This window comes from Drosophila novamexicana, unplaced genomic scaffold (assembly GCF_003285875.2).
Source record: "Drosophila novamexicana strain 15010-1031.04,08,12 unplaced genomic scaffold, DnovRS2.1 tig00000068-arrow-arrow-pilon, whole genome shotgun sequence".
NCBI lineage: Eukaryota > Metazoa > Arthropoda > Insecta > Diptera > Drosophilidae > Drosophila > Drosophila novamexicana.
In genome coordinates this window covers 697,741-769,829 of record NW_020824770.1, presented here as the reverse complement: position 1 = coordinate 769,829, position 72,089 = coordinate 697,741, and the positions used below count along the sequence as shown (strand labels likewise).

The following is a 72,089-nucleotide window of genomic DNA, read 5'->3' as shown; positions in this document are numbered from 1 at the left end:
TTTTTTTGTTTTTTGTTATTGCTGCTACTGGAGGATCCTTTTGCAATCGTGCTTTAAGTTTGATTTCCCAAGAATGTGTCTGCCTGCGGCAGTGCCCGCTCTAGACGCCAGACTAGTCAACTCCTTAGCTCACAGCTTAATTAATTGGCGTTTCGTGTTTGGTCATTTGCTGGTTTCGGCTGCCAATTGCTTCATTTAAATTTGCTTGCCACACTATGTGAGTTATCAGTTTGACAAGCAGCTAAATTGCACTTCTACATGCAGTTAGATGCGCCGACAAGCGCTTACGACAAGTTGCATAGTTGCTGGTAGACACTGGATGCCAAGCAGACAGTCGAATCGCCTGCTCAAAGTCAACAATTGTGAGCCTCTTGCTTATTAAACAGAATCAATTAGAATGTATGCACAAGTTGAGCTATGCAAATAGGTAAATCTTAAAAAAAATAATTATCTTGATGATTGCTACTAAATAATGTAAATTTTGGAATTCTTATTATAAAAGATTAACGTATTTAGTTAAAAAAATGTTTAATTCGTATTTGTTTGTTTTGTATGACTGGAAAGCCGACGTCGGCAAGGAAGAATTTTGCATTGCTTTGTATAAACCATGCAAATAAAGAAAAAATTGATCGGACAGCTAGACAGTTGTGTACTCGACGAATATACTCCGTTTTATTCTGTGTTTACTTTGCGAATATCATAAATATTTAATTTAACAACATAAACAATTTTTAAAATAAAATATTATTTTACGTAAATGTCAAATTTGGTGAGATTTACCCAAAAACTAGATTCCGATATCGATACTTATCGGTTGCTTGGTAACGGGGCAAGTTTCCGGTTATCGGAAACAAAAGCGTACTGCGCGGGCACTAGGGTGGGCCTACGTTCAACATATTAATTCTCTAGCTCTTCGAGCTTTTGGCATCGACGCGTTTATACTCATGGACAGACAGATAGACGGACGAACAGACAGCCGGACATGGCTGGATCGACTCAACTTTTGCTGATCAAGAATTTATATACATTATAGGGCAAAACAACTATTATACCCTCTTATACATTTTTAATGGGTGAAAATAAACGCTCTTAATGAACATGGGGAAGGGGCTCAATTGGCCAAATAGCCTTTTCAAAAATATTACATTTGGGAAGAACACATTTAAATATAATAAAAGTTATTATACATTTTCGTTGTAATCGTAAATTCCAAATATTTAAGTGGCCAACAAAATTTTGATTGTTGTACATTTCGATGGATCAAAGTAGCCGGGCAGATAGCTGTAATTATTGGGGATAGTCTTCTTAATGGCATTCCTCATAATTTCAGAATCAGAACTGGTTGTACATGTGTACAAACAAAAACAAAAATCTCGGAAAAATTTTGGAAAAAAAATTTTCACGGAAAAAAATTTACAACGAAAAAAAAATTTGGTCTGGCTTCCAGTTTAATATAACACAAAAATAAAATATTGGAATAGTGCGTTGCATTTGCGGGAAGTTCAACCAGTTTCAGGTGAGTTTAACAATATCAGCATAACCACGATTCCTAATTGCGAATGCACAATGGGTGCTAAGCTCCCAATAGAAGACTGTTGCCGGACAATATGAGAAGGAGGATATCGTTGCAGGCTACGTTCTAGATAGAGATTGTTTGCTAACCGTGCAGGATGGGTAAGGGAAAGGGTAAGGGAAAAGGTAAAAAGGGAAAGAAGGGAAAGAAGGGAAAGAAGAAGGCGACTATTGTTGCGCCAGCTGCCGCTATTGTTCAAGAATGTCCACCATGTCCCGAGCCACCAAAACAGATACAGCCATTGGATCCATGTCCCGAGTCCACCGGCCCGCATGATGTGCTCCGTGCACAGCCCAATCATTACCCGGCTTTGCTGCGCATTCCGGAAACAATGGCCGTTGTTGGCTCCGAGAATGGATGTTACGATAGCATCTGTAAGCTACTGCGCGCCGGATTTCGCTGTGCGGAACGTGTCTTTGTGATGGCGCCATGGGGCAATTATGTGGTATTCCGGTTCCACAATAACAATGACTTCATCTACTTCCTTTATGATGGATGCACCTGCGATGTGAACCGATTCCGTTATCTGGACCTTAGCTGCGGCACCGCCGGCTTCCTATTCTTCAGCAACATGCATGACGTTATCAGCTATATCATACAATCGCGCAAAACGCGTCTGTACTTGGAGAATCTCAACAAAATAGCCATAGATCAAATAGTCGAAGAGTACGGCGCCGTTACATACACTCAGAAGGCTAAATGCATGCGCTTCTCGTAGAATACACGGCAGAAGAAGACATACGTAACGACTACTAACTATACCCATGTATTCGCCAACGGTCTTGATATTGTGGCACCTCCCGGAATCCAGCACAATCTCAGCTAATCAGATCAACGCTCTATTCTAAATCAAAAAAATTAAAGATTTATTTTGAACCAACTCAAAATTTGGATACGTTTTCTTTTATCCATGTTGAGGGTATCTTAAGGAGGAGGTCAGGTTAGTTGTCCGTCTGTCTCCAGTCTATTGTATATTCTCTAACGAAACTTTTTTGAAATGGGTCGGAGAGAACTAATCATCGGAATGATTCGATTCCAAGTTAATATTTTCATCATGCTCCTTAGCTGTTTATTAGCTCTATATATAATAGTTTATAGAACAAATGGGTACAAAATTAGTTCATAGTTTTGTACATGTTTGTATAAAATCATCGGGAAGTCAAGACGGGATGGCATGGAACGAACAGCTTAGCCAATCGGTAATTCTGGTTTTTTTTATAATATTGTCATTGAATTTTTTTCGAGCCGACTGCATTAAAAGAGTTCTTCGAGTATTTGAGCTTTGGGAATTACATATTCATATGGTTATGCAGGAGAGCCACATACATTGATTGAGGGTTCTTCTTCGACATTTGAATTTGTATTCATCCCAAGCTCAAGTACGCATATATCTTTTGATATGTGTTTACATTCAATCAAATAAGTATGTACACAGTCGCCTAACCTTGCTACCAGCTCATTTGTGGGCCCGGGGCGTTGGCAGAGGCGGAGGCGAAGGCAATGGCAACGGCAACTGCCTCGCTTGCTTGGCATGTTTATGAGAATGTTTGGCTTTATGAAGTAACTACACGAATAGCAAATGCGAGCTCATTTGTGCTAATAAAGAAGCCAAAACAAACGGCAGTCATAAAGCAAATACACTTATTGCAAGTGTATTAAGCATTTGGAGCAGCAGCAATTCAATGCCTCAATGTCTTCCAATATACACATGCTATAGAGATGAAATCCAATGCTCAAGTGGGCCAACGGCGGCGGCGCATTGAAGCAACATGGCTCAAGAAAGATCTTGAATGCGAATACGTACTGAGCGAACCAATTGATTTTTCTACCGAGCTCGTTAATTAAAACAACAATCACTGCAATGTGGACGGGGGCTCTCTTGACTGCCAGGAGGGCAGATTGCCGCAGTGGCTGCCACAGTCGCAGCCGCAGTCAAAGCCACATTCAACACTCGAGCGAGTTAATCGCGTTGTCAAGTGCTGCACATGAGCGCCGTATACCCAAAAGCCGAAAGACATTGCATGTAATTGAGAAGAACTTGATTCGTTTTTGGATCAGCTGTCCGAGCAGGCGCATCACTGTGTAAATTGATACCCTGCCAATTGCCGTGGGCAAGACACATTTCCAAATGCAGCTCTACGTTTTTTCGCCAACTGCGTAGGCGTTTGATCTCAGTTGCCGAGTTCTTGTTGGCCGTAAACTGTATAATTAAGTTGCCAACGTTAGCAGCTCTCTTGTTTATGTCCATCATTCGCTCGTTAAATGTATGCAAATGCTGCATTTAATTCAAATTCAAATACGAATTTCGTACTTGAAGAATTATTCATGGTTTTTCAGTAGTCGGCACTTGATTTAAATGTGATATGCACACAAATGAATTGATTATAAAGTATCTTGTTCGTTTTTTTGGGTCTTTTGGTAAGTCAAGCAACTTGATTATTGATTATGCGAGTTGTCAGTTGTTAATTGTCTGCCATTTAACAAAAAAATCTTAGCAGTTCTTACATGTTCACCAATCAATTTCCATTCGTACCACACAAAACCTTAAATTGTTTTTTGTTTGCCAATCTTTCTAAAGTGCTGAAATTGAAAAAAAAAAAAAAACAACATATTTCAATAATGGACACTTATGCATTTATGCAAATAATTAAAACTGAAAGAAGATTCAGAAAGGAGACATAGATCAGTAAAATTTTTGACTTGCTAACATTTCAAAAAAAAAATAAAAAAAAGAAAAGCTAGCAGATAGCTTGTGCCATGCTCCAAGAACTACCCTAAGGTATTTTATTATTCTATGAAAATCTTAACAATTAAACATTTCTTTAAATATAAACTAGAATGGTCACCAACTTTTATGTATACTTATACATTATTTAGAGAGGCCTGAATAAAATGGGCAAAAGATGGCAGCAAACAAATGAATTAGGGAGAGCATAAGTGTTAATAAGTGCGAGAGTATAAGAGAAACGATAAAAGTTTATTTGATGCTCAACAGAACTTACCAATAGGACATTCTTGAATTTATAAGAATCGCATAGTAGAGCAGCTATAATTTGTAAGCCCCTAATTTCGGGTCACCAATGTATAGAACTGCATACTTTGGTTTAATTTCGCATAACCCAATTATGCTATAATAAAAGTTTCTGTCTGCCTTTCAAGTTATTTTCTTCTATCTCTGCATTATTTTTGATTCAATTTGAGTCAATTAGTGTGAGAGTATGAACAAAGCTTAAAGATGATTTGATTGCCAACAAAACTGATTAAATGGACTTATTTGAATTCATGAGAACCTCATAAAATGGGGCCGTTTGAATTTCTTAGACCCTGAATTCGTGTCTCTACTATATACAATTTATTATATCGTGTGCGTGAATTTCGCCTAACCTAATTAATCTGTAATAAAAGCTTGTATCTTCTCCAATCATTGTCTTTTATCCAACTCACGTAACTTTTAATTGCTGCGTGGCCTGTCTTTGCATTGTTTTTGACTTCAGATTTTTGTCGCTGTCGCTGTCGTTGTTGTGTCTTTGTGTATTTTGCGCACTTCTCAGTTGCCAGCATTAATTGGCAATTGACACAGAAAATCATTGACAAAACGGAAGTTCATTAGGCTTTGTTTTCGCTCACGACGCGAGTCTGTGAATCTGTGATGTAACTGGCTAAACATTTATTTAATGGCAGGCCGTGCCACTGTGCCCTCAACTCATTCCGTTTGATTCTTTTCAGCATAACAATGGCGCATCGATAAAAATGGCAAATATTTACGAAAAACTTGATGTAGTTTCAAAATGCAAACAAAGTCGGTCAGAAACGGTCAGTAAATCGCGATAAGCGATCCACAACAACAACAATAATAGTTAATACATAAATATGAAGAGCAGCGCTGAGGCATGCAACATGCAGCTGCTATTGTTGCTACTGACTGACTAACTGACTGACTGACTGACTGACTGACTGGCTGGGCCAGCTAGCCGCACCTCTTGGTCTGCCCTGCTGCCGCTCGACAATGCTCAACTCGCTCAAAGCTCGAAGCTCAGTGATTTGCAATTGTTTGCTTAGGCATTTTGACCGTTAACCGTGTCGCTTGTTATGCAAATGAATGCAGCAACTTGGCTCTTGCCTCACCTTTGCCCACGCCGGCCCATCAGCGTTCACGTCAATGTCCTTGACATGCGCCGCTTCAGTTCAGTTTCAGTTTCATTTTGAAGTTGAGGCTGAAGTTGCCGCAACTTTTGTGTCAACCTGCGTTGGTGTTTGAATACAGTTAATCGGTTCGTTTGTCGAGAGTCTGTTATGAGGGTTGTCTTTTGGTATGTGTGGCAGGCGGGTTAAATAATAAATGAATGCGCCGAAAAAGAATTCTTAGCAGCCAGCTTGTTGCCTAAGTCTTTCGTTTATTATTGCGTTCACGTTTGCCGTTCGGCGTTGGCGTCGCGCATAATTTGTCCGCAGCTTTGGCTTAGATTTCGTTTCCTACTCGCGCCAGCCCAGAGCCATGGCAAATTGCTTCCTTATTTGAATGTACATTGTACCTAACCCCAGCTTTTTTTTTGTTTTTCGTTTTTTTTTTTTTTGTGCGCCCAGCCGAGCAAACAACCAACTAAGTACACACATACATCGAGAGATATGCGGGTTTCTTATGGCATAAAGAAGTACTAATGCTAAACTGATCTCAAAGCCGCATAGTGGTGCGAAAGTGTAGAAGCCGAAATGAAATACTTAATGTTTATTTCTCATAGCAATGTATATCAAATAAAATGATCAGGTAAAACATAAGCTATTGAAATTGCGAGATTTATAGATACCCACTGGTCAGTTCTAAGGCATCTTGCTGCATGTGAATATCTCTGGGATTTTCTTTCAGGCAAGGTTTATGAATCGTCGACAATTAGAATCATTCAGATGGCTTAAATACGCTTTGATTGCCGAGTGTGAACAAATGGGCCATTTAAGTCGAGAAATAATTGGCGGACTCCATGCCTGATCGACTGAACAGGGTTTTCACAGTAGGGGGAAAACATATAAGCTACTCAAAAAATAAATGACAGAGAAGAATTCCATCTAATTATATAATAAAATATAGCCATAGTATACTTATTCCCAAGAATTGATGGTCTTGAATGTAGCTTATAATAAATAAATTTGTATTTTTGATTGTATTTTATATTTTTATATTATATTGTTTTTTATTATATTGTTTTTTATTATATTGTTTTTTTTTTTTTTGTTATTTTTTATATTTTTATATCGCTATTGTTATCATATATTTATTGCACAATAATTAAGAATACAGATGGCAGTTTATAATATTACAAAATATTATTAAATGATTATTTTTATTACATTTTGTATTCATATAAGTATTATTACATTTGTATATTATTTAAATTATTTACCAAGAACTCCGAATACTGAATGTAGTAAATATTATATTAAACTAGTATGCTATTTGGTATTTATTTAATACTGGTTTCTGCGACGTTACGATTCGCAAATCTGTAATTGAGGTCAAGTCTTTAATTTATTAAAATCAAAAATAAAAAACAGTTATGCTTTAATTTTTTTTTTGTCTATATATTTCGATTACGCTTTGGCGGTTATTATATTATTACATTATCATTTTATTATATTGCTTTATAATTTGTAATTATTTGTTTGGCTGGCTCGAGATCCGTTTGTATTATCTGTTCAAACATATCGAAATGATTTTGTATCGTTTATTGTTTAATTATTTTGTACTATGATCTTATTATTTATTACGTTCAATCATTTTTGTTTTTAATTCTAGGTGCATATAATTATAGTCTTTCTCTGCGGTATATAATTTGATATACTCCAAAAACCTTTTAAATTGTTAGATAGTAAATAAACATCAGGATTATTTATATACAAAAAAATGATCCTAATTTTCTAAACTTGTGTATTATTTTAACAAGATTAAAAGAAAATTATCTGAGCATGATATAAAACTTGCAGAATTGTCGTTTTTATGTAGAGATCTTCAGTTTAATATAAAACAGATTTACACAATCGATATGTTCTCCTTTTATTCGCACCACGGTGCGTAGCGATATTGAGAAATGCCCGATGCTTCTATGTAGCGAGTTTTGGGGATTGCTGTGGCGACGCTGTGGGCGTTCAATTGGCTCCATACACAATTCGCTTGGCCGCCCTCTAATCTTATCGCCTCAAATTGATCTTAGCGGCGGGCGCTTAAGTGGCCGCCGTTGTCTTAACTGTTGTTGTTGTTGTTGTTGTTGTTGTTGTTACTATTGTTGCTCTTAGAATCACCAAATTTGGGTGCGCCAGCGTACAATAGGGTAGGCAGCTACTCTACTTATGTGACTTTGTGTTGTGTGTTTGTCCATGTGTGTATGCGTGTGTGTGTGTGTGCTTGTGACTTATGTGGGGGGCTTACACTCCAATGAACCGAGCCCCGCAATCTCGGCTGTCGGTGGCTGCCCTGCCGCTTATCGTACATCAATCAATCACACTCGTCGACGCTGACAATCATTGGCCATTGGCTTATGGCATGAGCAAAAATCTTATGGGCTCCCCCCGCTCCGCTAACTGACGCTTACTGGCATTCGGCCTCTCGACTCAATTAAACGGTAATGAAAACATATTTTAATGGCAATTGTTGGTAATTTGTTTGTTATTCGCTTGTCGTGTTTGATAAGTATTAATTTTTCGTATCGATATCGCCGTCGTACATACATGAACATATAATATATTATAAACATATGTGGATATACATTTTTTGGTTCTTTGATTGTTAGAATCGCTTTTGCGGGGGCCACAGCCTTGAGATCATCGATTGTTGCTGCTGCGTGCTTTTAATTGAGCCCACTTGGCATATGGCCAGTGTCTGCCTCTGTGTCCATGTCCCTGTCTAACCGGATAAATCCGTTTAAAATACACAATTTGTACGGTATGTCCAAGTGATTGACTCTACTCAACATTGATTGTATCTCACACTGTTCGCTTCTCTGTTTTGCCTATTCATTAAATTGACGTTTGTTTTTTTTTACCAAATCTCGGGCTTTATGTACTTGACTATGTTTCTATGTCGTTCCAATATCTCTTTCTAACTGCCCCAGACCCAACTGAACTCTCTCTCTCTCTCTCTCTCTCTCTCTCTCTCTCTCTCTGTCTGCTTGGCCTGACATTTCACTGGATTGTCGCTCGAAAGTCAAGGTCGCCATAAGATCAATCGTTTATGCCTAGCCGAGTGTCTATTTGGCTTTTAGCATTCATCGATCAGTGATCAATGATCGCTGAGCTGATCATTGATCAGCTAGAAGCGCTATCGATGCCATGCGGCCATGTAACTGACATTTCGCTGACATTTGACAGCTCTGTGACAATCATAGGACATTTATTATAATGCATTTGCCAGTTGGCCACATTCCCCGATGGCGTCCAGTGCGACAACTGAATTGTTGTTGTCCATGTCCAACAGCAAAGGCGCTGTTAATATGTTTCGAATGTCAAAATGGATAGCTTAAAGCCAATCGATATTTGTTTTGACAATGATTACTGAAAAATTGAGAAAATGTGTCTTAACAGATTATCCTATGATGAGTTGTACCGCGCGACACCATAGAAAAAACTGTTGAAAATAGATAGTTTGTATGTTAATAAATATGAGTTTAACACAAATACTAAATATTAATATATTTGCAGTTGAAAATATAATAAATGTACAATGTTCTTTGGCTACATGGTATAAGATCCAAAATGTACTGACAAAGAGATGGGAAGTATTCTATTTACTTATTTTTCTTATTTACGCCCAGCTAACGTTCTATGTTTTTGCAACATTTGTGATTATCTTGTTCAGTATTCTAGTCCTTATAGTAAATTATTATATTTATAACTAAATTATTATGTATGCCTGTGACATTTTAGCATTACACACTCAAACGTATTTCTATAATTATTTAAATAATCTTCCCTTTCACATGAAAAAGTTAGTGACCAGTCTGTTAGGTTTATATTAAAATGGTTTGCAGCTAAAGTGCGACCTCTACAGGCTTTTTTTATTATCTCATTCGGGTCTTGTTTTATTTGAAACGAGTTCAGTTTACATGAAAATTCTGCAAGGATTCAAAATCATTTATATTTTAAACATAGGAAGGAAGCAACATACGTTACCAGTCTTTCAGCTTCACATTTAACTTTTTAGTCGACTCTTTCAGGTTTTGTTTTACTTCGAGCAACTGATTCAGCTTAACGGGAACTCTTAGCAAGGATATAGGAGCTTTTACGAAGCAAGTGACCAGTCTTTCAACTTCACACTGAAATCTGACACATTTTTAGACGACTCTTTCAGTTTAGTTTTATTTCGAGCGACTTCTTTAGTTTAAGTGACAATTCTCAAGGGATTGAGGATTTACAAGGCAAGTGGTCAGTCTTTCAGCTTCACCCTGAACATTCCGGACGAATCTTTCAGCTTCTGATTTATTTCTTCAGCTTAAGTGTAAATCTCTGCAAGATTAAATAATTAACACGCAAGTGTGAGTTAAGTCTATGTTGAAGATTATTGCCATTGATTGACATTCGCTTTCCTTGCGAATAAATTAAATTGAACTTAATCAAATGAAGTTCCATGTGGCAAAATACCAATTGATTAGAATTATGCTACGTAGTCGAATTTATGTAGATAGTAAGCACTGATATTTAAAGGTATTACTTACCTAAGCTATTAAGCTATTACCTAAGCTTTGTGGTGGAAATATTCTTGAAATTACTAAAAAAAAAAAACAAAAATAATTTGCGGCGCTAACAAATTTCCCATGGTTGAAGTTCCAACAAAGCTGATCAATTTGAGGCGTGGAGTACGCTGTTGTTGTCGTGCTGGCATTGAGCGCAGCAAATGAAATTTTCTTTAGGTTTTTGTATAGCTATTGCGGATTCCCATTCATTGCTCAAACCTTGAACAAAAAATAATGAGGGAGGGCACAAAAAAAAAAGAAGAAATATACAAAAAAGTCACAAGAAAAAAGGTCAATTTCTGCGCAATAAACATTGCACAAAACATTTGCAACCGCTGTGAACCGAGTGTGAAGAAACCTGCAACTTCTTCATTGGCGAGGTTTGTTGCCACATTGGAGAGTTGGTTGGTGTGGGTAGGCGGCGGGACTTTTGCCTAATAACCCATTTTGCCTATTAAATGTTGCCGCTGAGGAATGCAGCTGCCGGCGCGATCTTCGTTGCACAGATTTTCAGAAAAATATTTTTTCCTGACATTTACGAAAAAGAAACAAAGTCTAAGACATGCCCGGACTCGGGCAGCGGTCGAATATAAATACATATATATATATACATATAATATATATATATATATATTTGTTGCATTTGTTGTTGCCTGTTGCAGCTGGTGTGGCAAGTGGTCGGCACCGACTCCAACTCCATCTCCGTGGCAAAGCCGTGCCCCGACCCGTCGTTGTTGTCGTCTTGTCCCATTTAACATTTTGGCACGGCGCAGCGCATCGAAGCCGCCTACCATGTTGCCACATTGGCTGCGTTGAATTGATCAGCAACGGTGATTGGGGGCCCCCTTACAAAGGTGGTTGCTGGGGGTGCTGGATGAGAGGCTGTGGGGCGGAGGTGTCTTGCGACAAATGTTTCTATTGTAAAAATTGCGCCCTTTCACGTTTGCCGCAAATGTCAGTCCGTGGCAGCTGCTCAAATTAATTGCCACATGCCTCAAGCAGCCAGCAAGTAACCCTCCTCTCCCGCCCACCCAGCACCTATCCCCCACACCCGCTTTTCTCTAAAGCTGATGAGTTAAAGCTGACCCAGCCAACCTATTCACATTTCGGCTACGAGCGGCAAAGATGACTTTGTATGGGTGCATGCCACACAAAGCCGCATTAAATTATAGGCATGCCATCAAAATTGCCATTCAGTGGCTCAGTGTGACTCAGTGGCTGGGTCGTCTTTTTATTTTTTTGGGAGCTGCAACTGCAACTGCAATAGCAACGGCAACAGCGACTGGGGCTGGGCCTGGGCCGCATCAGAAACCGCAGAAACGGTTGCGGCAACTTTGAGCGGCAACTGGAAGCTGTTCTATTGTTTTGTTTGCCTTTAGATTGGTTTTAAGTTTTGGTTATTGTGGTTTGCTTGCTTTATGCGCTTCATGCAACATTAGTCAATGACACTTGCTGTTGTTGTGAGTGCTGCTTGCAACATCAGATTATGTTTACCGAATTTGTGCAATGCCTTGTCAAATGATTCGGCAAACCCATTTCAGTTCATCAATACTGTAAAAAAACACAACTCAAACACAAAACAAGCTTTGGTAGCATGCAAGTATGTTATATGACATATACTAGATACACGCAATACTTAACTGACAAAAAATCGGGAAGATTTTTAATAAAAATAATAGTTATGTAAAAAAAAAAAAATATATACTTGAATTCGACTAGGCCCTCAGCAGCATTGGAAAAGAAGATAAAGAAGTTAACATAACCCCACAAAATACTTGCTAAGCCTTAAAACAAATCTCGGTTGTACAACAATATTTCAATAGGAATTTAAATATATGTTAGAATTAATCAACTTATACCTAAGCAAATGTTTACAATGTTTAGTTGTAAAACTTCTTACACTCTCGATTCTATTTCAAGGGCTCAAAACAGCCCGAACCAAACCATATTTATTTTTATAAATGGTTTGATTCGAAATAAAATCCAAAACGTTTGAGGGAGACCCAGCCCATAGGCATAAATTGCTTGGGCTCCAATAGTAGCATTTATCTAACCATATTTGGTAGATGCCAAATTGAGGTAGAGATTAAATCTATCCCGCATTTTGTATGCGAAAATATGCACAGCTTGCAATATTTTCAGTTCAAAAGACCATTGTACAGATAAAATTAAATTGTCAGCGAAGAATTTTAAAAATATATGACAAGTTAAGGCTTAAACAAAAATCTGGGCTTAAGGTTGTGAAAAGTTGTGAAAAGCCAAAAAACTGAACCTCAAACCAGGCAGCTGGAGCAAACCGTATTTATATATATTTTCCTGTATTTTGAATACAGTGAGCTTCCTCGAAAGAAACTAATCCTTTATGATGAGCATAGATATGCATAAATCGAAAACCCTTTAGATTGCTTTTAAAAACTTCAGCAACATAATTTTAAAACTTTCCAAATTATGACTCTGAACAAATTGTTAGCCAGTTCGCCGACATCTTCTACTCAACACGCACTAAACCCCAAATCGAAAGTTGTGTAAATCAAGCGTCGTTTATTCCCACTGGTTTGCACATCAACAGCAACAACTGAAACATTATCGTGTTGTAACTGCAGCAACATCAGCAATAACTAATTAGTAGCAGCAACTGTTGCTTCGACATATTGCAAATGCAAATTAATAGCGCATTAGCGAAACAAAATCAAATGACAGGAAGTCTCGCTGATGTCATCGAAGAAATTCAATAATTGCAAATTGTGAAAAATTGCTAACCGGCAGCAGCAGCAACCGCAGCAACAACAACTGCGTCGGCAGCAACATGAGGGGCAGCTTACGCGTTTTTGGCCAACAGGAAATTTGTTTGGGGCATTGCAATGCAGTTAAGTGCAATACAGTCGCTTTCCTTCTCGTCTTTTTTTGTTGTTTTTGTTGCTGTTGTTGTTATTTGGGTTGACACATTTTGTCAATTGGCATGATTATGTTGTCGCTGCTTAGTTGTCTCTGGCGTGTTGTTGCTGTGGCTGCGGCTGCTGCTGCTGCTTGTTGCACTCATAACTAACGCAATTGAGTGGCCGGCAAGTGAAATTGTTTTCGCTTTCCAGTAAAAGCGTGCGACTTTTCTTTTTTTGGCTGTCGTGCGGCTTTTCTCAGCAACATTGATTTCCTCTTTCATGGCCGGTTAACGTTGCAATCGGCTCAGCTTCGTACAGTGCCGCGCCGCGTTGCGGCGCTTCAGTTCCAGCTTGCATTTGCAGTCGCATAAAATGTTTCCTGCTCCACAGCAAATCGTGAAGTTGTTGTTATTGCTTGTGTTGTTGTTGTTATTGTTGTTGCCAGTTGTTGTTATTTTGGGTACTATGCAAAATTGTCAACATTTACGAGTATTTTCTTTTCTGTAGTCAATTCAATTTGCATGCCTCATGCGGCACATACAACGCCGCCAACAACATCATCCAGACAATTTCACTTTCGCTCTAGCTGAAAACTCTCACCAGGCCTGAAAGTTTCTATTTTAAATTGACAGTTGACAGCTGTTTCTTGTCCTTTTATTTACATATTATAAGAAAGAAAGTGCAAGTATAATGATTTGTGTAAAGTTATTACCATAAAAGAAATATTTCAATTTAATAATAAGAAAAATGTTATGCAATTTTGAGTTAAGAAAAGGCGAAAAGAAATTAAGTGCAGTGCAATTTCAAGAAGACGCACCTAGAACAAGAAATGGGAAGTGCCTGTAAAGCTGACCATGAGTGAACTGTTACCCGAACCCCGAAGAGCGGCTGCTGTTTGTCGGGCAGAGTATGCTGGTCATGAAGTGACAACTGATTAAAGCAATTCATTGCCACAGCTGACAGACAAGCAGACATATTTATTGTTTGCTTTATTCACGGCAAGTCCTTTGCCAGCCAACAATAAATAACAAGCGCAAAATCCCAACAATGTGCAAATATATGCAATATAGTATATATGCAAGTGCCAACCCGTAAGTGTATGCATGAAGAAAGAGAAAAACTGCAAGCTCACATTGTAATTTAGATCATGGTTGATAAATTTTATGACACGAGCGCGCCCTATAAATTTATTTTTGCCGCCACGGTTTGTTAAAAAAAAATAACAAAAAAAGTTCGTGTCTTAAGTCTTTCGTTTGCGAAACCCCTGAGAAGCTGATGTGTCAAAGTGTGTGTTAGTGTTTGTTTGTGTATGTGTGTGTCTCGCTGTTTTTAGCTCGTTAAACAACTCGAATCTTGACTCTCCATACTTGACTCTCGGCACTCACAGCTTTGGGTCTGGACTCTGCACTTTTGCAACTGGCAGCAATAAAGCACAGCGCATCTTCAATAAATTGAATGCAGCTGCCGACAGATAAAGCTGTAGAAATTATACAACAAAATCAATTGCATTTTGCTGCCGTCGTTTACATTTTGCTGCTGCTCCTGCTGTTGTTGTTGTTGAATCTCTTTGAAGCTTTCGTTGTGTGCCGATGCCGACAGCGGCTACGGCAGCAACGGCAACAGCGATGGACCGTGCAATAGTCTTATATAATAATTGACATGAGTAATCATCATAATCAACAGCATCATCGCCATCGTCGTCATAATCAGCTGCGGCCATTGCAAACAATGAGCGCCGCCTGAATTTCCTATGCAGAGCCAAGCAAAATGTTGTTTGCATTATATCGCAAGTAGACAATTCCATGAAGATACGTGTGTGCTTATATATGTATATATATACTATACATATATATGAATATGTGCTTGGCATCTATTACTTAGAACTAAACACTTAAACTGGGGGTTTTAATATAAAACAATATACACAGAGCAAATTTTATGATGTTGCTTATGATTTTTACTGTGTGAAGCTTGACTTGAATATAAAACGAGAAAGTAAGGATATCTTCGGTACGAGGAAGATTCAGTACCCTTGTAGACATTTGCCTTATGGTTTTGCAGAAGTAGTGAAGCTCGTAAATTCTAAGTTAAAAAAAAATATTTTGAAAAACATAATATTTTGCCATACAATAACTAATTTTTCGTTCGATTCTGCCCATGGAGCTATATTAAAGAGATTTGGCTCATATGTAAGCAACATAGAGGAAGTAATATTTGCCGAGCTTGTTGAAGATATTTTGATAATCAAAATTTGTTCATAGAAGAACCTACTTTTCGAGCGATCGTTCCTATATGATATAGTGGTCTGATCCCGCCGTTTCCGACATATGTACTGTTCGCGACAAAAAGAAGGATGTAAAGTTTCAAGGCAATAACATACAGCTACAATGACTAGTTCGCATAGAAAGAGCTAGAGAGACATATTCTTATCTAGAATATATGAATATATTTTATGAGCTCAGAGATGTCTTCTTCTATGCGGTACACATTTCATAACAAAATTATCATACCCTCTACAAGGTTAAAAAATGCGCAGCATACACTTCTCTGGCTTTGTTTAAACAGACTGACAGGGCTTAAAGCGCAAACAATTATAGAGCATATGCAGAATTCGACTTGACAAACACAAACACACACGCACACACGAACACGAGCTGGTCTGCTGTCACTTGCAGCACGCTCTCAATCAATGCAAGAGCAGACTGCCTGTCAGCATTGTTGTTGCTGTTGCTGCTGCTGCTGCTGTTGCTGTTGCAGCAGGGGTATTCTTTGTACTTGCTGGTCCGGTCGCTGCAATGCGGGCGATTGCCTTTGTGACGTCCGTTACGAGTATTATACATATTCATATTAATATTCGTATTCATGCGCATATTCATAGCTTTGCTCAAGTTCCTGCAGTTGTTAGGGAGCTGCATGACCTGTCATAAAAAAGCATTTTCTGCATGCGTGTGGCATGCGGCACTCTGAGCACTGACACAGCCGCATTTTGTGTTTGGCACAGCGGTTGCATAATTAACACACACGGCAGAGACTGCCAGTACAAACAGTTAAGCAGAAAAAAATAATAGTCAGCTAGCTAAGCACTTTCAATCAAAAACAAAAGACTTGGGCCACGAACTTTGGCATGCCACGCGCTCTGTCTGTACATCTAGCTCAAACTGAGTGATTGAGTGACTGACAGTTTATCAATACTAGGCCTGAATCCGAGTAGTTGCCATTGCTGCAGCTCTGCGCTAATTGTGTGCAACGGCCGAGCTGGCAGCTTGTGAACGCGAGTTTATCTACTGAACATCTGTTGCATCTGCGGCATCTGCAATCGATGGCAGAAAACGTTCAAAAACAAATACGGATAAAGTGTACAATTCCAATTGCAACTAAAGCAAACAGCAACTACAACAACAAATGGCGGCCATTGCCTTTGTAAAAATAACAATAAGAATGTGTTGCAATTGAAAATAATTGTTTATGCTTGGCATTAAAATCATTTACAAAGCGACAAACGCAAACAACGCTAACAACAACAACGGCAACAACATTTAAATTTGCTAGTTTTTTATTGTTGTTGTTGCTGAAATTTTCAAGTTTCCAACATAACATTGACAGTTGCCAAAGAGGAAACATGCAAAAGTTAAACGAGAACAGCATCAGCAACAGAAACAACAACAGCCGCAAACAGCGAACGGTAGCCCAGCAGCAGTAAATCGACAATAACAATTTAAACAACTTCACATACCCTTTAAATAAGCTACATGCACTTGCCTACGTTTCTTCATCTTTCCGCTATCAAATGACAGTTTCCAATGTGTGCAATGCACATTTGCTAAATGTGGTTTTTTCTATAATTTTGGTTAACACGAATTAAAAATATCGTTGGAACTGCCGATTTCAGATAATTTTCTTAATTTTTAATAACCAAATACTTATGTTTATCAAGAATGAACCGAACCGATAAAGTTATACTTATTTTTCCACAAAACGAACCCTAAGTCTAACCCAACAGTTTTGAGAAAATCTTTGCTGTTGATTATAAATAAACAAATAATAAATTATAAATACTGAATATTGGACAATGAATAACGAATAATGAACAATAAATAATGCATTATCAAAAATAAATAGTAAATAATAACAACTAAATATTCGGTAAATAATAAATAAATATTAAATAATACTAAAAAAGTTGATAATAAATACCTATAAATAAACATAGTAAATAAACAATAAGTTATAAGTAAAGAATAAGTTATAATTTTAAAAAAATTTAAAGAATAATAAATGCATAAGTAATTTGGGGTCCAACAATTTGATTTAAATTATTTAGTTGCTGATAATTTTATGTAGGGAATAAATTGAGGCCACATCTTAGATACGAGATGCATACGGCCTGTACTATTTTAGTACAACGTATAATTGTATATTAAAATATAATTCTTTTTTTTATATAAATTTAAAAAAATATATAACACACCATGTTTATAGTTGAAAGTTGGGTAAAAGGATATGAAAACCCAGCTTGAGGATTTGGGTCGAAAATCCTGAATGGAACCAACGACTTCTTTTTTACTTGACTTGTGCGTGTGCTTGCAAAAGGGTGTCTTCAGTTCGTTAATATTTAGTTAGTTACTTTGTTTTTGTTGGGTAATAATGTCACAGCAATCATTTGTTAAGCGTTGTTCAAATGCACAGCACAAATCTTGCTTCGCTGAGCCCATGATGCCAACGATGGAGATGACGATTGTGGATTGACTATGACGATGACGACCGAGACGAAGACGTCGCCAACTTAAACTGTGACTACGTCAACGATTCGGGATGATGAGCACGCTGACAATCCGGCGTGTTTTTGTCTTCCCAGCGAGTGACTGTTCACAATTTATTTGCATTAGTTGGCAACAAACTGTGGGCTATGTTAAATATGGCTGCTGCCAGGGTAGCCCATCACAATGTCTACTGCGACTGTGAAAGGCTTAAATACGTAGATAAATACAAAAAAAAAATCAAAAACAAAAACAAACTAAGACAAAATAAAAGCAGCTTGGAGGCGCCTAAACAAACAGAAGCCGCTGCCAACAAAGTCGCCTTGAGCCTCGCTCGTTGAGACATTTCAATATTTACCTGAGAGCAGCACTCTCGCATTTACATTTTTAAGCTGTTGATATCAGTGCGCCAAATGCCTCTAAGAAGCTTTATTTACTGCCAGTTAAAACAGAAGCGATCAGCTGCTCACTGCACAGCCAACTGGGAGGTCTTGCAGCTGCAACTAAATACCTTGAAGGGTGAATATTTATGTACCTTTGCTAGCGTTCATACGAGATAATTGACATGATGTTAAATATTTGATGAAATATAAAATTGCGAACTTCGCCTTAACAGAACTGAGAACAAAAAAAAAATCAATTAAAAATGTGAAGAGTTATTGTTAACTTTGACCGGGCTATACCTTAAGTGGCAGATATAAAAAACTCTTTCGGTTTATTTCTTATACAATAATAATTAAAAGCTAGTTAAAGGAATTTGTGTGTCATTATCAAATTGACCTTCGAAACTAAATTAAAACACAAGAACTTGGTGAATTTTGGGTAATGAATTCTGTTCGGGCAACAGCTTAGATTGTGAATTCCTGTCAAAGACTTGAAATGCGTGCACATGGTATCGATATATTCTGCAGTGCGAACCAGCTTATGATGCATGACATACTTAGGAGACCAGCAGATACAAAGTAAATGCTGCAGTTAATGGCGGTAATCACAAAAATAATTAGCCAAATTTTCAGCGTGTCTCAATAGCTATTAACAGCAGAACATTCAAATGGAGTTGACTGTCAGCACGTTTTTTTCTTAGTATAGTATACTGCGAGTACAACAAAGATATACGAGCAGCAGTATGGAGTCCAGTTAGATATCCACCCACAGATTCTGTCACTCATGATGTCGGGCCTGTCGCCTTAATGAGCGTTTAAATGCCAAATTAATGCCAACAGAGCCAGCCAACGGAGGCCCTTGGCCGGGGACCGTGACTCAAATGCTGTTTATACTTTGGGGTCGACTGTATCTGTTGTAAGTTTCTGATTCGGGTTTTGGTTTCGCTCTGGTTCCATGTGGGCGACAAAATCTGCTCTTTTTGGCGGGCTGCTTTTTACCTTGTTGACTTTTTGGCTGCTGAACTGGCAAAGAGTTTCGTTTTCTTTGGCCGATCTTGGTTCTTTCGTGTCAAGTGGCCATAGTTTCTTGCCATAATTTTGTTTTCATTAACAATAAATTTCAATTAAGCGCACGATTTGGATATTAATAAAGTTTTCAGCGGCACGAAAGGCAAATAACCAAAAGCAATAGCACACCAAGGGGTGTGCATATATATATATGTATATATATATGTGTGTGTGTGTGAAGTATGTAAACCTTTTTTTGGAGCTTATCCAAAGTGCTTGCCAGTTGTTGCTGTAACTGCGCGTTATTATATAGCCTCTGTCTCTGTATGCGCTTGTGTCTCTGCCTGTGTGTGATTGAATTTCAGTTGCGCTTGGCCCAAAGCTGCGCTTTTGCTGTTGAAGTTTATTAGCCAACAGCGCGAATTTTCATGCAGCTGACTGCCGAGTGGGTGTTCGAGTTGCGCGTTCTGTTGAGTTGTTACCAAACTGGCGAACAACAAGTAACAGACAACCCGACAACCCGACAACCCGACAACCCTATGCCACAAAAAATTTGTTATTTTCGGCTTAGTTAGGCGCGTTGACAAATGCTTGCCACAAGGTAACATGCAAAACGGTTTTTCAAGAGCTGCCAAAAACAAAATAAAAGAAACAAATCACATTAAAAAAATACGAGTAAGAACATTGGCGTGAAACAAACTCGAGGCAATTGAACGTTCACAGTGCAGTTGTAGCTGTGTAGGCGCGAGTGGGGGAGTAGGTGTGGCGTATATATTCGAATACTTCGGGGTTCTGTTTTAAATAAGCAGTACACTAGATATTTGAAGGAACGTTGCACAAGCCCTAATATGTTCTTCGCTCCGCACTCCACAGAGTATAACAACTACATTTGGGTAAATTGAGAGCGGGGAGATTTGGAGGAGGAGTGGGCCAGATGCCAATCCAAGACGGAGTTTAAATGCAATTAAGTTTACAGGAAATGAGCACTTGAGAACAGTTCTTAAACGCTCGAGACGTCAATACAAAATGGCTTGTTTGTGCACGAGTCTACAATAAAGCATTTATTTGACGACAAATTTGTTGTAAATGCCCAAAAAAATAAAAAACAAAATACTTCAACTGTAAGTGATATCGATTGAAATTGGCGTCAACAAATTGCTGCAAGTCGAATCGCAGCAGAAAAAATATGCCACGAAAAATGCTAGCTTAAAAGCCAGCAATCAAAAGGCGATTAAAGACAATAATAATAATAATAATAATAATAATAATAATAATAATAATAATAACAAGCACAATGACAACTAGTTAAATTCAGGCAGCAGCTCGAACGGAACTGTTCTCATGTTGTGCTAATTATGATGAAAAGCCCCATTAAAAAGTCGTCTATCAGGTGATTGGGTGTTTATCAAATGCACACCTAGTTCATTAACAATATGGCTAATTAGAATGTATTGGACATATTTATAAAGGTGCTTTGCTCTGGCCCGCGCCGGTCTCAAGAGCCACTGTGCACGTGTCTTATGGGTTATATCCACACGTTGGTATATTAAGTATACGCAGCATTGACCTCTGCTCGAGTTTTGGGTACGGTCCGATTTAAATTGGTATTGGAACGAGTTTGATGTTTTCCCACGACAAAATGGGCGGCAATGTGAGTAATTGAATTTCTGTACAATGCAAGCGTAGCAAGACTTTTAATTAGTTTCCAACTGGCGGTTGGTTAATTAAAATCACAAAGCCACAAAACTGATCGCATGCGCACACCCAACTACAGCGCTGACAGGAAAGCCAAGCTTATCGCGATCTATAAATACTCGCATAGTACGCAACTAGTGTGTGCTTGATAGCCCCCTTCCAAGCCCCACTCCTGACCAATGGGCCACACAGTTTTGTAAATGTGTGCACAAGTCTGAGTTTGAGTCTGGGTTTGGGTCTGGGCCTGGGCCTGACACTCTAGCAGTCTGTACATAAATGTATATAAATATATATATGTGTGTGTGCATAGAAAAAGGTGAGGCCGTAAATTAAGTGCCAGCCTCCAAATGTCAAAACATATACCAAAGTCGGACACCAAGTCGGGAATTCTGCGACTGTCGATAGATAAAAAAATAACCCACAAAAAATAAATAAATATATAAAAAGCAGGCCCACATGTAATAAGAACCGCTAGCGGACAATGACCATGACTGAGACAGCAGCAAAAGCAGTAGCAGTCACAGTTCCAGTTACAGTTCCAGTTACAGTTGCTGTTACTTTTGGCCAAGCAGTTGTAAGCCATTAAATCGTACGCCTGATCGACCAACGAATCTTGCAGTTGTCCACAGTGGTGCCAGAGAAATTCAAATGCAAATTCTTTGCCTAAAGAAGAAACTTAATCAAAAAAAAATTAATGGAAATATCACACAATAAATTTACCTTAGCTATAGGAAGAAGTAGCTGAGTTAAGGCAAGACTTGTATAAATAAATTCGAATCCTGATAAAAAAAAACATTTTTTTATTGATTTACTAATTTATAAATGAGTGTCATCTTAGTATTTAATACGTTAGAATAGCATAGAAAATCCAGGCCGTTATCAACATATAAGCAGCTGCCTATTTAAGCTCCACAACGACTCTAACGTCCTGGCAATGAATCTGTTAAGGAGGCGAAGAAGAAGGTTTTAAAAGGGCCTACCCAACAGATCTAATAGTTCGATGCCTTTAGGGTCAGCATGCAGGTCCTCAGCCAAGCAAAATATAACGTGCTCCAGACTAAACGGAATGAACACATATATCATCTACTAACTGAAAATATCAACACTCAGCTACTTAAAACCAAAACTATGAACTATGATAAAAGTTGCTAGACAACAGTATCAGCATATCATATGGTAATAAAAATAAAAACATTGAAAACAAAACATGTTAAAATTAAGAACTAAAAGCCCAATCGGATTACAAATATTTCTAATATAATCAGCGACACGATGAAGGTATTTTATTCTCCTTTCCGGCCAGCTATGTATGTCCTATGCCATAAGGACTTGAGTCGGTTACCACTTTAGTTTTGTTTCAGTTGTGCATTTGTACCTAATGAATTTTTAATAAATTTTATATTATTAAATTGATTAAAATCAACCGATTAGCAATGTCATCAATTTTATCATTTTATTAGATGTTAATTTTTTATAATTTCAAATAGATCAAGTAGATAATTGCCTTCGACTCTTAAATTTGCCATATTTATAGGATATTTATGGAATATAATATACATAATATCATATTATATCCAATTATATATTGGATATTGTTTTAGAAAACATATTCATAATTCGACTTCATATTTGTCGGACCAAGCCAAACGTAATTAGTCGAAGAGCATTTGCAAAATTGTATTCGGCCAACAGCGATATTGGCCCACTGTGCAAAACAGGTGCCTGGTTGTCTTGCTGGTAGGTGTGGACTTGGACCCGCACCCCGGGCGTATAATTAAATCATTTGCCATAAAGTTTTACTTAGCCAAGTTTTCTAGGCTTGTGTCAACTGCTGCTCTAATGAAGACCGACAAATTAACATTTTATTTATAAGGCCAATTAGGCGACACACTCGAAAACTAATTTAAAGCGTCCACACCCCCATATTATGTTTGTCGTGGATGCAAGAAAATGTGACCGTCTATGTTCCCAGCTGCTTGCGGCCAGTTCCAACGCTTCAGTTGGCATCGGGATGTCCAAGCTGCTGGAGGCCTGTTTAACTGATTTGTGGACGCAACGTTTCACCTTTGCCCGCATGGGCCTGGATCTGCAACCAGATCGCCAAGTGCTACGCTCGTCGCTCACCTATTACGTCATGGTGTTTGCCACCAGCTTCGAGCTGTGCACCGTTTGCGCCTTCATTGTGCTGCATCGCAGCGATATTGTGCTCTGCTCGGAGGCACTGATGCACGGTGTCCAGATGATCTCCTCGCTGCTGAAGATGACCATCTTTGTGATCAAGTGCCCAGAGCTGGTGTCTCTCATTGCCGCCCTGCATGCGTCCTTTCGCCGCTCCACTGCCAACGCAGCTGAGCTACGCATTTGGCAATTGCAGAATCGTCGCGGCCAGCTCTTCTCGGCCATATATTTCCTACTGTGTGCCGGCACCAGCATCTCCTTTCTGCTGATGCCGCTTTCGTCAACCGCTCTGCATTACTATCGAACTGGCCAGTTTGTGCCCGTAAGCTCGTTTCGTGTCGCGTAAGTGACCATCGCAGAAATAAATATATTAGTCAGGGGGAAGCGTTAGGGCGGTTTACTTTAGAACTCTTAATGTTAAATGATCTAACACTTCCACTATACCGATCTTTGCTAAGTTATGAAGATGCTTATTCATGAGTGTGCTTAATAGTGAAGCTTGCTTTAGCAGCTCTATATAGTGCTCTCATCCTCTCAAATAGGAAAGTAAAATAATAATTATTTCATAAAGAATCAGAGCTAAGAAAAAAAAAGTCGGGCGCTGGGACCCGGCCTTATTCACATTGGCTATTGTTGTTGAACTAGAAATGCTTTATTGATGCTTTATTAAAGTCAAATGTAGGATGGAAAAGATTTTAGAAGCTTCACACACTAAATAACTTAGTTAATATTTTATCTTAAAATTGTCAAATTTTGACTTATTTTTGACCTATAGTAAGTATTACAAATAGTTTAATACTTTCTAGAAATGAGGAATTGCGCAGCCTAAAATGTAGTCCAAATATGGACTCGTATATATTCTAATTATTCCACAAAATATTTTCTCTTGTTTCTTTTTTTTTTTTTTTTTTTTTTTATTAGCTAGCTAAAAGTTAAGCAAAGATCAGCTAAATGCTCATTCTTATTTATTTACCAATATTGAATTTCCATTTCTGCCCACAAATTGGGAAACTTAAAGCTTAAAGTATAATCCATATGTGGACTTTATTTTTCCCAAAATATATATGAGAATATACATTACCCATTATTATAGCACAGTCTTGGTCAAAAAGTTATCTACAAGTTGCCAAATTCCTGTTCTCATTCTTGAATATTAAATATCCCTTTTTGCGGTTTTGTGTATACCCCAAAATATACTATATTTCTGCCTAGAGTTTAGGAAATATTAAGCTGAAAAGTTAGTTAGTTAGCTAGTTAATTTTTTCAATTATTTATAAATTATTCTTGAATTATATATGGTGTGATAAAGTTCAAGCTGTGCATCGACTTTGAGCTCGCAGCTATCGAATTTGTCTAGTTACCGCAGACAGTCGCCCTTGGCCACCTGCCGATCACCTCGAACTATCTCAATCTTTCCTAGGTTGCCCTATGACGTCACGCAGCCGGCCATCTATTTGCTCGACTGCTGTTTGATGGTGCTTGTGTTGACCTTCTTCTGCTGCTCCACCACCGGTGTGGACACCCTCTACGGCTGGTTCGTCTTTGGCCTGACGGCGAACTATCGTCGCATCGTGCTGCAGCTGCAGGTCGATCTGCTGCAGTCTCCAGCTAGTCGGGAGCTGGAGCGTTGCCTGGCTGAGCTTTTTAGACAACATGCCCAGCTGTTGGAGCTAGTGGCTCGTTTCGAGGTAGTCTTTCGGGACATTGCCTGCGTGGAGGTGCTCTTAATCTGCGTGCTCTACTGCTCCGTGATCTGTCAGTACATCATGCCACACACCAACCAGAACTTTGCCTTTCTCGGCTTCTTCTCGCTGGTGGTCAGCACACAGTTATGCATTTATGGCTTCGGCGCCGAGCAGGTGCGTCATGAGGGTGAGCAGTTTGCTCAGCGACTCTATCAGCTTGTGCCCTGGCATCAATTGACGCCACGTCAGCGCCGTCTGCTGCTGCTACCGCTGCAGCGTGCCCAGAAGGAGACCCAACTGGGCGCTTACTTTTTTGTGCTTGGTCGGCCTTTATTGGTGTGGGTGAGTCAGTGCCTTGCCAGCAATAGCTGAGCTATTATTAAATCTGCTTTGTATTTGTAGATTTTTCGCACAGCAGGTTCTTTTACCACGTTGCTAAATACGCTGCGCGCACAAAATTAGACTTTGTTGGGAAAATCTCTAACATTGTTTTTATTGTTCTCCAACTAAGTACTGAAAAATATATTTAAAATGGAGTGGAAAAGGAAATCTTTTAGAAAAGGTTTCTGCAATCGTTGTAACATGATTTTCCTTAGCATTTATGAGAAATAATTTAATTAAATAATATTCTTCTTTTATTATGTCAATAAGAACTGATGCGCGTCAATATTGTTTGATTATAATCTGCAGTTTCCTATAATTTATATGCCTGTTTATTTAATTTTAAAAATAAATTAAATAGTCTGGCATTTCAAACTATTTTATCCTGCCTATACAAATTGTTCTGCGCTCGAGAAATTACATTTGTTGAGCAGATTTTTGTCCAGATTTTGTTTAAGTTTTTTTTAAACAATCGTTAAGTATATCGCATTTTTATTTGGGTAAACTATCCCACGAACTTAATACTCCCAAATATTTTAATATTTCTCCTATGTCAAGTAATTTAAATTTAACCCGAATGAATCACTTATTATTGTTGTACGCAATTCGATATTTTGTTTATAATTTTTATTATTAAAATTACAATTAAGAGCTGGTTTCTCATTTTATGTACACACACAATACAAATACAAATACAATTATGTTTAAACAAAAAATAATTAAGTAATCGATACGCATCATAAAATACGATTAAACACATAAAAATACAAATACGAATACAAATACAAATACGAATAGACTACGTGCTATAATTAAGTACAATTAACAATTATGCAACACAAATTGTGAGACAAGTAAACTGATACAAAAAAATTACAATAATAATAGCTATAATAATTTTTAAAATAATAATAATAATAATAATAAGTACACACAACTAACGGAACTATTGCAAACCATAAGTGGAGTGAATGGGTGGAGAGGGAGGGGCTTGCAGCAGGCGTGCGCGCGGGGCAAGTGTGCAAATATGTGAAAGAGTCCGGCGAATAAGTATCTTAAGTTGGAATTTTATCTTTGCTCAAAATAAATATATAAAAAAACCACAAGATTTCGCAGCTAAAACTCGCTCCCAGCTGGATGTGGGCCCAACCTGGCGCTTAGCTCAGGGCCAGCAGCGGCTCCAGCTCCAGATCCTTGCTAATTGTCTTTTTCTTGTACTTCTTTTGGAGCTTCGTTTTGGATAGCTTGGATTTGGATTTGCTGGGCTGTTGCTTCTTAAGCGACGCCTCCTCGAGCGCCTTCTCGCGATCTAGCAGCTCCAGCTGCTCAAATATGTTCTTCGGATGTGGATGGGTGCTCGGCTTGGTCGCGTTCTTAGCCGCATAGACGACCACAAACTGCGAGAAGGCCGAATCTGCGGGCGTATTAATGTCAGCAAAGTCACGGAAGTTGGCGAACTGCTCCTCGGGATACGTATATTTCTGGATGAACGCCTCGCTGGGACGACCATGGCCATTGTTGGCATCCCCATAGATGTAGTCGCTGTTGTCCTCTGGATGGTAAGGCATCTCCTCCTCCGGATAGAAGGTGCCGCCACGGAGCACACCAAAATCACCGCTGCCCAAAATGGCTGCATCAAAGCCGCGCTGCTGCTGCTGCTGGGCCGGCGCCAAGAGCGGCAGCTGCAGCGGCGAGTTGTCGCCAACGGGACCAGCGGGACCGGCGAAATATGGACGCGAGTGGCCCAATGGCGGCGCCTCGTGGTAGAAAGGCGGATAAAAGTTCTGCGCAGCCTGGCTGTGCGAGTCCGCACCTGGACCGGGCGTTACATCGGCCCGCGAGATCAGCTGTGTGTTCGGATTGGCAATGGGACGGAACTGTTCCTCCTGCACTGGCACCGCGGGCGACACTGGCTGTAAAGCTGCTTGAAAGTGGCGACTCTGTGCGGGCGTGGCAGCAGCTGCCCGATGATGATGCTGCTGCTGCTGCTGATGCAGCTGTGTTGTGGGCGGCATATGGAAGTGCTGCTGCTCATGGGATCGCAGCACAGTTATGGGCGTAAAGTCATTCGGTTCCATCAGCATGTCGCTGTCTTCCTCTGGAAACTCAGCTGCAAGAGAAGAAAGAGAGAGAGAGAGAGAAAGAGAGGGAGAGATCAGTGGGATGAATAGACGGCAAAAACGAAATGCATCTTCCGGCAGGCGAACAAATGTCTGCTTGACGGCTCTTCTTCGATGGGCCCCTCAAGCTAGCGGGCTTCCACTCGAAGATCGACTTCAGCATCGAGTGGCTCGTCGTCTTAGCAAGCAGCACTTCTTTGTTTGCCCCGTCATTGTGAAGTGGCAAAATGTGTGGGTTGATGACGACAGCAAAATATGTTGAGAAGCAAGCGAAAGCTGCAACATTTTCGGAGGCTCTTCAGCCATTTCTGACACTTAAAAAGAGCCCCCCTCCCCACCAAAAAAATCCCGGAAATTAAAGTGCGTTCAAATCGGCAGTTCGCTTGCAGGTCCAAGATAATTACACAATATTGTTGAGGCTCAAAAACGTATACTTCGAAACGCAGCTTGCTTTTCGCACGAATATTGCATACTAAAATATTGCACTAGCCGAAATTCTAACTTACAAGCTGCCGAAAAGTAAGGACTAGAAATTAATTGAAGGAATCAATCTCTATTATAACTATTAGTTACTATATATAAGCTGCCTATAGGGTATCTATTGGTTGGTGCTGCCCCACATATTGCATGCTTGCTTGCAACATACCAAAATGTTGCATGCAGCACATCAAATGCAAAATTCTTAAAGCAGCAAATATTTTTGTCATATCACAGCTGGCACATCGAAGCACCGCTCGTGCCACCACTCGCAGCGCGGCTCAATTACAGTGCTTCAGTGGCTGGACTCAAATTTGTAGCTATTGTTGTTGTTGTTGTCGGTTGTTGTTATTGTTATTGTTGGCTGCCGTTGACCAGTCAAATGTCGTCTCGATAAAAGTCGATAATAATATAAGCAGCTGGCAGCTGGCATAAATTTTGTTCTAGCCATGTTGCCTGTCAGATAGCCGAGCAAAACCGACCAATCCAGCGAGCCTCCGACCCTCCCACTGTCCATGGCAGCATGCATGGCTGTAAGCCGCTCCCCCCGGGGCCCACCAACTACCACCTACCCAGCACGAGCCGCCTTTCATATAGGCAGTTGTTGTTGTTGTTGTTCTTGTTGGCTGCTTGTCTGTGGCTTTATTTCAACATGAATTCGGATTTTCACTGCATGCAATGCTAACGGTATTTTTCTGGCCTTTTTCTATATATATATTTTTTTTTGTTTAAAGCATTTTGATACCTTGTTAAAAACGGTATAAGAGGGTATTTTGGTTTGATATTCCCTTTAAAAAATATAAATAAATCTACCCTGTAATTTATTAGATCCAAGTCGATCTAGCCAAGTCCATCTGTCTGTATGTGTGCCTGTCTATCCATCTGTATGTATCAATCCATTAAAGCATAAACTTTGAATCTGTATTGTATTGTTTTTATAGTAGCTTATGTGAGCTAGCCGAGTGTGTTTAGGTGCTTTATGGATATGTATATTGTTCTCGAATGCTTGCACAGGGTATCTTTCAGTCGTTTAGTTAGGGTTTTTCATCATATGTCGCAGCTGATAAGAGCTAGCTAGAGTGTCTTTAGCTGCTTTAGAGCTATATAGTGTGTGTTTGAATGCTTGTACAGGGTATCTCTCATTTGTTCAGTTAGATTTTTTTGATTTATAAGAGTTTATAAAAGTTAGCCAAATGTGATAAGCTGTCTTAGAGCTATATATTTGATTTATGATTATAGGGTATATCTTAGTCGAGCACTCTCGAAAAGAGCACTCTGTTATTTACAATGCCTTGCATATTGACACCCGCTGGTGGCTTTTTCGGGTTTGGTTTTTTTTTTGGTTTTGGCTGGCAAAACGGAACATAATGAGTTTGTTAAGTGTAATTGGCCATTGGCTGGGTATGTTTCGGGTTCGGGCTTGGGTTGCGAAGTTTGGTACACTTGTGTGGCGGCTGTGGGGGCTGCCCGGCTGCTTGATGATTTTCGATAGCGCTGCCAGAAAATGGGTCAAACACATTTCGGCTTTTGGCAGCGATATGTCGTGTATTAAGTATAAATTACTTTATTATTTATTTGACCAGTTCGTTGAAGTTTCATTGGTGTCCAGCTTAAAGCTGGCACTGCACGTTTTTTCATTTATTCTCATACCCTGTATCCACTTAAAGCGGGTGGTTTTTTCAGCCCCATCAAATATTTGCATGCTATTGTAACTAATCTGAACTGTGTATTGTTTATTTATGCGGGTCGCATTTTAAGTGTTGCTTTCAGATCCGAATGTTTGCTCAAAAGAGAATATTATATAGAGTCAGCCGGGGTAAATGCGAATCGCGCTTGTATCCAAGCTCGACTATGGACTGTTTCTCTAATTTGCCAAATTGCCAGCATGTCCACTGGCCAAAGACAAGGCACTCACAATACGAAAACACAGTCAGGTAGGCTCATTATCAATCGAATCGGTAAACAAGAGCAACAGCAACACCCCGTTTCGAGGGAAAGGTGAACAGCAACTGGCTAGGACTTGATTGGCCTATGGCCCATTTTCAAAAATACTAAAACAATCCAAAAACCATGTAATAACTAACCACGCGAGAGAGCTTTGGGCTTTTTATAGCAAACTTATTTGCTGTCCGCCTGCACTTAAATGTTATGTTATGTAATCCCCAAACTTCAAGTTCCATTTTCATTCTAAGATAGGTGAATATAAGTTAGCTTTCGCATTGAATGATTTGAGGATTGAAGAAATAGTTGAAATATATTTAAATATTATATAGACTTTCTCTGATGATATGTTAATTAAATTCCTTCGCAATACCATCTAAATTTTGTTATCATATTACTTGAATCAGCTTCCAATCTTATGTATTAGTTTATTTGTTTTATAATAAAACGGTATAAACACATAATCTTTTGATTATAATTAGCATTTTAGGGTATTTAGTTCGGAGTCATCTCTATCTCGAATCTTCTTCTATTGTAAGCCATTAAGCATGCAGTTAGAGTAAGTCTCTAGTTCCACTTTGTAAACGTTTTTGCATAAATATATATATACATTTATTTATTTATATATATATTTATAAAGCCCATATTATACCAATTATGATCCAATACAAACTTATATGGCATGTACACATATATACTACTAATTATGTTATAATTCGAAAATACATTAAAAATTCACAACAATTACCCAATATTCACACTGAATTGGCAATTGTTGCAAGACAAAAACGAAAGCAAAACAAAAGTGCATAATTATGAATTATTTTCGTTATAATTTTCTTTTATTGTGAAAAAAAGAAAAAGCAAGAAAAAAAAAACTTGCAATTGCTTTTGCCGTTGAAAGTGGCAGCAAAATCAAATCTGAACTCGAATCCGAATCTGAATCCAAACACAAGTCCGAATGCTGATAAAAGCAACTCAAAAGGCAGACGAACACGAATCGCGCAACACTTTCATCCAGTGAGTGTCTGCTCGTCAATCAATCATTCATTCATTAAGTCATGCAAAAATCAAACAACAACAAAAAAATATTAAAACAAAAACAAAAGCGAAAGCTCCGGGCAAAAACTTCAGAAAGTCACGAAAATGCAAACAAAGTTGTAAGTTGTAAAAAATAAGGAACTGCGTTCATCAAATTATGTTGATAGAACAAGGTTGAAAAGCTCTATTAATTGTTTAATATACAAATTTTTTTTCATCTGAATGCATACGCGAATTTGTTTTAGTAGTTAATGTAATCTAGTTTGCAATGCTATGTCTGTACACATTATTAATTTCAATCCGTTCGCCAAAGCCTATACTAACTGGTATAGAGAGTATAAATGAGAGTGATACACCTTTTATTTTTGTTACTTTTTTTCGCTCTTCTCCTAACTTAACTAAAGCTGCATACGCAGATCTTTGTATACGTAGATAACAATGTGAGCGGCTGCACATGCACTGAACCTTAACACTAACTGTTCTTGCACTTTATTTCTGTCTATCACCCCATCTGCTCTGTCTTAAATCAGTCAGTCAAATCTTAAATATCGAGCATAAAATTCTTAAGTACAGTGTATGACTGGATAATATCTAATTGATGAAAATTGCAATAGTTCAGCGAGTAGTGTAGTAGATAGCCTTTCTTTCTCGTTTTCTATGCGTTTGCCAAAGCCTAGACCAAATGGTATAAAGAGGAGGAATAAAAGACACCTTTTTTTTTGTTTTTTTTTTCGCTCTTTTTCAAGCATTAACAAATCTGCATACGCGGATCTGTATATAGATAACAATGTGTGTGGCTGCACCTGCGCCGAAGCTTGGAACTTTCGTTCACATAAAAACTAACTGTTCTTGTTATCTGCCTTTGACTTCTCCGCTGACCACGCTGTCACGCCATCTGCTCAGTCACAATTCAAGTAAATTTCGGACATAGCACAGCGAAACACTCTTCATTTCTTGGGTGCAGTGAAATAATTAATAATATCTAAACAACATCTAATTGATGAAGTGTCGGAATGGCTCAACTATTGTAGTGTATCAATATATAATAATATGAAATGTAGTGTAACACAAATAATAACATCGAATTTGGGAATTAAATTAATAAGCGCGACGTAAGTGCTAAATATGTTGTTGTTGTGATTATTGCAATTGTTGCAGTTGTTGTTGTTGCTTAAATTATGAAAGTGTTAAACAATAAGCAGAAAGAAGAAAAGAAAAGTAAAGCCAAAGCATAGCAACGCGCAGATATTTCATAATGATTAGCGCGCACTGAGCCAGATATAAAGTGAAAAAAAGAAGGCAGGGAGAAAGAGACTATAGACTAAAGTGAGGCAAACAAAATAATTATAGTCATCAAGATGAGCGAGTGTGTGTGCGCGTGTGTGTGTGTGTGTGTTTGCGCATACAGCTGAGCTATAATAGTTGTAATGTACGGGTGTGTGTGAGCTTTCAGTACTCGTAACATGATGACCCTGATGACGATGTCGAGACTTGCGGTACAGGGGCGTATGCGTTAAATTGAGCGCGTCGTGCCCACAACAAATGGGAAGAGTGCCTGTGTGTGTGTGCGTGTGTGTGTGCGTTTGTGTGTTTGCTTATGCACCATGACACGTTCATGTGTTTAGTCATTTGGATACGAGAGCGAGAAAAAAAGGTGAATAAAAAAAATTGCACATTGCGATTGTTGTCGGTGATTTTACATTGTATTTTAAACATGACACTTCTTCAATTTGAATTCACAATTCGCTGATTATCGCTGGCTTTGTGGCAACCACTTGTGGCGCGTTAACGCAATGGGTCACAGTGGCTGCGTGGGCGTGGGGCCGTGTAATTAACACATTGTTCGGCCTGCGTGTTGCAATATGCCGTCCCATTAGTAAGGCGACCGCGTCTAAGTGGGCGTTAAATGGGCGCTCATTATTATGTTTATTGTGTTTGGGTGACGTCACATAAATGTCTGATACTTAGCTCAGTTTAGGCATTGCACATTCCTCATTGTTGCATGCGATTTTATTAGGCAGAGAAGACAAATGAAGTTCGGGCTTAGCGAACGACAAACACGAGGGTTAAATATGGGGGTATGATGAAGATTTGTTAAGGCTTTTTCTGTGATTTTATGCTTTGAACTGTCATTTATTTTGAAAAGCTGATCTGGCTTTTGATCAAATAAGTATTTTACAGTCAATTATATCTTTAAGTCAATTGCACGAAAGTCCGCCTATTGGCAGAAATAACAACAAAAAACAACAAAAAAATGTATATATTTTAATTTTAATATAACAGTTTTTGTTTGATTTAGTGTTATTTCGTGCCAGGCTTCTAAAAAGTTTGTAAAACCCTTCTTTTTTAACATAAATAAATAATAACAATTTATTCCTAATAAAAATGGTTCCTTCAAATCTTAATGAATTTCACAGAAGAATAATTTATCATACAACATTTTTATCATTCATTTTTTTTTCCAGACTTCTTTTTTTCTTACTTTTTGTTTAAAACATAATTCAATAAATTTCAAATAAAAAAAGTACACTCAAATCATAATGAATTTCACTGAAGAATATTTTGTCATAAGAAAATGTTGATTCTCATTTTTCCCCCTGAGCTTAGATTAAAGATAGCAAATAGAAAGAAAACCCTAAGGGTGTTTTCCTCTCAGAGTAATTACAAATGAGAATTTACCTGAGTCAAATAATTATGTCTAAAATTTCTTTTTTGCAATTTTTGAATGTGTTGCAATCAGTTGTAAAATAGCTTGAATACAATTTATAAGCTAGTGGTTTATGTGGCAGCAAGAGAAATAGCTGCAATGACAAGTCGACTTGTTAAGTTAGAGAAAGAAAAAAATAAGCACAAAAAATGTATGAAATTGGCGCAGCCCACACATTGAGTTTTGATAAACAGACACGATAATTCATGGCACGACTTGATTATGATGCATGCCAGTTGTGCCGCAGCTTGTGCCCGCCTGCCACAGGCGACGCCCAAAGCAACTGCAACTCATCAGCGGCCGGTTGCAATTTTCCGGCACTTAGCTGGCACTTACAGCGACGCGTGCGTGTTCAACAATATATATGTGTGTGTGTGACTACGTGTGTGTGTGGCTTATAAATTTCAAAATTCCGAGTTAATAAACAAAATATCAGGACTGCCAGCGGCAGCGTCACTTTCACTAGCCCAAACCCAGCTTAGCCGCAAGTGATTTTAATTGAAGTTAAGTGAATCGAGAGTCGCATCGCTCGCACTTGCAGTTTGACCTTTGTGTGTGGCAAGTTAATGGCACATTTAACCGGTCAATGGTAATTTCGGATATGCGGATTGCAGAGACAGTTCAGCAAGTTGACCTTTATGGGGACTGCACTGCAATTGCCTTTTTAAAACGGGAACAATCATACTTGAGTCAAGGGACAATATGGTAATTCTATCTAAAGCTTAAATTAACCATTCGTCATGTGTTCGTAATTCCGTTTGGCATTTAAACGTTTAATTGACTACTAAAAAAGTGGTCTAGTTATAAAAAGACAAAGTTGAGCTGGATATAAAAAAGTTATTTTCAAAATGCCACTCGCTAAGCCTAGCTGCTACCTCAGCGTTAGGGACAATAATCGATATCTGTATCGGTAGAGTGTGTTATCGAAATGTTAAAATCGATTGTGCTCTGCCCACTCTTGGCTCTTGTGTTGGCATCTCCAGAAATTAAGCAAAGTGAATACGCAGCATAATAATTCAGCTTTACAGGGTATCTGATAGCCTGGACTTGTGCTGTTGACCTGATTCTATGTGCATGTGAATTGCGGGCGTGTGTTTTGGGCTCGGATTACACTTGAACAGTTGGAAGCAATTGCAACCTGTTTGGCTCTGGGGCCAATGGGCAATTCAATGCAACGACTCTTGCAGTTATTTATGAGCTTGTTATTATTATTATTATGTGTGTCTGTGTCTGTGTGTGTGTGTGTGTGTGTGTACATATAAACATTTGCAATTAGCGGCTTTTTATGTTACACTTTAATGACAGTTTTGTTGTTGCTTTTTTTTTTATTTTTACTTCAGCATTTTGTGTGTTGTCATGTTTTCCGCATTGAGGCGCCCAACCTTGAAGCTGGCACTGCAACTAACAACCAACTAACAACCAATTCAACAACTCAGCCACTGAACAACCAACCAACTAACCAACAACAACACGACATTTATTTAACTTCATTTGCAATTCGTTTGTATAATGAAAAAATTAAAAAAAAATCACAAGAATCTTGCCCCGTTGCATGAAGCTGCGGCTGACAATGACGATGAATCAGCTGGTCAGCCGGACAGGCCGACACTTGAACGGACAGTCAGCCGGCCGGCGATGCATGCGGTCAATGTCAGAGTGTTCATTGAGTGTGTGTGCACGAATCTTATTTCAAGATAAACCGCTTGCCAAGCACATGTTGCACATTACTCGTTATTGTCAATAATAATTGCTGAAAAGATGCCTTCAGATCTAACAGCCAATGGGCACAGTGTACAACATAGCACAATAATGAACATAATTGTGTTTGACCAAATACCCAAAAAACGTATATATATATGCATACATATATACATAACAATTTTTATTATATATTCAAAGCTAATCATAATTATTTTGCGTGTTTAATCTGCTGGGATGAACTGCTATTCAGCCCATATGCTGCACTTCCACCCATTTTCCGTGGCTATGAATATTTTGAAGCAAGTGAAACACGTCTCAGATAAATTTTGACGTGGATCTTTAAAATTGTGATAGAAGTCAATTGGCTGGCAAAAAAAAAAGTTGCATTCGCTTGTTTTCCATCAATTTTCCACAGGTGCGTGTGGAATTTCCCTCCGTCTTAGCTTAAGTGTAAAATAAGTAAGCTTCTTAGTTCCGATTAGAACAAACATATGCTTATTTATAGTTCTTCAAATCGCAAAAGTTCGTGCAAATAATGAAATAATTTTTCTACTCCACAGTAAAACAGCGCTTCTCGGTTGTATGTGCGCCTCAACATGGCGTATGAGTGATGCTATAAATTACCTCAGATTCGTTCTATGCGATTTTGCCAATGAGCTGCCTATTGATGACTGTGCACCAGCAGCAGCAACAACAATAACAAAAACAACACCAACTGCAACAACAACTGCAACAGCAGCATGCACGTAGGGGTCATTATGTTAGATTTGAATTTCTATGCCATGGTCTGGGACGCCAGCAGCTGGGCCCAAGAGCTAAATACAATGACATGAAAAAAACTTAATGATAAAACACACTCCAAGCCACAGACAACAAACAAATAAACAAAGCAGCCAGGTAAGTAGTTAAGTTGAGTTTTAGTTATTCAGTATTTTTTTTTATTTGTTATTGTTGTTAGTCACATAATTAAAATTACATTTTTTTGAAAAATTGTTTGGCTTGAAGCTGCAGCATTACAGCAGATCCCACACAGATTCCCCCCCACACGCTTAGCCAATAACTGAGTTCAACATATTCTATATGGGTGAGGGGCATAGGTGCGTTGCGCCGCTGTCTGTACTCTTGAGGGGCGCGTTCCATTTGTTAGTTGAGCGACACCTTGGCCAAGGTTTGCGCTGCGGGCTTAAGAGCCAATTCTTCCGCATTGGCAAGCCATCTATAGTCTAATTCAATAATAGAAAACTGTCTAGGCTTGAACGCATATGCGCATGTGTTCAAAAAAATATGTAATTAGTCTTTAAGGGGTGCGGTTAAAAAAAAAGTAGTCGAGAATGGGTAAGGCCGGCATTGAAATGCTTATACAGAGAATCTTATAAAAGTGCAAAAAGTTGTCTGTTATTTCTATGAGCAAAAAATGCAGGTAATAAATAATATGATATCCAAATAAAAGCATAACGAAATTCACTGTTGGGTTTTTGAGAATTAATGCCACAATCTATGCTGCTCACATACATATGTATTATATGTATGTGTTCATGCAACCAACCCACTGGCAAATGCATGCAAGAGTTTGGGCCCAACCCAAAACCAAACAGCGCCAACATTTAAAACATTTTAGACTTGAACTTTAAAGTTCAAAGCGACAAAATGGCATTTAACTTGACCAACAGCCGCCGCTGAAAGATGATGCTGTGAAAATGTCAAGCCGCTAAACAAAAGACTTAAGACACGAACTTTAAACAAGGACAGGCCAAAGAATAAATTCGTACACATAGCTCAGAAAATATTTATACATATATATCCATGTGTATCTATGGCAATCATTTGAAATCTATGCAACACGTTGCAGTTGCACTGAGGTAGCGGGAGGCAACAATCATTGCCTAATTTGTCGCCAGCAGGTGACGGGCGATGTCTCATATAGTAAATGATATAGCATGTATATGCGCGCACACACACAGGTAGCCAGATCCATAGAACAGATAGATAGATCGTTGGATAGATGTATATATTGCATAGTTGGTTAGATTGATTGATGGATGGATGGTTAACTCTCAGCTCTCAATTAAATAATTTTGCCTCAATGACAGCAATAATTTAGAACGTTTTCTTTTTATGGCAGCAAATACGAAACTGATTTTTTTTTCGTTTGTGCTGACCTTTGCCAGAGCCTAGCGACGTTTTTGCTCCATCTTTCGGCTCAATTTCCATTATTTGAATGCTTGAAGAAGCGGCTGCCTTTTTTATTATTGTTATATTTTTATTTTTTTTTTTAGCATTTTGCAGCGTCTTGAATGTTGTGTTGTGCTGTGATAAATGAGTTCGCTCCGATTTCAATAACATGCGATCGCTTTAATGCCTTAACATTGGAGTTAATTTCTAAAACACTTTGCCACACATGCGCTCGCAATTAGCCATCTTAGCCATGAGTCTCTTGGTCTCGGTTTCAAATTTAATTTCAATTTTAATTTCTGTTTCGGTTTCTGTTTAGGTTTTCTGTCTCGGTTTCAGTTTCGGTTTCATTTCTGTTCCGTGCCTGGCATTCCAATGCCGGGTAGGCAACATTATTAGACGCTTATGCATAAACAATTTGATTTTATGTACAGCTCGCACATGCCCCCGACTAAGCAGCCCAGACTGCGCCCATAAATCTTGACGCCTCGCCTGACTCAATTAAATACGAATGTACACACACACCTAGGCACATGCATACATTTACAAAGAGCATATGGCAGCACACTGTGTCTGCCTCGAGTGAAACATGAGACTACAATTCAAAACTCAACAGTTGCATCGCCCATTGATTTATCGATTTATCGAAGTGGGAGCTGCTCGCCTAATGAATTTCTCTTAGCTAATATATATCCGTAAGCTGTTGTATCATGCGCCTCTTTGCACCTTTTATGGCATCCACACGTTTCTCATTTGCATGCAAGTCTCTTTGGTTCTTTGTTTTGTTGTTGGTACTTTCTTGCTAACATTGATTTTAATTGAATGGGGATTGTCAGAGTTTGAAAATGTAAGACTTTTTATAAAAACCTCGCATTGCATTAATTGTGTTCCATTTTTATACTCTGATCATCAGATATATATTCATAAATATATGATTTTTGCTCTCTGCAGGGAAGCTTTGCTTAAAATAGTTGTAATACAGTAGTTTCTCTTTATTGCAGAATATATATTGAAAAGATACAGGAAAAAGAATGTAACTTATTTTTTCTTCAATTGAATTGAATTTAAGATAAAATGAAAAAGTAAGGATATCTTCGGTACGCCGAAGATTTATACCCCTTGTAGGCAGTTCCCTTTTGCAGATATATGAGAATAGGGAAGCTCGAAAACGCTGGTTTGTTAAATATAACATTGAAAACAGAATAGTTTGCTATATAAGATTCTAGTATTCCACCTATCTTGCATATAAGTTATTAATGCCTACTTTTGGACTGATAGTTTCCTGCTTTCAAGGTGATAGAGAAACTAGTTCGCGAAACAGTTAGACAGACGGGCATTGCTATATCAATTCGATTTTTAAAGCTGATCAAGAAAATATATATGCATTATGGGTGCCAAGATATTTCCTACTATGCTCTCACACATTTCATGAGAAAAATTATAATGCCCTTTACAAGGTATAAACATATGATATAAATTTATTACTAAGTTTAAGTTTAAGCTACTATTTATTTATACTACTGAAGAAAATATGTTTTATAGATATGTATACTATTTATTTTTTATTGAATTTAAGATAAAAATACGATACCATCAAAATCGAACTCACGTTATAGGAAAAGTTGTTAAAAACAACTTTTCCACAAGAACTCAATATTTGATCGCTGGTTAAACTTTGAGCAAAGCAGCCCTAGCGGAATGGCCGAATGGCGATCAACTAAACGTTTACGACAACGATTACGATGACAGTAACGTCTTCGTTTGGGTTTATGGTAACGTTTATCATTAGCTGTGCGCATTGTCATTGAAACAATTCATTAGCCAGCTGCGTCTGCAGCTAAATGGCCGCGAGCTACAGTTTGTAATTAGATGAGCAACTTGAGTTTTGGCTCTTATCTGAGACATACGTAGCATATCCATATCCATATCCATTACTATTTCCATTTCCGTCACTTGAGTTCATTGTGTTTGTTATTATGTTTCTTAATGACTTACAATGGTTTGTTTGTGGTGCTGTGGTGTTGCTGTAATGGGCCAGAGGCTGCCTGGCCTGGCCATGGCTTAATTGTTGTCTAGCTGGCAATTTGTGGCTTTGAGTTCGGTCTGCACCTGTACATGGCTATATACACGCATATATATATATATATATATATATATATACGTGTGTACATAAATGCGCCATCATCCATAGCCATAACCATAACTCAATTTGTTAACATAATTCGCTCTGACAGCGACGCGTTGCATGCTACGTTTAGCTGCGCCATTTGCCACACGAGTCTCTGCCTCAGTTGGTGACATTGGCCGCCGTTTCCAGCTAAGCGGCTGGCGACTAATTGAACATGACATTTGCCAATAAACAACAATCGTTTAATGTGCATTATTCTGACCTTAAACAGCTTATTGAAAATTGGTTTTCAGTTTTTCGTTTTTCCCTCTTGCGGTTTGGATTAGTCGCCTTTGCTGTGGCTTCGCTTGGCTTAGCTTGGCTTGGCTCGGCTTGGATGTTCATAAGTATCTGCCTCAAGCGCCCCTATGAACATTTATTGAATATGTTGAAATTGCGATAATTTGTTATCGTCGATCCACAATCGCAAAATGTAGCCTCTTGTTGCATGCGCTTCAATGTCAAGCTGCAAGCGGCGGCCCCAAATGAAATCCAGCGTCTGCTTCAAATATCAAGTGATGGCTTTTGTTTCTACCAAGTCGGCTGCATTGGGCTATGCCATATGCATATTGGCACATAAATGCAGTTCGATCGATTTTAAAAGAGCTTCAATAGACAAGCTTTGGTTATGTGTCAAGTTCATTATCTCAGTTTGGAGGCAGCCAAACAAAAATACCAATCAGTTCAATTGAACTGAATTTCAAGCTATTATTTAAGACCATTCTGTATTGGTTGACTGAGTTATCTTTCCTAAATAATTATTAAAATAATTAATTGTATCATCTATACTCGCAACTAGTGTATTATTCAGTTGATAAATGAAGCCGAGCTGAGCCGAGTTTCTTTGTAGTTAGCTCCGGTTAGCTTTTTTCTTTCAAAAAATATGAATATATCTATTTATTTGTTTTCCATGTTTCAAATGATGTCTGAAGACCATTCCCAAAGCTTGAACCTTCGCTCGTATAAGGCCAAACAGATTTAAATATTATAGCTTAATATATCGCTATATATAAAACTGTTTGTCCTGACTGCCTGATTGACTGACAAACTGACTGACTGAATGACTGACTGATTGACTAACTTACTGACCGACTTATTGGTGATAAATGCACAACCCAAAACCTGAAGAGCTAGGAAGTTAAAATGTTCAATGTTATGTTATGAGTTATGTTTTTTTATAGATTTTTTTTTTGGAAAATTCTACCCAAGTGTGGAAAAAACTGGGTGAAAAATAAATAAAATGCTTAGCCCAAAGCTTACCACAGCCCACGCCGGGTAATAGCCCATAGTATATATATATATATATATATATATATATATATATATGCATATATATATATCAAATGTGTTGGTTAAAGGACACCGGTGTATCCCAAATCTATGAAAAGTCTGCATTAAGATGAAATACGCATCCGCCGCAACAAAATTGCAACAACTGGGACGTCAGTTGTTCTCGTAGAATTCCATACAAACTCACATTGAAGAATTCGACCAAATATTTATAGTAAATAGATTTCATTTTGCATTTAAATATGGCTTAACATTTGTTGCCAATGATTTAAACTTGTTTTTATGGGATTTCTTAAAGGTTGACGAATTTGCTCGGTTGCTTTCTGTGAGTCCATTTCACAGTTTGCAGCACATTGCAAGTTTGTAATATTATGTATAGACTTTTCCAGCTGAACTGCAATAAATGCTTTTATAAATATAATAAATGACAGACGGACGGAAAGACAGGCAGACAGACAGTCAGACAGACTGGCAGACTTGGCAATAGTTTCTGCCATTCCGATTGTGTCTCACTTAGTTACTTTATTTATTATTATTTTGTTGTTGTTTTTCGTTTCGTTTTTTTTTTTTTTTTTTTTTGCAATAATATAATTTAAATGGCTCTTTTGAGTATTATTTATGAGTGCTCTGGCTGTTGCATGACATAAATGTGTGGCTGTCGTCGCTTTGCTGCTCCGGTTGTTGCTGTTCGCGTTGTTGTTGTTGTTGTTGTTAATGATGTTGTTGTTGTTGTTTCTTGGCTTTGCACGCATATGACCCTCAGGTCTTCCATGAGAAAAGTCATGAGCATGACTGGAAATAGACATAATGACAGTGGGACGGAACAGACATGACCAGACTTGGATTGTAATATTGAAGCACATCGTTAGACAAAAGCAACAGCAACAGCAACAATAATAAATAAACGTGTGTAATCTGTTACAACGTTGCCGCATTTTATTGTTGCAAAAATTCTTTGTTGTTAAAGTTGCTCATAATCATAATAATAATTTTTCATAACGTAATAATTCTTGACTTGCTTTTTTTTTGTTGCTTTAATAATTTTTCTCATCGTTATGTCTAATTAAAGTTGCGCCTTTGTCTTTGTCGTGCATTTGTGTGGAGTGGGCGGCAAAAGGGGGCAGATTTCGCATATGATTTTTAGCACCCCTAAGCAGCTCAAGTTTTTTATATGATTTATTTATTTTTTGTTGCTTTTTTTAGTATTTATTTATATCGTCATCGTGTGGCAGCCGCAGCGCAAAATTAAAAGAAATAATTATATTTAATGTTGACTGGCCAAGGACGCGCTAGTTAGTTGCGTTTTGTTATTGAGGTTTTTCGCGTTTCCATACTTTGTTCTCTATGCACCGTCTGACTATCTCAATCTGCCTCCGACTGTCTACCTCTGCCTGTGTCTGTCTGTATGCCTCAATAATCATTGTGCAGTCATGGATTCGACTATTGCTGCTCGCTTCGTTGGGCGCCTAGTCGGGTTATGTTATGAAGCTATATAAAAGTAGAAGCGATCTCTATATACACTAGCAACAAATGTGAAATGCAACATGCTACGTTTGCCTGTCAATCAGTCAGTCAGTCAGTCAGTCAGTCAGTCAGTCGGTCAACCATAGAGTGCAATGTGCGAGGGCGCGGATGCTTGCAGGCATTTAATAAGCGTATGAGAAGCTGTTGAACGCATTGCAGCTGCGACTACGATTAATCATTAGAAATACTTATGAACCGATGCAAGCTTTAGATTTATTCAACAACAAAAAGTTGGTAGTTGCTATATCAGCGTTCAGTTTATTCTCAAAAATGTACACAATGTACTCAGCTATTTGATAAAAGTCAATTAATTCTTGAGCGTTTACTTTTACAAGCAATTTAATCAATATCTACTCAGCATCTGCTTGGGCAAGAAATCAGCTTTCAAATAAAAAATGTAGCTTGACCTTTTAACTACGAATCTAACACACATGTACATGCAGAAATGTATAAAATTCATAGTCTGTAAGTTTGTTGGAGTAGTATATAGATTATCAAAATATATCATAAACAGTAGCTCCGTTGACCAGACAATGGCGTATAATTATTAAAATTAAAGAAATTGAAGTAAATCAAATCAAAAATTCATTATAATATCCATATTTAAATTCCAAGTAATTGCATGAATAAAATCGAATATGCAAAAATCAAATGAAACTAACAATAAACAAAAAAAAAAAAAAAAAATTAAACTTGAAATTTGATTAACGATGCGGCTTTTGTTTGGGTTTGTAGATCGACGATTGCAGATCGCAGATCGCAGCTCGTCGATTCCTTTCAAAATATTTACACAAGGGCGTACGTGTCTGAGATAAAAAGAAAAATCAATGTAAATTGCGGCACGTTGCGAGTGCTTTGGACATTCGCATTCCCTTCAATCTCAAGCCCAAATCCATTCGGCATACGGCAATGGGCCAAGTGAAATGAGCCAGCGGCCAGTGCCCATAATCAGCATAAAAATGAATACAATTCAAAGTTATTATTTTGCCTTCTTGGCGGGGCACTCGTTGGCTCGAGCTAAAAATGGCTAATAAGCTATGCCGTTTGCCACTTGGCGTATGCGTGATATTTGTGCTTTTATATGCATTATGTGCCGCATGCAATTAAATGTCGCCTGAACGCGCTTTGACACACGGCTCCATCTGCGTCTGGCCGACAAACGATACGTTTATTTAGCTGAGTCAGCGACGGCGGCGGCGGCGTTGGCCTCCAAACTCGTTTCCAGGCCAGGTCTTAGCCCAAATGTGGACGGCCAGGCAGCGAGCCTGGAACTGGGGCCACGGCACGTTCGAGTACAGTGCCAAAAACGCAAACGGTTTTTCAGTTGCTCTCGTTGCTGTTGTTGTTTCAGTTGTAGTTGTTGTTGTTAGTTGGTTTTTTTGGTCGCTTTTGGCCAACAAGGTGAAGGTTAGCGAACTGTCGCCAAATGCAACACACGACTCGTAGATATGGGAACATGCGCGGCGGGCCACTTGAAGCATTGCCGGCTCCATAAATATGCAAATCACATTTTGAACTCGGCCAGCGACTTGCTGCCCAAATTCATGGCATTATTTTGCTTTTGTTTTCGGCTGCTGTCTCATGTTCCGCTTAACTGTTGCAGTTGCATTTGCTTGCCCCAGCAGTTTGTTGCAATTTGTTTTGCAACAAAATATCCGCTAAAACGGGACGAAACTTTAGCTATTTATCGAAGTCAGAAGATAAAGAAATAAATAACCGAAATTAACTAGAAATATTTATAATTTCGATTATTTTGATAGACTGAGACATAACTCAGTGTATCTCGCTGCCTGCTTACATTAAGCTGCAGCTCGGACTGCATAAAAAAAGGAAGACAAATGCCTTCCGTCTGTGCACAGCAATAGAAAGTGAGTTACTGGATAATTATGCATCTTATTTATGTTACAATTGGGTAAGCTACCTTTTTTTTTGGTTACATGGATTGGCATCTAATAATGATGTTAATGTATAGCTTGGACATATTGTATTCAGTGTGGAGCACACTCGATGCCATGCGTATAAAACATGAATTACTTTCCAGCAGTGCTGCCTCCACAAGCCACTGCCGCTGATGCTAGCTGGTTGAAGTGGCAAAACTCCAATCACAATTATGCAGCAATGCAAACACACACAACACATCGATAGTTGTCGGCTTGTTGGTTGTCAGTTGTTGGTTGTTGCTTGTTGTCTTCTTGCTCAACGGCCAGCTCATCTTTTCGTCAGTTTTAAACGGCTGCCTGATTGATTTTTTGGATTACAACATGACCTAACTGATCATTATGACCATAACGCAATTTGCATTCGGCTCTTTAACAGTCCGTCTCCTGAGATAGTGTGCGAACGCGCGTGTGTGTGTGTGTGTGGCAAATGGAAAATGGAACTTTGTGATTGATTGCAATGTCCAACGGTGCGTGTCCAAATGGCCAACGGGCCCTGCACAGCGAGCAATTACGTTATTTTCACTGCGAGAGCAAAATGAAGACATCATTTGGCTTCAATTTGGCTATTGCCACATTTCGATTTGTATAACAAATTGCACACAAATACCCGAAACCGTAAATAACAGTCGAAAAAGCTGCGGTTAAGGCTACACAAAATGTAATTAATCAAATGTTACCAAAAACTCAGCGACAAAATGACAAAGTCTGTTTAACGACACTCGAATGCACTTTCCAGTTCGAGCAGTATAGAAACTGGGGCAAATTTATGGCCATAAGGCACATATTTATGTTCAAGCGAAGTTGGTTTGGCTTATAGGAACTTTATTGAGAAATATGCTGCCCAATTAGAGGGCAATATATAGTACCTCAATTATCAATTATAGTCTATATATGCCTACAAAATATGAGAATATATGTACATATATAATCTTTTTTTTTATGTGCTAATATATAATAATATATATAATAAAAAAAGGAAAGATCGCCAAAACCAACAGAACAATATTAATAAATATTCTTTAAAGTTTCAAAACATAGAAATATTCAGTCTTAGCTTCCTGTTTTATGTTAAGATAAGTTAATATTAAAGTTCAATCTTTGCATGCTGTCGTTAATAGTTTAAGCTTTATTTAGCGAGAACTACTTTTGATTAGAAGTGAACAACAAACATCACTTTCATGCGAAGTTATTTAAAATAATTTAAATAAATAAAATAATATTGCCTCATACATCATAATAAGTCAAGCATATTTTCATCTTAATCTTCATACATTAGTACATAATTAACTTTCATAAATTTGCTGTACTATAGTGCACCATAGATTCAGGTAACGACAAATCCAAAATATGGGATCAAATAAAGCAAGTAACTTGGTACAACAGTACTAGGGACAAAAGTAGATTTAAAGTTGGATTGCTTAATTCATATTTTGAAAATTTAAATATAAATATGTGTATATTAATTATATTATAAATATATTAAATATTATATATTCTACATATAACATATAAATGAGGAAAGCTAGGTTGAAAAATATAACCTTAACACAGGAAACATGAAACACAGATTTTTTTTTTTTAATTTATGCCCTGCAACATATCTGCAAACAAAAAATGTGGAACTTGATTCTGTAATTATTTTTAAAAATATTATAACAAAAACTGGCCACACTCAGGGCGCAATGAACTAATGTGTACTAGACACTAGCCATATTTGACTAATATTCAAAGACATGAAAACTGGAGTTGCTTTCAGGTTTTCTATGCGAACCACAGTTAAAATGATGACAGGGAATAAACTGGCAACGTCTTAGAAAGCACAAAATAATTGTCAATATGCAAGAGAGCTTTATTAAGTGTATATTATAGCTATGTATATAGTTAAGTACAGCTTTAAAGCGAAGAAATTGAAGCACCCTTTGGTTAGGGTATTTAACACATTTGTAGACGAGTAGCCTCTGGCTTTGCTCAACTCTGCACAGCATGTCGCACATTTTCGTTAATTTATTTTAATGTTAAGAGAAACAAAAAAAAAAAAAAAGAAATAAATAAAAACCAAAAGAAACGAAAACAATTTCATTTTGTTACACACAAAATTTCAAATGTGCCGCATTCATCTCTTGAATTTGATTAATTCGCTTTTGGTACTTTTTGGTACTTTCGCCCCCAAAATGTGGATTAAATTCGATTTTGCCGATTTTAATTAGTTAATTATGCATTTTTGCCGCCAGCTTATGTAAGTAAAAGACTTTTATAGCCCGATGCGTTTTAAAAATCGTTTCATTTGCATACCCCGATGAGGTCTCTCTCTCTCTCTCTCTGTCTCTCTCTCCGACTCTGTTGGTCTCTGTCTCCTTTTATCGTTCATCTGAGAAATGAATGAGAGTTGTCGCTACCGTTTGGCGACACTATTTGTCTCTCGCTGCCCAATTGCCCAATTCCAATGGCTTTAGATCAATGATTGATGGTTCGCGGTCGCGCGGCTTTTCTTTCATATCATTTCATTTCAATTTCAATTTGAATCGCAATCTGAGTATCAGAGTTTCGGTTTCAATTTCCCAATTGCCCAATTGCCCGCAATGCGTTTGGCATTTCGAATAATGAAACCTTTAATAAAATCAGCTCGCACATAATCTGTGTAATTACGGTCGGTCCGTTGGGCCGTCAGTCACACAGCTCGTTGCTTTTAAAGGTTAAAGCTGAGCATTTACAATTTTTAAAAGCCGTTAAAGTGCATAACAACAAACACAGCGCACACCATGACAACAACAACGACAATAACAACAATTAACCAAATTGCGCTTTGTTCCAATTTTAAAGCTTGGCTCTTTCTATGCCCAAAACATACACACACACACAGCTGTTAACTCTTTAAACCTTTCAAACTTTTGGTCAAAGTTCGAATCGTTTATTGCCAAAAGCAACAACTAAAAACTTTACTTTTTATTTAAATATGGTATTGAAGTTGAAACTACATTTGACTTTGAGTCGAGGCTAATTTAACATTTAAATCAAATTCATATTTGGAGCCATTCAATTTAAATAAAAATGATATATGAAAACAAGCAAACATTTTTAGTTTATAGAGTGCTCGAAAAAGCTTAAGCCAAAGACTGACAAAGATATATACTTCACGAGAAAGTACAAGTAAAGCATCAGTGAAACTTGAGCGAAATGCTTTAAATAATCGATTTCGATATCTATACGTATTTCGATACCGGACAGACGGCCAGGAGGATAGATGGATTGGTATACAGCCAGGCGGACAGGCGAATAGACGAGGAGGCGAACAACACTTTATGGGGTTGAAGACGCTTCCTCCTGCCTCTTACATATGTTCGCAAAAAGAAACGATATACCCTTTTGGCATAAAGAGAGAAGTTGAAGATAACAATTAATTAATCAAAAACGTGACGTGCATATTTTATTTATTGGCTGTTAAGTACTGAATTTATATATATTGTTAAAATATATTTATAGGGCCTATCTACGCAAGTACTGGCGAACTGTCGATAACAACGTTCGGGATTATCGATAACTTTCAATAATTAAAGCAATAACTGTTATAACAATCAGAACAAAAATCGGGCTTGAACTCAAAAGCCAGTCAACCGTAAAAAATACGTTGCTCTTAAGAACTCGAAGAGTTGTACAAATAAAGCAGTCTTGTTTGAAAAATGTCGATTAATGTGCGCTTTTTCTAATTTGTTTTTCACTTAAGGGATAGCTTTGATAAATATTTGTTAAAAAAAATCATGAATAATACTTAGAATAAGCTGTTACAATACAATAAACAAATTGATTGGGCGTCATATAGTTGGGAAAGTCTGAATAACTTGATAATTACAATTATAAAAAATAGAAAATAACTAAGTTAAAGTTAACTCATTGAAAGTCAAAGACCCAGTTTCCAGTAACCACTTCAAAGCCCGATCCTGACACAGTCTCTCGCGTGTAATTACCGCAACCGCAAATAGGTACTCGTATGAGTATTATGTACAGTATGAGTATGTGCGACTAAAGCGGCAACCACAATAATAAATGAAGCCGAAAGCAGATCTTCAGATTGCATGCAACGCCTTTTTGGCCACGTTTGAGCCACATCAATTGAGATTGCGTTATGGCCTGTGTTAAGATCGTAATGAATTTTATTTACTTTACTTTTTTTTTATTTTGTTTTTGTATTATTTTATGTCTTATTTCATGCGCTCATTCGATTTCATTCATTGTGTAAATGAACGGCAATTGTTTGCTTATGATTTTACGGCTTGTTTGTGCCACGAATCGGGGGCGTCTTTTGACAACCTCATCAACACAATGGCCAACGTACATATATCAGTATATATACACATATGTAAGTCTCGTAACTTTTGGATGCGAACCGCAATTAAAATGTCAAGCGACTTGCGTATGATTAATTTACAACAAAATAAAAAAGAGGGTATAGATAGAGGAATAACCTATAAGAGCAATCTTTCATTATATTAAACAAAAAAGAGCAACTTTTCACATTTTTACACAATTCACAAACAAAGCAAAACACTTATTTAAATCAGCAAGGGTTCTTTGGATGTGGCATATAACTTTATAGAACTTTTATACAAATGTTTTCCGACCGATTGTTCCTGTGTATGCAATATGATATAGAAAACGGATATAACACATGCTTGCAGATAGATTAGATATTAATGAATTAATAATTAATCTTCATACAAGAACTTATTTCATAAACAACTCTATCTATAGAGCTATGTGTTATGGTAGGCCAACCTTAAAGGGAAGGCTACTCCCATGCAACCTCCCTACACGGCGAATCATCTAAACACCCTACAGTATTAGGTCATATCATAATCCCCTTCATTGTAAATATCCCGTCATTGTTAAATACTACTCAATGTCAATACCACTTAAGCTAGCAAACATTGTTACAATAGTTTATATCACAGTCTTTCGTGTGATAACTATATGATAAAGTTTTACGATCCCATCGATTCAGTTTTATATAACTGTAAAACGGAGAGACGAATGCCTCAATAGAAATAGACAGAAGGAGCAGGCTATATTGACACGCTTTTGAGTGATCGAGAATATATGTGTATATACTATATGCGTTCGGAGACGTCTTCTTCTATGTATTTCATATTTGATGAAAAAATCATTCAAATTATTCTCGCCCAGTCAAGCTCCAGTCAGCCGTAAGTTTCTCCATAGACGTTATTAAATGTTTACATTTTTATACCCTGAACCCATTAAAAATGGGTACAAATGGGGTATATTGTATTTGTGCGAAAGCTAAATGTATGTAACAGGCAGAAGGAAGCATCTCCGACTCCATAAAGTATATATATTCTTGATCAGCATCAATAGCAGAGTCGATCTAGCCATGTCCGTCTGTCTGTCCGTCCGTCCGTCCGTCCGTCCGTCCGTATGTATGTATGAACGCAAGGATCTCAGAACTCAGAAATTTTAGATGTAGATGCTGCTAGTTCCCTAGTTTCCGATAATCGATAACTTCCTCCGTTTCCAAGCAATCGATAAAAATCTATATCGATATCCTGTTTTTTGGGCAATTTTGGTAAATAATAAAAGCTAGAGTCACCAAACTTGACATATAGCTTCCAAATTAGAATATATATGTATATATATATTTTATGTTGGAAGAACAGGGTTCAGGGTATCCCCTAGTCGGGAGCTCCCGACTAGAACCTCTTACTTGTTTTATATACTTTAGCATAGAGTATCTGCTAATTGAGCATACCCAATACAGCAAATGTGATAGCTCATAAAATATTCCAATGAAATTTTAAGCATTAACATTCATTATGTATTTTGTATTTCTGTGTGTGTGCTTGCTTAGGAAAACTAAGGGAAAATGTTAAGAAAAGAAAATTTACTGCCAGCTGTAGCCAGTTGAACAATGGATGTGCACTACCAGGCACATATAAAATACAAACAGCTTATGCAGACGTGTGTATGCAAGTGCATATAAAGGAATGCATGTAGCTGTGGGCTATGCCTCGGCAAATGGACAAATGGGCAAATGAGCAAATGGGCGAGTGGGCGAGTGGGCAACTGGGACTGGAACCGAGACTCTGGCGACCGCATGACATAATGACACAAAGGCAGAAGATGAAGGGAAAAGTGTGAAGTGAAAAGCGAGAAGTGCGATGTGAGAAGCAGCTGCTGCGCGATAAACAAAAGAAATTAACTTGGCCACAATAACAACAACAATACGGAAGCAAGTGCACCGCGGCAACTGGGCAGATGAGACCAGACCCGGTTTAGCAGGGGGCACCAAAATTGTTGCCGATGTCGTAAGCTACAGCCTCATCTGGGAAAATGTTTTTGGAGCGCATTAGATGGTTACATACACCCAGATATATACACGCTACATATGTAAATCTTTTGTTGAGTTTTGTCTTTTCGGGTTTATTGTTGCTGAGCTCTGATTAATTAGCTGGCAGTTTTTTTTTTTTTATTTTTTTGGAATTTTTCTGGTTTCTTCGCGCTGCACATCTCTCAGTTTTGGGCGCTTGTCTTTAGTTACTTAACGCCGCCGACAAATTGGCAACTCGGGAAGACAACTTGCCAAGTCCAAGTCTGTTCGTGTAGCCGGTAATTGGAAGCGATGTGGAAGCGGCGGAGGCGGAGGAAGAGGCGATGTCTTGAATTTGCACCTAGTTTATATTATGGCTACAGTAGCAGGGCGTAACTTATATAAACACTAATTGGGGGAGGAGCTCTGCTAATATACGACTGCATTAAAAACAAGGACCCATATCAATGTATATCTTTAAACAGAAAGTATCTAAAGCTCATAAATTTGTGTATGCTTTATTATTATGCTTATTGCATAGAAATACATTTTGTGTGGAATATATCATAATGCTTTTCTTTTGTTGCATACCTGTCATATTGATAAGCCTTTTACTAAACCCTTATCTAATTAAGAAAGAAATCAACTTAAATATTCTTATCTAATTAAATGTTGTATTTAATTTTAATTGTAAACAAAAATATTTGCTCGTTATACTTAACGAGTTGGAGTTGGAATTGGAATCTATATAAAATTTTTTTGCCGTGAAGCAGATCCAAGTTGGGTCAGCATTTTGTTCCACGTCGCTTTACATTACCAACTTGACCTGTCTTTTGGCTTATTGCTATATTCTTGGACTTGCTACATGGTTGGGGTATTATTTAACTTTTGCTTGCTCCCATTTTGGGTGGTCAAGTTTGCTGGCTTCGAATTAATATGCAGGCTAAATGATACGCAATCCAATTAAGTCTATAAAGCTGAGCTCTGACATGCCGTACTATGCGCTGCTCTTGGCCGACATCATTATTATACAAGGCAAATTTGATACCTGACACGCCCACAAGACGCCCAAACAACGTAGCAACTACAGCAGCAACAACAGCTGCCAAAGTGAAAGCGATGCCACAAATCAAAACCATCATCAGCTGCCTTTCTCCCCTCACCCGTCAATTCCCCCCGCAACCGGTTGATGTTAACTCTGATGTTGTGTTTCGTTGTTGTTGCTGCTGTTGTTGTCTCTGCTGCTGTTGTTGTTGTTGCTCTATTGGCGTTGATGACTTTATGCACCACAATTCTCAGCTGGCCAGCAAAGGGAAAGGAGGGAAAGGTCTGTTTGGCGGAAAGGCACGGAATATCTCTTTTTGAAGAGGTGTCACTTTCGCTGTCGGCTGCTAATTAAGTCGATTCAAACTTACCGTTTTGATGGTCCGCTTCCTGTTTGGCAGGCTGTGGCGGCTTGGCCACAGCCAGCGTGGAGGAGAGCATAAGCATCAGGAGGATGCCAGCGTAAAGCTGCACTCGATATCCTGGTGTCATTGTCCTGTCCTGGGTGGTTGTTCCTGTTTAGTTGGATCTTTCGCTCTGCTCAATTGGCAATTGCGATTCGCAATTACGCAGTTGATTTTTAATGTTATTGCTGCTGTTGTTGTTGTTCCTGTTATTGTTGATTTGGTTTCGCTTTCGTTACGTTTAGTTTGTTGTTTTCTTAATTTGCTATTGACCTGTTGAGTGCTGCTGCAGCTGCATTTCACTTTCATATTGAACAGAAAAAATAAGTTGATAGCCAGGCAAAAATTTCAAGCGACAACAGCAACAACAACAACAGCACCAACAACAAAAGCAATGGAGGTTGCAAAGTGAAATTTCACTCTCTTGTGCAGAGCAAGTCTTGCAAGTGAATTGTGTGTTGGGGTCACGCACTCCTGTTGCCAGTTGTTGTTGTTGTTGCTGTTGTTGCTATTGTTGCTGTTGCTGCTGTTTCTGCTGGCGATAATCGGCTGCGCGTTAAAGCCATAAATATAAAAAGTATTTTGTTCAGCGATTTTAGTAACAGGAATTACAACAACGACAACAGCAACAACAACTGCAACAGCTACAACAACAACTGCAAGCACTTGTCTTGCGGCTGTTGATTTTCATGCCGTTGTCGTTACTGCCACATGCCACATGCCACATGCCACAACGCCAAAAAATACACTTGTAACATTAATTTTTCAATATATTGTTAGAGCTCTCTATATAATAATGCTATTTATTGTTTATGTTTTTTCATTTTTTTGTTTAAAATATTTGCTGTTAGCAGGAAACTATTAGCGCGTAAAAAATGTTTATATATTTGGTGTATTCAAGTTTTGTAATTAATTTGCATTTTATTATATATTATTATGGCACTTGCTGTAGTTATTTTTGTTGCTGTATCAATTATGTTTCTTGCTCTTGCTTTTCTCTTGTGCGTGTTTTTTTTTTTTTTGGTTGAAGCACTTTTCAGTTTCATAATGCGGAAATGCCGCCCAATCAACACTTGAAAATTCAACAAAAACAATAAAAAAAACATAAAACAGAAAAAAATAATGTGTGTGTCCACTAAAATTGTTATGAAAACGCGAACGAAACGCGTCGAAAACGCGCGTAATTGCATGATGTGGCACGATTTCGCACGTTCGATTTTAAACTTCCGCGCCGAAAGCAATGTACACACATGTGCGCGCACACACACACGCACGGGCATGCATCTCATATGCTTACAGGCGAATGGTCTCGGTAGGGAAGTCGGGTTGAGGTGTGGGTGAACGGGGTGGCAAGTCGCGATAACTGCAACAAACCCAGAAATAGAGAGAAGCGCGACGTTTGCCAAACGCTCGCTGCGAACGCCGTCAACTGTCTGAGCTGCGCGCAGGCGCCGTCGTAGACTTTTAAAGCGCTGTAACAGCTGAGAGAAAAGACAGGCAGAGCGAGGCAGAGAGAGAGAGAGAGAGAGAGAGAGAGGGCGAGACAGAGAGCGACTTAAAGAAAACCGCATAGATCTGGAGAGCGCCAGCGAGAGCATTTGTAAGAGTTGGCGCTTCATGAATGAAGCGGCCCAACGATCAGCTGTGTCTTAAACCGGTAAACGTTGTAAATGTTGTCCACAGCAGTTACTGCTGCCGCTGCCGCTGCATCGCCTACTGCTACTGCTGCTATTCTTTTGGCCAGCACGTGACGCATACAATTGGAAGCCCACGAAACAGCCTTTAAACAAATGTTTGCTGTGTGCCAGGAAAAAGTGAAAACATTTGAGATCCACAAAATGTACTAAATTATAGATCCAACCACAACTAAACAAAACTAGTTAATAAGGTTGATTGATACCTATGATTACTTACATGTTTGCCTTAAGGGCTTACTTGAAGCCATGAGAATTTCATTGAAGGCCGCTACTTCAAAATCCCTTTTTTAGCTCATTTATTCTGCTGCACGTGGCGCATGCCAGGAAAGAGTCGAGTAACTCTCAAAATCTTTGAAATCCACAAAATGTGATTATTTAAAAATCCAATCAACAAAATAAGTTGAATAGTACCTTATAGTCGGAAAAGCTAAATCCATGAGGAACGCATTGAATGATGATATTTAAAAGTACGTACTGTTATTGTTCTTGTTCGTTTTCTTTCGGCCAGCACGTGACGCAATATTTTTTATACAAGTGAGGAAAAATTCGAGTACGCCTGAAAATCTTTGAAATCATATAAGTACTTACAAGGTGTACTTGAATCTATGAGAATCGCATAGTAGGGCGCTGTTTCAAAATGCGTGCATAACTCAATTTCTTAGCTCAATTATTACTTAAGACTACTATTGCCAAATTCATTGGCAACGCAACAGCACGCGCAAGCTGGGCCAATCCAGCTGGCGTGTAATTAATTTGACCCGCTCGCCTGTCGCGGGCCCTACGAAAGATAACTGATTTGACGGTATTTGCCGATTGCACAGTGCGCAGATTATTGACAGCGGAACTTGGCAAATGAAATGGCAAAGCCAAGCTATTGCTATATTAAAGATATAGAGATAAAGCGCCCCGAGGTTTTTGCATATTTGTACTATTTGGCAAATTAACACACATATAATATATATGTAAAAACAATTGGAAAAGTGGGCAGATATTTGTGCCTAAAAATGATTTGCATAATATATGAAATCGATTTTAAAAACGAGTTTCTCATATCATTAACTAGACTGTGACAAATGTGTGCCATTAGCTGATTTGATGTGACTTTTATGAGTTTCAGCTTTGTTATTAGAGTTAAGTTAATCGAGATGCCGACTAATTGAGTATCCATTTGAATCACAGTGCACTTTACAAGTAATTACGGATATTGCTTTCAATCAGATTTGTTCTTTCGCTAATACGATGATCGATCGTACCCCTGACTCTAGCCCAAGTCCGAATTCAAGTCAAAGTCGTGGAACATCTTCGCGAATCATTACCTGAACAATTTGACTTCAACAAAAAATACTGTCATGCCAAAAACAAAGCAAATCGAACGAATTCAACTCTGCATTTGCATTAAGCTGAACAAACGAGGCCGAGAGTAGCTACACGAGTTTCCAACATGCAGTACAAAATATCATGTCATATATATCTTTCCGAGCTACTATTGTCCGCCCAGGGATAAAACTAATAGAAAATGGGCTTTGATTTTGCTCGCTTTGCTTTTCTTCACTTCATAGCTCTTAAAATTCACAACTAGCTTAAGCTGTGAAAGAGAGATAAGTAAACCAAACTCTTGTTAGATTATTTGCTTTATTTTAATGTATTTGTTTATTAATGTGAAGGCTTTTTGTATTCTGAAATTGAAAAATGTTTGGGCTACCCATACCAACTATGACTATGCGCGTTGAACAATGTCAAATTGCACAATTGCAGTAGCTGCAACAACAACAATAACGACAAAAACAACAACGACAGCAATAACAACAACAAGGACACAAATAGCATTTGCTCTCAAGGCGTCACGATGGTATGTAAAGAAAATTAAGCGCAAATGCAAACACGAAAAACAAATCGGAGATGCGAACACAGATACAAAATGAGCAACAAAGTCTTTAAGCGCATTGTAGCCCGATGATGTCATTGATATGGCACAGATATCAATTCCCACCAGCGACTACAACATAGGTGCACATATGTTTAGATAGATGTAGGGGATGTGTAGGGACCGGGTACAACATACACTGAAAAACAATGAACAAGGCAAATGAAACCAGAAACTATTTGCCCGACAGATATTTTCAATATAGAAGAAAAAACATCAACATATCTGTACCTGCATATATCCATATCTATATCTGAATCTGATGAACTTTTTAAATCTTTTGTATTTATGTTTGTATCTGTATCTGTATCTGTATCTGTATCTGTATCTGTATCTGTATCTGTATCTGTATCTGTATCTGTATCTGTATCTGTATCTGTATCTGTATCTGTATCTGTATCTGTATCTGTATCTGTATCTGTATCTGTATCTGTATCTGTATCTGTATCTGTATCTGTATCTGTATCTGTATCTGTATCTGTATCTGTATCTGTATCTGTATCTGTATCTGTATCTGTATCTGTATCTGTATCTGTATCTGTATCTGTATCTGTATCTGTATCTGTATCTGTATCTGTATCTGTATCTGTATCTGTATCTGTATCTGTATCTGTATCTGTATCTGTATCTGTATCTGTATCTGTATCTGTATCTGTATCTGTATCTGTATCTGTATCTGTATCTGTATCTGTATCTGTATCTGTATCTGTATCTGTATCTGTATCTGTATCTGTATCTGTATCTGTATCTGTATCTGTATCTGTATCTGTATCTGTATCTGTATCTGTATCTGTATCTGTATCTGTATCTGTATCTGTATCTGTATCTGTATCTGTATCTGTATCTGTATCTGTATCTGTATCTGTATCTGTATCTGTATCTGTATCTGTATCTGTATCTGTATCTGTATCTGTATCTGTATCTGTATCTGTATCTTATGTATCTGTATCTGTATCTGTATCTGTATCTGTATCTGTATCTGTATCTGTATCTGTATCTGTATCTGTATCTGTATCTGTATCTGTATCTGTATCTGTATCTGTATCTGTATCTGTATCTGTATCTGTATCTGTATCTGTATCTGTATCTGTATCTGTATCTGTATCTGTATCTGTATCTGTATCTGTATCTGTATCTGTATCTGTATCTGTATCTGTATCTGTATCTGTATCTGTATCTGTATCTGTATCTGTATCTGTATCTGTATCTGTATCTGTATCTGTATCTGTATCTGTATCTGTATCTGTATCTGTATCTGTATCTGTATCTGTATCTGTATCTGTATCTGTATCTGTATCTGTATCTGTATCTGTATCTGTATCTGTATCTGTATCTGTATCTGTATCTGTATCTGTATCTGTATCTGTATCTGTATCTGTATCTGTATCTGTATCTGTATCTGTATCTGTATCTGTATCTGTATCTGTATCTGTATCTGTATCTGTATCTGTATCTGTATCTGTATCTGTATCTGTATCTGTATCTGTATCTGTATCTGTATCTGTATCTGTATCTGTATCTGTATCTGTATCTGTATCTGTATCTGTATCTGTATCTGTATCTGTATCTGTATCTGTATCTGTATCTGTATCTGTATCTGTATCTGTATCTGTATCTGTATCTGTATCTGTATCTGTATCTGTATCTGTATCTGTATCTGTATCTGTATCTGTATCTGTATCTGTATCTGTATCTGTATCTGTATCTGTATCTGTATCTGTATCTGTATCTGTATCTGTATCTGTATCTGTATCTGTATCTGTATCTGTATCTGTATCTGTATCTGTATCTGTATCTGTATCTGTATCTGTATCTGTATCTGTATCTGTATCTGTATCTGTATCTGTATCTGTATCTGTATCTAGTATCTGTATCTGTATCTGTATCTGTATCTGTATCTGTATCTGTATCTGTATCTGTATCTGTATCGTATCTGTATCTGTATCTGTATTTCTGTATCTGTATCTGTATCTGTATCTGTATCTGTATCTGTATTGTATCTGTATCTGTATCTGTATCTGTATCTGTATCTGTATCTGTATCTGTATCTGTATCTGTATCTGTATCTGTATCTGTATCTGTATCTGTATCTGTATCTGTATCTGTATCTGTATCTGTATCTGTATCTGTATCTGTATCTGTATCTGTATCTGTATCTGTATCTGTATCTGTATCTGTATCTGTATCTGTATCTGTATCTGTATCTGTATCTGTATCTGTATCTGTATCTGTATCTGTATCTGTATCTGTATCTGTATCTGTATCTGTATCTGTATCTGTATCTGTATCTGTATCTGTATCTGTATCTGTATCTGTATCTGTATCTGTATCGTATCTGTATCTGTATCTGTATCTGTATCTGTATCTGTATCTGTATCTGTATCTGTATCTGTATCTGTATCTGTATCTGTATCTGTATCTGTATCTGTATCTGTATCTGTATCTGTATCTGTATCTGTATCTGTATCTGTATCTGTATCTGTATCTGTATCTGTATCTGTATCTGTATCTGTATCTGTATCTGTATCTGTATCTGTATCTGTATCTGTATCTGTATCTGTATCTGTATCTGTATCTGTATCTGTATCTGTATCTGTATCTGTATCTGTATCTGTATCTGTATCTGTATCTGTATCTGTATCTGTATCTGTATCTGTATCTGTATCTGTATCTGTATCTGTATCTGTATCTGTATCTGTATCTGTATCTGTATCTGTATCTGTATCTGTATCTGTATCTGTATCTGTATCTGTATCTGTATCTGTATCTGTATCTGTATCTGTATCTGTATCTGTATCTGTATCTGTATCTGTATCTGTATCTGTATCTGTATCTGTATCTGTATCTGTATCTGTATCTGTATCTGTATCTGTATCTGTATCTGTATCTGTATCTGTATCTGTATCTGTATCTGTATCTGTATCTGTATCTGTATCTGTATCTGTATCTGTATCTGTATCTGTATCTGTATCTGTATCTGTATCTGTATCTGTATCTGTATCTGTATCTGTATCTGTATCTGTATCTGTATCTGTATCTGTATCTGTATCTGTATCTGTATCTGTATCTGTATCTGTATCTGTATCTGTATCTGTATCTGTATCTGTATCTGTATCTGTATCTGTATCTGTATCTGTATCTGTATCTGTATCTGTATCTGTATCTGTATCTGTATCTGTATCTGTATCTGTATCTGTATCTGTATCTGTATCTGTATCTGTATCTGTATCTGTATCTGTATCTGTATCTGTATCTGTATCTGTATCTGTATCTGTATCTGTATCTGTATCTGTATCTGTATCTGTATCTGTATCTGTATCTGTAACTAAGTTTGGCTGCATTTGTCGCTCGCGTCTCGTTGTGTTCAGCTTTGTGCATTTGCCAGATTCGTTGACCGTATCTAATATGCTATTGACCAAGTGACTTGGTTCAAGTAGTCTTCGTTTTGGTGTGTATCTGTGGAGTATCTCTTTTACATGGCAGCGTGACACTATTTGGTTCAGCTTCGATAGACGCTGTAATTGATTATTTTAATTGCTTCGCACTTGATTGTAACTGCTTGCAGCAACAAATCAATTCGTTGCACATGTTTGTCGTATGTGTAACCCAGGGGGTTACCCTTTCCACTGCACCCCTTTACCCATCGTGTAACGGAATGCACTGAGCTCTGTGCAACGCCCACTGAAGGTCTTTGACGCTATGCCACAGACTCGTTACTCTTAGCTCGTATATTCAATGTATCTCAATATTTGTATATATGTATCTGCATATCAGCATGTGTGAGCGTTGGGATACATATCCACAGACACACAAGCATATACGGCTCAAGATGATAGTTGCGTTGTTTCCGCCAAGGCGCTAAGGCAATGCGCAGCTTTTAGCGCTAATAGCAACGCATTCGAGTGGCGACGGGCGGGGATAGCAGGGGGCGTGCCTCAAATCAGGCTTAAAAGCAATTACGCACTAGGCAATGTTGTCAACGTTGGCTCCGTCCACTTCCTGCTCCAAGCGACTGTGTCTGTGTCTGGGATGCGAAATGTCATTTAAAAAGATAGTTTTCTGTCTGTGCATTAGCCAGGCCTAATGCCAGCTAAGCTCGGCTTATTTGCAAACTGGCTGACAAAAAAGCCGACTATCCCATAAAAACACAAGTTTGAAATGAATTTGAGGGCGGTTGCAGAAGCATATCGCTGAAACAACTCTTATTTATCTTCAAAGTTTGCCTAATCATAGCAGTATCTCACACGCATTAAAACTCGAAAACAATTAATATTAATTAACTAATGCTTCTATCTGATACAGCTATCAAAATTTGAACTACTCATTTATCCAACTGTTAAGTACTTAGCCATGTACTGTGTTGCCAACCTGCAATTGACATTGCAAAAAATCTAGTCAATTTTTATTTATTTATTTTATCTATGGTATTGAGTGAATATGGCTCGAACGCTAGGCCAATCAGTTGAGAGAGTTATCTACATTTACTAATACCTATCTTTACATCTAGTTACTAGTTACTTAAGATCTGCGACTGTTGGGACCGGGCCAATCAGTGTGTTGCCAACAAAATGAATTATTTTGCATAGCAAAATGGGAGTTAAGACTTCAGTGCATTTCAGTTTCATTAGTGCAGGAACAGGAATCGACATCTTGTGTCATAAATAAACAAATGATGAGTGTTCCCAACGTATATGCCGCACACACGATCTATAGTATTTATAAGGAAATTACGCTAGACCCGTTGCCAGAGCGGCGAGTGTCGAAATAATTGCAGCCAAGTCGACGCCAGCTAAATTTCAAAATCGCACACAAAATTAATGAAAGTTCCAGTCGATATAGATGGATCATAATAAAATTGAGAATCGAGCTAGAAATATGCATTTTATTATGCTGCTCTAGGGGGAAATAAAAGTTCAAAGTTGCCGGCAAATGGCTGCGAAATTATGAATAAAATTGTGAGGAAATACTAGGCCCGATCAATGCCGTGTAACACCAGCTAGTTGCGTTAAAAGAGCTTACGCTTCAGGGATATTATTAATATTATTATTTTAAACTATGGTTGAAAGATTAGATGACAGAATTCGACTTTCTTAACGCATGGAAAAACATTCTAATTAAAAGCATTCGTCTAAGCACAAACTCTTTAATACAAACGTTTATTTATATACGTATTTCCGAGATTCGTTCCAAAGTCAAATATCTTTTACGAAAAGCAAAAAATTTTTTAATTGAAATATATATATGCATACATAAATTGTAATATATTAAGTTGATATATTCCACTAAGTGCTATTAAGCTAGAAACTTTGGTAATACTTGCATATAAAAATAGGTGTTGAAATACATTTCAAAATAGCTTCACAAAAGCAAATCTGTGTTTTTAAAAGCTTTTCTTACAAGTTTTGCTTTGCGGTCAAAAGCTTTCGCGTAGCGTTGCAAGCAATATAAGAGCTTATCAAAAGCTCAAGCATTGTCTTTTACCTTTGTTCACTTTAAGCTTTGAAGTTATTCTCTCCAACTTAACGAACTTGACGAACTATTAAGCCAGAAACCCATAAAAAGTTTTGCAATAAAGCTTGGCTAAGATAAATATTTTTGAAAGTAAATAAGTTTTGCAGTTATTTGATCTAAGCGAAAAAGCTTACAAAGTTTATTTATTAATAAAAGAAAAGATATGTCGTGGTAAATATTGTCAAATGGTTTTGTGGATTTAAGACGAAACGCCGCATAACTTGAGTTGAAAACTTCAGTTTTTATAAATGTATTTAAGTACTTAAAACAATTTAGTAACTTTATGTTTTCCTGTCAATATTTCCTCCCTTTTGCAGTCTTTTGGAATAGTGAAGCAGTAGAGTCTAAAACATCTGAAATTTACAGTACCGTGGTTTCTCTGGGTAAAAGGATTGAAAATCTGGTTAGAAATAATTAAATTGTGGCTCTTGCCAAACAGACACATAAAAAGTTACCGTATACGATCCATAGAGTCGAGTACACGTCCCATAGCCTGCGCATTGAGCATATGGCAGATGCATAACCAATCACAACAGATCTTTAGTTCAGATGAGAAATATAGAAATTTCCGAATCTTCATCTGTGGGCTTGCTCAGCTGCAGCTGTCTCGACTGGAATAGAATGTATAAATGGATTGTCTGTATAAAAATGTCAATTTCTATTGGAACATATCTTACCATTATTCTGTGCACAATCCTCGTAACACATTCAACAGTTTTTCATCCAATTTTGATAGTTTTTTCCTTAAAGTTTTTTGTCAAACCTTTTTTATTTTTCAACATCTAACGATAATACAAATGACATACTTCATATGCTCAAACAAATGCTACAATCTCCAAAGATAAATCACATAATTCTTGACAGTTTGGTCCATATATATTTCTTAGGAATATTAACTATGTATCGATATATTTTTCAAAATTAGGGATTTCTCAGAGTTGACCCGAAAGTCGTGTCAATATGGCAAAAAGCTACGATATCAGTTACATTTACTAAGAAAAGTCTTTTGATTTTTAAGACACATAACAAATATTATAAAATATATAAAATATATTGCAGTATATAATCCATATTCTATAATGTATAATATATAAGATATACACAGTTAATTTATGAAAAAATTTGACCTTTCGAAACGAGGAGCTTGTTTGACGAATGGGAATGGGTATATGCAGAAGTTTAGATGGGTGGAAGAATTTGTCTTTAATCATAACTGAATTGTCATACCCTAAAGAGAGATAGAGAGAGAGAGAGTGAGAAAGAGAGAGATGGAGTGGGAGGGGGGGGGGGGGGGGGGGGGGGGTGGTTAGACTAATTTTGATCGATGCAATCAGTTTATTCTGAATTGTTTATCCAGACTGGCAAGAGGAAGCCACGCGTGGAGATTGCGCCGAAGGACATGCGACAGTAAAATGCAACCAGAGATTAAATGTCAATCCTAAAAATAATAACAGCAGCCCACAAATAGGTCGCCAGCGCCAGGAACAACCATCACAATAAATGGATAATGAAGCGAACAAAGGGCCAGAGCAGAAGCAGAAACAAGAGCAGGAGCACGAGCACGAAGCGGCAGCAGGAAGCGCAATCATTACGTCCATTGGCTATCACATTGTGCGCGAGTCCTACTCCGGTTACGGCTGGACATTGTTGTGGCTGCCATTTGGAGGCGGCAACAGTTTGCCCTTGGCCGACCGCAGCGGGAGCGTGGAAAAGGGCGGGCATCAGGTCTAAGCTAGGGCAAAACAAATGACGCAGACCGAGGGGACGGCGCGAGACAGACAGACAAATAGCATCGCCTGAACGGGGCGCTTTGATTAAATGCGCGCTTGATTTGAAAATGATTTCATTAATTAAATGCGTCCACCTACCAGTTGCCCCGAACGCCACTTGCCACTTGCCCCGCGCCACTTGCCCTTTGCATCTGTGTGCACGCTGTAAAAATGTATTTTGACATTTAATTATAAATTCTGGAATCCGATCGCTTTCGCGTTTGCTTTTTTTTATCACATTTCACGCGGTGCCTACACTGAAAAAACGCCAAAGGCAACCAACTGGCCAATGCGCGCATTTATAATACCCTGTTAGTTATGGAAAATGTGTAAAAAGGAATTAAATAGTATTTTGCTCATTGTTATATCATCTTACGATCGCCCTTGTTGTTTTTGTTTTATCTGACCTGGCTGCACTCGAGTGTGACTGTTAACTGCCTATTGATAACAATCTCTGACTATCTCGCTCTGTCGCCTCATTTTAGTCTCTGCTTTTATCTGCTCGTAGTCGTGGCCACGCTTTCAATTAGTTCTACTTAGTTTTAGTCATCATACTTCTTGCTGTACCGTGGTTTGAAGCCGCTTGTTTGCCCAATCAAACTGAATGCCAAGAGTTGTGTGCCAAATGCAGACCATAGCCAAGTAGTCGAGCATACCCTGTTGTTTTTGCGCTATCGAGGGCTATGCTAACAGCCATCGAAATTGTTTGGATTATAGTTGCAAATGTGAATTCAAGCTTGACCTTTAAAATAAAATGTTTATTGCATGTTTAAATATAAATAAAATATTTAAAAATGTACCGTGTCGGGTGTTAATGGCGACAGCCTAGGACTGGCTTAAGAGGTCTGATCGTTGGTTTTCATAACAACTAACGATCAGCTCTTTGGAGTCTTCACTGTACGTGATTTGCCGTAGCCAGACTTCGTCAGCCTCCCCCTTCAAATCAACAGCTAATTCTTCGGCTATAGGGCATCTTCTAGTTGCGTACTCCCAACTGAGGCATGCTCACAATTTTGCAATACACCCTTGCATATTGGCATCTGATTGCAATCGACCCAGCCACAAATTGAACAACGCCGCCGGCTATTAGCGACCGCCCTATAGGCGACTTGTGTAGGCACATATATACCCTTGCCAACGTTTCGTATGCAGTATATTTAGCCTACTTTGTTTAATCATAATCATAATTATGATTGTTGTTTGCATTGGTTTTGATTTTATCTCTAAACATAGCGAAGAGAAAAAGCAAAATTCACTCTATTACCCGTTCACTCAAGTAAATAAAGCAAATGAATTATGCTTTTAAATAGTTTCTTTTTAGTTGGCAGCGATTTTTCGATGTAAGGCATAGAAAGAGTCATATAACCAAATAAGGTATTCACAGCTGTATATTATTGAAGAGTGCAGTTTTTTATTGAGCACATTGTATAATAAACACACAATGCCTGTTGTTAGTTGGTAACTATTCGTATTCCACTCATTTTCCGCTAGCGAACTCTGTTTCATCGATATCATTAAGAATCGATAACAACCTCCAACTCAACATATTTCGTGGATTAAAAGAGCTAAATACATTTAATATGCATCTTCTCCCAAGAAAATTTATCTTGTTGGACATCTTTAAAAGGTTATGGCTTGGGCCTTGGTTTGCGCATAAATTTGTGTGCTATATTTCAGCCCCGGAAATGTCATAAAGATCGGTGAATAAAGTCCGAACCTATTCAAGAATATATTCTCTCTGCGCTTCGACGGGGTATATGCTAGTCACCTATGAAACTCTTGGTTGTTTTTGTAAAGCTAAACTCAGTTTTCAGTCGATTAAGGGTATTTTTAACTTTTAATGCAAACCTGGTTGCAGATAGCCTGAAAACAAAACAAAATAGTTACATGCAACGGCTTTTCGCACATTTTGCAGCCTTAAGCTGCCCTGTGTCAGTGCGTGGCTTATCGGATTATCAGGCATTTGCGAGATTTTTAATTGATCAGAATTCAGCAGCTGCTTCTTGATGGAAATTCTTTAGATCGCTTTTACGTTGTAGAGATTTCGCTGTGATTTGTATTGGCAGCTGCTCACTTATGATCATTATTAGTGGGGAATGCTGCACTCATTAGACCCATAAATACTCGTAGGCACGCATCCATTTTGGGCTGCCAAACAGGCAACTGGGCTAATTAATTTCACTCTGCGTGACTTGCATGAACAAAAGCGCCTACTGACTGCTCAGTTCTCACCGTTCAGCGCTCGTTAGGAGGGTGGTTGGGTGCCTGGCTGCTTGGCTTTTGGGATATTTGGCGTTTGCGCCCGCTCTGCTGATGTACTTATACATTCATCTGTTTAATATATGTATATGTGGGCTAAACTCTATACTCTCTCATATTGGCAGCGCCCAAATTGTATGAGTAATGATTAAAAGCTCGTTTGCCAAGTCGAGTGGGCACGCCTACCGAATGCAGTGGGCCCTGTTGCTTGTCATGGCCAATGAATCATGAGACGTGCGTCCAGTCAGCGACAGCAAATAGTCTATTTCGTCCTCATCATCATCATCAGCATGCTTAAGATTGATCAGTTGGAGCAGCAACTGCGAGAGTTTCCTTCTAATTTGGCTCGACACACACACACACACACACACACACACACACACACACACTCTCTTGCGCGCACACACGCACACACACGCGCGCACACGCGCATACACACTCACACACACACATACACACACACACATACACACACACACACACATACACACACACACACACTCACGCTCGCACGCGCGAGGGTGCGCTTATAAGGTTCAAGGACCTGCCTGCATGCCCTTTCGGCCCTTTACATTGCTTCGCTTAATCAGCAGCCAGTTAATCTGCAACTAGTTGGCACACACACACGCATACACTCAGATTCAGTGAGTGTGCGGTCTGCGCTTAAAACTGGGCTTAGCGCGCTTGGTGGTGCGGTGCCGGGCGTGGTCTTAGCACATAAAGTGCACTATGATATGGCACAGTTCATTAACTTAATAAATATTCTATGTACACACTCACACACACATGCGAGTACTGGGTATATGCTTGGGCCTGGCAGACGGCAGCACGAACAACGACAACAGCAACAACAAATAACAGTAACAATAACATAAATAAACAAGCTTTAAATAGACGTTGGGCCAGCCAAAAACTTCATCAAGTGCCAACAAAAGTTACAACAAGAACAAAAATCTCAAGGTGAATTATGCAAAAAGTGTTGGCCGGTGTGGCTGGGGCAAGGGGCAAGGGGCAAGGGAGGAGGCTGGCAGCCAAGGCAGGTTTACGAATAAGTTCCAATTTTCAAGTTAACAATGAAGCAGACGTCGCGGCTGGCTCTGTGTGTGCCTCATTGGCGAGAACCCCAGAGAGTCTGAACTGTTGTTGAGCCGAAGGGCAAATAGCACAAATCCGTTGGCGAGAGGGAGAGAGAGAGAGCGAATACCGTAAGGAACAGCCAAAAGTTTAAACACAAATAGGTACGTTAATGGGTCCAAAGTATGGCAACTCCTTGAAAGAGAGCTGGACGATAGCATGGCGATACAATGCGTTAATAATATGAAATAGATTTTTTAAATGGGAACCTGACGATAACAAAGCAATTATGCATTGCCTATACCCCGTAGAGGGTATCTTAAGTTTGTTATGAACTATGTTACGCATAGCGAAAGACATTTCCGTGTAAAAAACTTTTATTTTCTCTAAAATGTTGACCTAAACCTAAGCCAAACCATAAAAGAAACAGATAGATTGACGTTCGGCTGATCTAATGCGGCGATAATATCGGTTTACTATATTTACAAATTGAAATATCGGTTCATGAAGTTTGGCAGCCTCGTCAATTATGTTTAAGGGAACCTCAAGTCCTATATATATGGTATATAGGGTACTATATTATAGCATAAGGAAAAGAGCATTAAATGGCGTCATATATATGCAAAATATGTTTCTACAGCATCCAGTTGTTTATTCTATCTCTTTCGTTTTCTTTGTCTTTAGCCCCCTCTCTCGCTTTCCCTCGCCCTCATTCACACTCAGTTATTTAACACCTTGCAATCGGCGCGCTGCTCATGACATAATGAATAAAGCGTAGTATCTGCTCTTAAATAACCCGCATAGCTGACCGAATTAGATATCAGAGTTACATAGGGTATCTGTTATTGTGTTTTATTGACAAATTGATAAGTTTATCGGACCACTAGTTGCTCGCCAACAAGAATAAGAAGAAGAAGAAGATGAGAAGAAAGAAGAAGAAGAATATTAATAACTAATGTGACTTTTGGCTTAACTAGCAAACTCAGACTTTATGCAACTTAAAACACACACTCAAACACACACACACATACACACATTCAATTGAGACTAGCCTAAGATAGTACAAATAGCGCCTTCCACAACAGCCTCTGGATAGGGGGCGGTCGGTGGGAGGCGTGCGTCTAGACCGTTTGTGTAGCTACATGGCGCTGGCGACTGCGTTTATAGCAGGCATAAGCCTCCAGGCCATTTATGCTGAATACGGTTAGACCAAAGAACTGCAGGGAAGAGAGAGAGAGAGAGACAGAGAGAGGTAGAGTTTGAGAGAGGGATGTAAAGAGATTGAGGGAATTTACTCACCGCAGCAGCCGTGTAGGCACCGATGTCCAGCGCGAGCACCAGACCGGAGGCTATAAAGTGGGCCAGCGCCAGCGTTGCGTGCACGCCAAGCGACCAGAGCGTCGCGTCACAGCTCCAGCTCTGGCCGAGCCGCAGGTAGCGGCAGACGAGCAGCGTCAGCGTCGTCAGGCAGCCAAGCAGCGCGACGATCATATAGAAGCAGCCGCGAAAATTGCTCAGACGCACCGAGCTGCACACAATGCAGAGGAATCCAATGAAGCCGCACAGCTAAAGAGGGGCGCGTGCACAGAGGGGTTACAGAGACGAGTGGACATGGTCAGTTAAGCTACTTACCAGGCAGGTGATCTTGGACAAGCCGCCAATGCTGCGCAAATACTTGCGATCGTGGTTATCGTTAACAGACATGACAGAGGCCGCTGCCCAAAGCAAAACAAAGCACACAGTTAACAGTAAACAGCAAATGACGATGACAGCAACAACTACAACAATAACGACGACAACGACAACGACAACGACAGCACCAGCGAACCGCTAACAACAACAAATGCTCCTTGTGCCCACAGAAAATTCACATTGCGCGCGGGAGCAAGCACAAAATGCCACTGGCGGCGACGAAACGGCTGAAAGCTTAGAATGCTAGTAGCGGCACGCATGCAAGCGCGAGAGTGAGCGCGCAATACACTATTACTCACGCAAGCAGAGAGCGAACGAATGAGAGCGAATGAGTATGCAATACAAGCATATGAACACACATACGCACATACACAATTACTCACACAACGCAGAGAGCGGCGCTCACCGCGACGGCTGTAATTTGTACCATGAATCAAGAAAAAATGTACAACACTCGCCAAAAATGTACCATTTGTATATATGCTTGTGTTTTTTATTTTTCAATTTAAATTAACTATGCATTTTTAAATAGTTCTTTATTTGAATAAATCATATGATTACGAATGAAGTCGACGATAATTGTATAAATATTGTTTCTATAGGAAAATAGAAAAAAAAACATATTTTTATTGCTAAGGAAGGAGTCAGCAATAAAATTGGCTAATATTGTTATTAAACAAATCTAGGTGGAAAATAATGAACCAATTTGTCAAAGACCACTCAATGGTACACTCTTTGTGTATAACGAATGTACCTGTTTAGGTACATTTGTACCATATGTGCATCTCTCTCTCCCTCAGCCTCTCTCAGTTTTATGTTTATTCTCTGTTTGCGTCTGTTTTGTCTTTTTACGGCTATCGGCCTTCTGATAAATTTTACTCAGCGCAAAACTTGTATAGGGAATGGGTAACAAGCTTATCAGCTGACGATCCGTTTCTCTTGTTTCAAATTAGCAGCGCTGAGCGACCTTCGCTTCGTACCATTAATAAGTAATTGCTCAAATATACATACACATACATATGTATAAAGCTGTATGATTGTACTTACATTTGAATGTATTCACACGCTTGAGTTCTAATAGCCACGTGAGTCATTTACATTTGGAAATGCAGTTCCGACTCTCTGATTCATTCCATATGCTAAACATACACAAATGGGAAAAATCGTTATGCCGCAAACAAGACAGAAATTTACGCACCGAATTACGCATGCTCTACAAAAATATATTTGAATCTAGAACAGATCTGCAAAATATATATACATGATGTAGCGAATTTCCGACCTTTTTTTTTGAGATTTTAAAACTTCTTTATTTGTTTATTCATTCCATTTTGTAATTGCATTGTTTTGTAGTTTTGAAAGGACTTGAATCTTCTCATAAGCCGATTACGTTTTCGATTATTGATTACAAGTAATTTCGCAGCATTACAAAATGCATCGCATGGCGAATGCACCCCATTCACTTGCATGTGAGTGTATTCTGGCTCTTCTACACCCCATCAATTGAGTCATATACTTATTTTAATTGACTCAAATTCACTGTGCTCTGCATTAGATTTGTGTTTGGGTGGGGCGTGAGGAGCACATTGAATCGTTTCACTCGCAGCGCCTCACTTGGCCAAGGTCGTTGCTGGCACTTGTTCTCAAATCGGAACGGAAACATATGGCGCCATCAATGATATGTGAATACCATTAGGGTAGATATGAAGGGAGCATAACTTTTGCGGACACGCCCAGTTGATGCTGTGATGCAAATGGGAACCGGACTTAACAAGCCGGAAATGATATAATGCCTAACAAGTGCTAAAACTATTGTTTGAATTAACATAACAGATAACGTAGTACTACGAGAAGTCCGGAAATTACCAAATGTTGGACTTGCGTTAGATCGATCGCTAGACGATTGTTAGGCAACCATCCAGAAGTCGTGCTCACTGGATTTATTTCTAATTTTACTGATACGAAAAAGCGCGTCAGCTGGATTAAGTTAAATTTGTTGTATAATACTGAGCAATTAAGCATGCTTTATACACTTGTAGATCTATAGCTACGTATAGCTATTCTATCTGTAGAAATATGTAAGATAAATTATAGATATATAAGATATATATATAACATATGTAAACGATATATATGAGATAAGATGTATAAGATATGTAAGATATAGTGTATTAACATACATATGTAAGATATAAAAGATATATAAAATATATTGAGACATATTTAGGTATATAAGATATTAAAGATACATAAGATATACATATAAGATATGTATGATATATTAAGATATATAAGATACATAAGATATATTAAGATATATTAATCCGATGGACATGGACATGGACATGCTGAATCTTATAATTACCTAGCCTGGTTAATATATTTTTCCTATGTCAGCCAAATCCGACACATGTACTATACGCAAGAGAAAGACGGACCTATGCGTAGTTTCATGATGGCAACTGCAAAGCTGAGAGACTTAAATCCATTGATATAAAGATAAGAAATGTCTTCTTTTATGTTTTACTCATTACGTGAATAATTTATAATACCCACTACAAGGTTAACCAGAAACCCTACGTACTGCTCAGTTTTGTATGCATTTCTCTTACTCCTTTAAGATGTTTATATGGCTGCAATAGTGGATGACTAGCATGCGAAGTAGCACAGCTTATATGCCAAGCGCTTATAATTCCCAAATGGTTGTAGCAGCATGGCCAATCGTAAAATTAGCTTTATTTGAACAGGCCAATTAGCTTTGCAGAATTTTAAATAGCGATTCATATGGATCACACAAATTTCATTTAATTTGGTGCATTTATTTGAAATAGTTTTGCATATAATGTCTAATAATGTCTATGCTTGCCATGCACATGGATAAAACGAGTGCAAATGTTCTTTCAAAATGGACCGCCAATTAGTTAATGGTTCTTCACAACATTTAAATGCAGTTTATGCGGTAGTTCAGATGTGCTATTATTTCGCTGATTGCGGAGTTAAGTATCGAAATGCGTTCGATTTGAAATTCCAAACCATTTAGCCAACAGTAAAAAACCAATTGTCAGTTGTGACCGTGTGTGGGTGGGTGTCATTTTAGTTATTGCCATTGTGGCTTGTGTACTGTTTATGTTTATGCTTATGTTTTTGTTTTTTTTTTTTTTTTAGTCGAGTTGAGTGCACTTCATAAATCCGCTTGCCGAGTGCCATTTGTGCTGTGCAATTTGGTGCCATGCAACGTTTTACAATGCCACAACGCGTGCAACAAAATGCCCGACAGCCCGCTCAAAGCTTAACTTACCTAATGCGACACCGCTGCCCCCTCGTACCTCCTAGGTCCAGCCACAAGCTACTACTCGAATTAGCTATGCGTGCTCTCTCTCTCTCTCTCTCTCTCTCTGTCACCCTCTCTCTCCCCGTCCTGCTCACTCTCTTGCTTGGGCACTAGCCCTTGCGCTCTGTCTCTTTCGCATTCAGTATATTTTTATTTTATTTTTGCATTTCGCAATTCATAAAATAATAATTTTTATGATTTATGCACATGGTTGAGCTTTCATCCCACTCCCGACAGGATGCTCATAGAAGCCAATCCCACGGCTCCCGCCTTAGTCCCAACATGCCCATTCGCTGCTGGTTGCCAGCCAACTGCTAATTTCTTTTGTGCTATTTTATTTTATCGCAAGCCACGCAGCCGTCAGATGCGTCGTATGAGCAACTCATTCAGCGCACACACACATATACACACATCCTCTATGAATGTGTGTGTGTGTGAGTGTGTGCGTTACTGTGGGTGTCTAATTAGAAATGCAGTTGCCGTAATTGGCAACTGCAGCGGTAGCTGTTTTTGTTAAGTTGCCACGAGCAGCGACAGAAGCAGCAGCAACAACAACAACAGCAGTTTCATTGCCTGACCCACCATTTAAAGTGAACGGCAGCTACCGACTACTAGATGCTCTTTTTTAAACCTACTAGGGGATACAGCGTGCCCAGCTTCAAGCTGATCGTCGTCGATCGCTCGATCGCCCTTTACGCGAACACAAACACACTCACACACACACACATGAAC

At 38.4% G+C, this 72,089-nt stretch overlaps 4 protein-coding genes and 1 long non-coding RNA gene across 7 annotated transcripts; 2 read left to right on the top strand and 3 right to left on the bottom strand.

The window, feature by feature from the left end:
* The first annotated feature begins 1,398 nt into the window (after nucleotides 1–1,398).
* On the top strand, nucleotides 1,399–2,460 carry LOC115771356. 2 transcript variants are annotated; one of them, XM_030717029.1, is made up of 2 exons: nucleotides 1,399–1,516; nucleotides 1,589–2,460. In XM_030717029.1, exon 2 carries the CDS (start codon nucleotides 1,671–1,673, stop codon nucleotides 2,289–2,291), a length of 621 nt encoding a protein of 206 aa, XP_030572889.1. In that variant the 5' UTR covers nucleotides 1,399–1,516; nucleotides 1,589–1,670; the 3' UTR covers nucleotides 2,292–2,460. The 2 variants fall into 2 exon arrangements, with proteins under 2 accessions (XP_030572889.1, XP_030572888.1); XM_030717028.1 differs by having other exon boundaries at nucleotides 1,579–2,460.
* A 20,563-nt stretch (nucleotides 2,461–23,023) lies between these two features.
* Nucleotides 23,024–25,337, top strand: LOC115771330 (odorant receptor 1a). The gene is made up of 3 exons (XM_030716996.1): nucleotides 23,024–23,532; nucleotides 24,611–25,217; nucleotides 25,278–25,337. The coding sequence occupies exons 1-3, from the start codon at nucleotides 23,024–23,026 to the stop codon at nucleotides 25,335–25,337; spliced, it is 1,176 nt and encodes a 391-aa protein (XP_030572856.1).
* A 596-nt stretch (nucleotides 25,338–25,933) lies between these two features.
* On the bottom strand, nucleotides 25,934–52,381 carry LOC115771335. The gene is made up of 2 exons (XM_030717001.1): nucleotides 52,068–52,381; nucleotides 25,934–27,366 (listed from the first exon to the last, which is right to left on the bottom strand). Exons 1-2 carry the CDS (start codon nucleotides 52,186–52,188, stop codon nucleotides 26,414–26,416), a joined length of 1,074 nt encoding a protein of 357 aa, XP_030572861.1. The 5' UTR covers nucleotides 52,189–52,381; the 3' UTR covers nucleotides 25,934–26,413.
* Nucleotides 52,382–61,394: 9,013 nt separating this feature from the next.
* LOC115771348 lies at nucleotides 61,395–62,047 on the bottom strand. Of its 2 annotated transcripts, none has more exons than XR_004018934.1 (3): nucleotides 61,910–62,047; nucleotides 61,674–61,843; nucleotides 61,395–61,611 (listed from the first exon to the last, which is right to left on the bottom strand). It is a non-coding gene; the product is annotated as an uncharacterized LOC115771348 (long non-coding RNA). The 2 variants fall into 2 exon arrangements; XR_004018933.1 differs by having other exon boundaries at nucleotides 61,401–61,611; nucleotides 61,688–61,843; nucleotides 61,910–62,034.
* A 4,873-nt stretch (nucleotides 62,048–66,920) lies between these two features.
* LOC115771332 lies at nucleotides 66,921–68,227 on the bottom strand. The gene is made up of 3 exons (XM_030716998.1): nucleotides 67,967–68,227; nucleotides 67,634–67,900; nucleotides 66,921–67,551 (listed from the first exon to the last, which is right to left on the bottom strand). The coding sequence occupies exons 1-3, from the start codon at nucleotides 68,036–68,038 to the stop codon at nucleotides 67,456–67,458; spliced, it is 435 nt and encodes a 144-aa protein (XP_030572858.1). The 5' UTR covers nucleotides 68,039–68,227; the 3' UTR covers nucleotides 66,921–67,455.
* Between the last annotated feature and the right edge of the window lie 3,862 nt (nucleotides 68,228–72,089).

What these genes read in the sequence shown, in the direction of transcription:
- LOC115771356 (XM_030717029.1), top strand. Translation starts at nt 1,671, where the DNA reads ATGGGTAAGGGAAAGGGTAAGGGAAAAGGTAAAAAGGGAAAGAAGGGA.
- LOC115771335 (XM_030717001.1), bottom strand. Translation starts at nt 52,188, where the DNA reads ATGACACCAGGATATCGAGTGCAGCTTTACGCTGGCATCCTCCTGATG. An exon ending in GGAAGCGGACCATCAAAACG is followed by an intron (nt 27,367 to 52,067) that starts GTAAGTTTGAAT and finishes CTTCTCTTGCAG; the next exon opens with CTGAGTTTCCAGAGGAAGAC.
- LOC115771332 (XM_030716998.1), bottom strand. Translation starts at nt 68,038, where the DNA reads ATGTCTGTTAACGATAACCACGATCGCAAGTATTTGCGCAGCATTGGC. An exon ending in TGTCCAAGATCACCTGCCTG is followed by an intron (nt 67,901 to 67,966) that starts GTAAGTAGCTTA and finishes GCCCCTCTTTAG; the next exon opens with CTGTGCGGCTTCATTGGATT. An exon ending in GTGCCTACACGGCTGCTGCG is followed by an intron (nt 67,552 to 67,633) that starts GTGAGTAAATTC and finishes TCTTCCCTGCAG; the next exon opens with TTCTTTGGTCTAACCGTATT.
- LOC115771330 (XM_030716996.1), top strand. Translation starts at nt 23,024, where the DNA reads ATGTCCAAGCTGCTGGAGGCCTGTTTAACTGATTTGTGGACGCAACGT. An exon ending in GTAAGCTCGTTTCGTGTCGC is followed by an intron (nt 23,533 to 24,610) that starts GTAAGTGACCAT and finishes AATCTTTCCTAG; the next exon opens with GTTGCCCTATGACGTCACGC. An exon ending in GTCGGCCTTTATTGGTGTGG is followed by an intron (nt 25,218 to 25,277) that starts GTGAGTCAGTGC and finishes TTGTATTTGTAG; the next exon opens with ATTTTTCGCACAGCAGGTTC.